The sequence below is a fragment of the Marmota flaviventris genome, chromosome 7 (genome assembly GCF_047511675.1).
Source record: "Marmota flaviventris isolate mMarFla1 chromosome 7, mMarFla1.hap1, whole genome shotgun sequence".
NCBI lineage: Eukaryota > Metazoa > Chordata > Mammalia > Rodentia > Sciuridae > Marmota > Marmota flaviventris.
Genome location: NC_092504.1, coordinates 72,371,963 through 72,439,911, shown reverse-complemented (window position 1 = coordinate 72,439,911; position 67,949 = coordinate 72,371,963). Strand labels below are relative to the sequence as shown.

At 37.2% G+C, this 67,949-nt stretch overlaps 1 protein-coding gene and 1 long non-coding RNA gene across 2 annotated transcripts; one reads left to right on the top strand and one right to left on the bottom strand.

Moving 5' to 3' along the window:
* Positions 1-23,502: 23,502 nt before the first annotated feature.
* LOC139706423 (uncharacterized) lies at positions 23,503-39,721 on the top strand. Its single transcript, XR_011707991.1, has 3 exons — positions 23,503-23,533; positions 36,876-36,992; positions 39,636-39,721. It is a non-coding gene; the product is annotated as an uncharacterized lncRNA (long non-coding RNA).
* LOC139706421 (broad substrate specificity ATP-binding cassette transporter ABCG2-like) lies at positions 23,798-65,212 on the bottom strand. The gene is made up of 16 exons (XM_071614435.1): positions 65,051-65,212; positions 53,502-53,723; positions 50,486-50,545; positions 49,840-49,954; positions 48,680-48,832; positions 45,838-45,974; positions 39,677-39,828; positions 35,076-35,180; positions 34,246-34,493; positions 33,341-33,423; positions 32,766-32,855; positions 31,249-31,373; positions 29,400-29,548; positions 26,622-26,711; positions 25,860-25,945; positions 23,798-24,009 (listed from the first exon to the last, which is right to left on the bottom strand). The coding sequence occupies exons 2-16, from the start codon at positions 53,702-53,704 to the stop codon at positions 23,838-23,840; spliced, it is 1,968 nt and encodes a 655-aa protein (XP_071470536.1). The 5' UTR covers positions 53,705-53,723; positions 65,051-65,212; the 3' UTR covers positions 23,798-23,837.
* Between the last annotated feature and the right edge of the window lie 2,737 nt (positions 65,213-67,949).

Here is a 67,949-nt window from a genome sequence, read left to right as displayed (position 1 = left end):
TATGTGAAGAATCTAAAGTGCTAGATTGGAATTGGTGCATTAATTAGAAGTAATAGGTTTTAATCTACACAATAGTTATAGAAGAGTATAGATGAAAGGGTTCTGAGGAACCATCTGCCATCCACCACTCCACTTACCCCTCCTGGACAGAACCATAACCTCATGCACTTGCATAAGGGATTCAGTTTTATTTTTTTAAACAAAGTTTATATATATATATATATATATATATATATATATATATATATATATATATATATATTTGTGTGTGTGTATGCATGTTCATAATACATGTATTCTCTAGGCATGTCCACTGAGATGGTTTAATTCTAATGACAAATGAATAGCAATGAGCATTCTAAACACTCAGATGATGGTTTATAAATACCATTCTCCACAATTCCACAGAATGAACATCAGCTGATTCTGGCCTAGGGTCAGTGCACAGTTTGGATTTTTTTTTTTTTTTGTAACAGTATTAAACCTAGGGACTCATGCATCATAAACAAGCACTCTATAATTGAGCTACAGCTTCAGCCTTTTTAAAATTTTACTTTGATACAGGGACTTGCTAAATTGTCCAGTCTGGACTTGAATTGTGATTCTTCTGTTTTGGTGTCCTGAATAACTAGGATTACAGGTATATGCCTCAACATTAAAAGTGTATGGAACTTCTAGCTATAACAAGAAAATACTCAAAGAATGAAAGAACAAGTCAAAACAGTGAAGGAGAAAGGGAACTCAAATTGAAAGGTCTCCCACTGACTAAATTCAGACCAACAGAAGTATCAAGATAAATAACAATAATAATACATTACCACTAAGTGTTATTGAAAGAGGAATCCTTGACTATTGTCAAAAGAGGAAATGGTAAACTGAAGCTTTTTCCTCTTAGTTTCATGCAAATTATGAGATAATGGAAATAAATCACCCTTTGGTAACTATCATATTTTCTGATCTAGACAGGAGTCATGAATGGGAGCTGAAGCTGGTGAGTTGGACTATAATAACGAACAAGATTCTGGATTAATGTCAGAGCACCACCCTTCACTATAGTAATGAAGTGCAAAGAGGAAAATGGTGACACTATGGTGAAATTTGGCAGACAGATGCATGACCAGGTGATCAATTTTAACATCACCTGGAGTGGGATGGAATTAGAAGGTACCAGCCTGGATGAGCCTGAAGAAACATGATGTGGTGAGGAGCACAGTGATGGGCAGCCCTCAGAACCACTCCTGCCTTCATTCTGAGGATACATGTCTCCTCAGCTGCTGCCAGACAACAAATGAGTGATTACACAGGAGAGGGTCCTTCTTTCTAGAAAGTAAGGCTGAAAGAGCTAGGGATAGAAAATGATCATGTGAACAGTCTGCTCTCAAATGATTCCCAAAATACACTAGTAAAAACGGATGGAAAAGGAGACACAGTAGGGCCAGGCACAGTGGCAAGTGCCTATTATCCCAGTGGCTTGGGAGGTGGAGGCTGGAGGATGTCAAGTTCAAAGCCAGTTTCAGCAATTTAGTGAGGCACTAAGCAATTCAGTGAGACTCTGTCTCTAATAAAATACAACATAAGGCTAGGGATGTGGCTCAAGGGTCAAGTGCCCCTGAGTTCATTCCCCAGTACCCCCGCCCCAAAGAAAGAGACACAGTGATGGGAGTAAATAGTGGAATGTAAACAGGTAAGGAGTCTAGTGAAAGGATTATGTTCATGCAGGTTTATGTTTGAAATCATTTAAAAAATAATCATTTATCTGAAAATTTCCCAAAGAGAAGAATGAATTTTCCTCACCATTATACGAATATTCATAAATCTTCAGGAATGGATAATTTTTTCCCATAGTTATTAAACATTGGTAAGGAAAAGTTCAAGTGCTATGTATGAAGACAAACTAAGCTTAAGGGAAAGTTTTTCATGAGGTATGAATATCTTTTCAATTCTCAAGGTCAAATTTGGTTTAACTTCTTCTTACAAAAGGAAAGCAAAAAAGTATCCAAAGGAAAATTGAGATTCTCACCACATTTCTTGGAATATACTTACTGTTTTGAACGGTGACTTGTGCTATCAAATACAAATAAAAAATAATATGAGTAACTCTTCCTCCATCCCATAGCCTACTAACCTGAAGTGAGCAGACAGGAGAAAGATCTGAAACACAACAACCAAAAATGTGTGTCCTTTCCCACAGATACTTACACCAGATACACGAGAAACAACAGTCCCTGAAATTGTAAAAATTGAAAGAACTTCATGATTTGACTGCACTTTTATTAGCCTAAGAGCACAAACCCATGACCCCTGTCCTTTGCTGAGAGGCACAACACTGAGCCATAAGCACAACAAGAAGTCTTGAGCAGAGGTGACACTTAGGATATCCCATCACTAGTCTACTTGGAGGAAAAGATAATCTAGTGGTGTTTGGGAGTGTGACTCAGTGGTAGCAAGATGGCTCACTGTGCACAAGGCCAAGGGCTTGATTCCCAACACCAAAGTTGGCAGGGGCAGTAAATGTACCCTCACATAAAGAATGTACTTTATATGTATTTAGCCTACACATATTCAAATCAAATTACCTTTTACCTCTTTCAACACAAAATCTGAAAGTACCAACATTTTCTTGATTATCTCACAAAACTCTTGTCAGCTTTTCATAAGTCAATTCTATCTAATCATTAACAAAGGATAAAAGCTTTAGATCCACTATTCCTCTTCTTATTCACCTGGTCAGGATTTCTTAACCAACACAAGAGAGACAAGAAGCAGGCATGACAGCAGGTATTGCCAGAGAAGAGTTCCAATCCTGCACAGAGCCTCTGAGCTCAGCCCATGAACCCTCAGATCCTCACCATTTTTCTCTCAGGCACACCCCAATACTGTCTACCCAACCCTGTCACTTCCTTGCCTTCTGAAAGATGTTAGGCACTACTGACAGTAAAGACCACAGATGCATACAAAATGTCAAGAAAACAGGTCAAACACCTGATTTTATATAGAGCTACAACCATACCAGGACTCTTATAACCATTTTCCCAGCCTTGGAGAGTCAGAAAAAGTTGCTTGCTTACACTAGGAGTAGTTATTTCCTCTAGTAAAAAAACAAAACAAAACAACAACAACAACAAAAAACAAGAAACAGTGTTGCCAGGGCAAATCCAAATTAATTTCCCCCTCATGATTATCTCACAAAACTCTTGTCAGCTTTTTATTAGTCAATTGTATCTAATCATTAGAGGGAAGCACAGTTCTCTAGCAATCAGACAAACATTAAAAACCCTAATGGCCAGCATCTGTGAGCTCATATAGATACAAGTAGCGAGAGGTTCCAAACTCACTGCCACTTTAATAATTAAATGACACATTAATTGCACAGTCATAAAAACAAACAAAACATGATGCAGTTCATAAATTCTCTTCAAAGTTTAAACTACCTGATAACTGATCCAATCATATCAGTCCTTGTTTAAACTAAAGGAAAGAAAGCATGCATCTATATGTCTCTACAAAACTTGTACTCAAATGCTCACAGCAGTCTATTGGTAGTAAGCAAAGCCTATAGGTCAATAAAGTGAACTTTTAAAAAATTCATGCACATGCCTGATATTTGATAGTATTTCTTTCTCAACCGTTCTTCATTGGAGCAGAGAGCCACTCTTCACTTGTACTCGATAGCAGATATTATGAAAATTCAACACAGCTCCTTGGGTAATTGTCTCCTGGTCACCAGCAATCATCTCAGGGAGGTCATTGGTGTGTCTTTGTAGCATTGGGATAAGAACCTGGTCACTACTGGAAGACATCTTCAGAGGTTTTGCCTTTCTGTGGAGGGAAAAGTAATAGTAAGTTGATATTCCATATAAATGAGATTGTAAACTCTAGATACCAATTCATTGAAAACAAGATGGTTTTAAACTGTGCTGCAGTGAGTAAATTCTTTTCCAATGAACAGCCTGCATCACTATGATAAGAATAACCTTAGAACCTAAAATGGGAGACAGATGAAACTTTAAATGCTTGTACTCAAATTAGATGTCAGATAAATTCCAATAAGCAAAATAGTTGAGGATGAAAATTACCTACAACTCATAAAGGAGAAAAAAGACAAGTGAGCCAGGTACATTGGTACATGCACCCCTGTAAGCCCAGTGAATCTGAAGGCTGAGGCAGGAGGATTGCAATCTCAGACGTCAACCTTGGCAACTTAGAAAGACCCTGTCTCAAAAGAAATATAAATGTACCTCAGTGGTACAGAACCCTTGGGTTCAATTCCCAGTACTTTAAAAAAAAAAAAAAAAAGTAAGGACAGCTCCTGACTTCAAAAAGCATATTATGATACAGCTTCAGTTCAGGGACAGCCTACATGAGCATCATAATATCCCCTGTACTTTTTTTTAATGTTGAAAGTATTCATAATGTTGCTACCAAAAAGGGCTTAGACCAGCAATCAGGGACAGGAGAAGGTTCTCTGAATTTAGATTCCAGACTTCACCTATCTGTTTATTATGTACTTTCAGTCAAGTAAGAAGGTAATCTCCAATATTGTTTACAATGCAACAGATTTCATCACTAGGAAAACATTTAAATTCTAGGAAGATATCAAATTAAGTATGAAAATGATTAAGTTAATTAAACCAATAGTTAAGCAGATCAAGACTTGAAAACAAAAACTGAAAAAAGAAATCAAAATTAAGAATTCAAGTCATAAGTGGTTGTGCATACCTACAGTCCTAGCTATATGATTAGGCTGAGGCAGGATCATCATGAATTCCAGGTAGCACTGGTAGTACAGTGAGACTCTGTCTCTTATATGAAAAATAAGGGACTGTGGGGGTGTAGCATAGTGGTAGTGTGCATGCTTGAGACCATGGGTTTGACCCCAGAACAGGGGAAAAAAACATAAAGCATTCAATAGCTGAGTTTAGCTACAGTTTAAACAATGACAATGGAAAAGAATTAGTATAGTTTACTGAATTGAAGAGAATTAGTGAACTTTAGTTTTCTGAATTGAAGAGAATTACATAAGAGGATAAGGAACACAGGGCATGATGGGAAGGGTGTCTGATCTACATGTAACTAGAGATGTGGGAGAGGAGGGAAAAATGAAGCAGCATCAGTCAGAAATACTGGCCATAGTTTGGAGGTTGAAGCAGGCGGACTGCATGTAAGGGCAAGACCACAATTTTAAAGTTTAATACGTTGGAGGCAACAGCAACTTCAGAATCCATATGAAAGATCTTTGTCATTCCCATCCCTTGACCTTCTCTCCTCTAATGATCTTGTCCTCCCAACTCTGCTTCACTATGCCTATTTCTGGTCCCCCTTGTCTAAACAATATCACATCAGTACCACTATACAAAGAACTAGTACCTCTGGTCCCCTTTGTTTTCCAGTATAGTTATATTGATTAAAATTCCTTTACTGCTTTTTGACATTACTTTTTCTGCCAGTTTTTAGAGACTAGTGGCTGGACCTAAGTTTCTGGAACTCCACCACATTGGACCTCTGGCCTAGGACTTCATAAACAACACTTAAAGCAAGCAAAATTACAACTATGATATTTACAACTACGACAAGCCATTTCAAGAAGTACACTTAGAACATGCACTGTTGCATGCATTATGGAAACACTGAGAGGGCTCTTCCATTGCCAATCCTCAGTCTCCTCTGCATCCTTGTGTGACACACACGAAAGACACAGCCCTCAAAAGTAAATGCCAGGTAAAGCTTCTCTGAAGAGACACAATGTTATCCCCTTTATTGTCACTAAACTGTGTGACAGACCATTCTGTTTTCATTATGGCCTCCTTGGTGTAACTTTATTAAGTGCACAGGGCCCTTGGGTTAGCCCATGTCCATTGTAATGTGCTCCCTCATGGCAGCTTTCTACTCTAGGTTGTATATGATTTTGTAAACATCATATTTATGCTCACGTCAAATGCTTCAAGTATGCTTAATGACAATAAAAGCAGAAACAGATTTTGCATGCTTGTGTAATTTAATACACCTTGTTTCAAAAAGAATGTGTTTCCTAAGAGAATTCCTCTATAATACCCAGGACCTGGAATAAAGATGTCCAATATACATTTGTTACTATGAATCTCTATACATTTCTGAAAAAATAATCAGCAATTACATTTCCATTATTAGGTAAGAAAATAAAACAAGGTACTATTATAGATACACACACAAGCTGATATATTTACAACTTATTTTTTTTGTTCATATATTTGAACACTTTTAGCATTATTTTTATATGTATTGTAAAGGGCTGGTTAATTTTTAAAGTTAATTATTAAAACTTAACCACTCACAGAAAAATTACAAAAGGAAATTCAATAATTCTTTAACAAACCACCCAAACTTGGAGTTAAACTTCATTTCCTGTGAATAAAAAAAAAAAGACCCAATATATTAGTCAATGCCTTTAAAATATGTATGTGAACAAAATTCTCCTACACATTTAGGAACTCCTATGCTCAGTAAATTTATGTCCATTCAATATCAATTCCATTTATCTTCACACACTTGGAGACAGGTAAGGATTTTACCTTAACCAACCTGCAAAAACCCACTATAATCAACTGCTCCACCACATCATTTTCTGAAAATCCATTCTGAATCGTCAGTTTGTATTTCATAGTCATTTTCAAATGAAACTGCCAGGTTCTGCACATATAATAAGGACTTAAGACTCTCCACTTGAGCCTACAAATATCCAGTTGGCAAGTAAAAGAAAGATTAAAATCTTGGAATTTCTGGATCCATGTTACATCTGTCTCCTTTACTCTCAGCCACCTTGGATTCTGGAAATGACAGACCTGACCAATAAACCCCTTGTGATGAGTGGAAACTACCCCCGCACACACCACACAAAACACACATACACATACAACTAGGAAATACCAGCTTTCTTATCTCCAACAGGTTCCCACCAGACCAATTGTGAGAATGATCATTCATGCCATAGTTTGACAAAAGCTGCCTGACTATGGATACTTCTATGTAGTTCCCCTTGTCTTAATAATCTAGAAGTTCATATCAATGCCCCCAAATACAGAGTCTGGAAACACTGGTCTACTTCCCAGTATACCTATATTGATTAAACTTCCTTTCCGCTTTTCACCATTACTCTTTCATTTGATTTTGAGACAAGGGACAGAACTGATTTGCTAACTGCCCCCCACCCCACCCCCATTTCATCAGGCCTCTGGACTAGGATTGAACTCTGGTTAACAAAAACTCCCATTATCTCATTTGAGCAGCTTGCTTGCTATTTTTTAACAAATCACAATATAAACCAACTTTCCTGCCAAACAAATTTGCACAAATTGTGTGTGCTCAGAGGCAGAATGTTAACAGGTCTTGACTCAAATATTGAGAGGAGTCAGCTGGATCTTTCAAACAGATCCAAAGAAACAGCTTCCTCTTAATATGATGCCAATCATTTTCTGCTGTGCTGTTGAATTCCTGAAGAGCTTTCCCCAAATACCCCTGGCTCCTTTCCAGGCTGCCTCCTTCCTGCAGTCTGGGACCACCATGAAAAATATGGCCCCTTAAAATTAAGAGCATAGAAATTCTGAGTGGGGAAATGAGACTGGCCCACCTCCCCTTAAAAGAGGGTCAAATGCTCCTCAGCAACAGGTACAAGTGAATAAACACAGAGACCCTTTCTTTTTTTCAAAGAACCAGCCTAACACTTCCTCAGAGCCATGTCCCCCTCTGGCTCCCCAGACAGCCTCCCTACGTATTCACTTGGGGTTTTACCCACAAGCCAAGTCCAGTGGGGGTTTTGCGGGGCTCCCCATCCCCCAGCGTTCTGGGGACATGGTCTGTGAGGATCCTGGGCCACGCCCACAGCCACCGCAGAGACCTTCACAGGACCCAGAGGTCCCCAGTGAATCTGCTGTCTTGGGGTCCAGCACTCACCACTGGAGGCGCCTGGGAAGGTGCGGGCGGCCCAGCTCAGTCCTGCGGGTGGCGAGGAAGTGGTGTGGACGCGGCTTCGCCATGCCAGGATCCCGCTTCATGGCTGGGGCGCCGGCGACTGCCTCCCAAGAGCTGGCTCCCCAAGGCCCAGACAGTAAAACCAAAGAGGAAGGGGTGGTGCCGCTACCAGGAAGCAGTAAGTAAGCATCAGGGGGCCAGAGAGCCCAGGTTCTGGGAGTGTGTCCCAAGATAAGAAGAGGAAGCCCTGCTGGTTGAAATAGCCCTCACAGGGAGGGAGGAAGGGGTTTTGTCATGCATGCTGCAGGGCTGACACTTGCTGTTGGCAACATGGAACACCTCCCTCTTCTTCACCAGTACTTCTCATTGACTAATGTACAGAACTTTTCCTTCAAGTTGGTGAGGAATACATCAAATTATTAGTTTAAACCTACTAATCCTTTGATTTACGTGTGGAACTTCAGTTTTACAGAGTTCCTGCTAATATTTGTCCTATTTTCTTTATTTTTTCCTTTGAGGCAATGAGGATCGAACTCAGGGCTTTCAGAATCCTAGGCAAGCTGTCTAGCTCTGAGCAACATTTTCAGCCCTCTTTAAATTTTATTTTGAGATAGGAACTTGCTAAGTTGCCTACACTGGCCTAGAATTGCAATCCTACCTCAGCCTCCTGGCTAGTTGTGATCATTGGTAAGGGCCATGGTGGCCAGCTCAGTGTGTCCTTATTTTATGTCCATCATAGACTTGTTAGAATACATTCCAGCACAGAGCAAGCAAGGAATTTATGTTTCCTGTGCAAAATGACAGCTACATTAAGGCCTGATACTTGAGCCAAAGACATCTTGGTTCTACTATCTACATCTGGTATAGTGACATGTTATAGCCATTTCATCTCCTTATTGGCCCATGGGTAATCATGGGAAAAAAGTAGATTTCTAATGGCTAAGTTTATATGTTATCCTTGTTTATCCTTTTGTTAATTAATTTTTAGAATTTATGGTTTTAAAATGCTTCTTGGTTATGTTATTTGTGGTTTGTTTTGTATTTTGGGGAGATATGCTTAATTTTTTTTTCTTTTTCTTTTATTCTTATTTTTGTTTGTTTGTTTTAAATTTAGAGCAACAGAAATTTATTGTCTTGAAGTTCTGGGACTAGAAGTCCAAAATTAAGGTGAAGGTAGGGTTATGTTCCCTCTAAAACAGTAGGGATCCTTCCTTGCCTCCATGTCACTCCTGGTGATTGCTAGCAACACTTGGTCTCTTTGGTATGGAGCTGTATCACTCAAATTCTCTGTCTTCATGTAGAACTCTTCCTGTCTCTATCTTCACTTGGTGCTCTCCTTGCCTCTCTGTCTTCAAGTGGACAAACTATTATAAGCACACCTGTCCAGCTAATTTTTAATTTTATGGATATACTGTTTTTCTCTTCATGGCTTAGCATAGTACCACGTTTTGTAAATATTCCAGAGATACCTAAAGAAGAAACTAAGTGATCTCTTTTGATAGTAGAGACTGAATATTCCTTATTAGAAATACCTGAGACTAGAAGTGTTTCAGATTTTGGACTTTTTTAGATGTTGGTCTGTTTGTATACATATCCTGTGATATCCAGGGGATGTGACCCAAGTTCATATAATCTTTACATGGATGTAATTTATACAATAACAATGTACAACATTTTAATAATTTCATGGATAAAACAAAATTATATTGTGTGGAAATTTCCACTTGTAGTATCATTCCTGCACCTCAAAGACTTTCAGATTTTGGAATAATTTCAGATTTATGGACGTGCATCTTGTATGAAGTTAGATGTGTATATTGTATGTCACATATTCATTTCAAACCCTTCATATATATAGGTCATTTTTGTCTACTTTCTCTGTCAAAGATTGAGATATGTAGGGTTAAGTTTCCAACTATGATGTAATTTTCCTATTGCTCTTCATATACAATCTGGTATTGTTTTATATATCTTAAAGCTCTGTTATTCCATGTATACAATTCATGATAATTAAATCATGTGTATGAACCATGTATCCATATTAAATAACTTTTTGTCAGATTCCATAGTCAACCTATTGAGTATAAGACCCCTTCACCTCTTTTAAGAAGCATTTTCTTCTCATATATTCTCAAAATTCCATTTGTTTTTAACTTTACTTTGAGGGGACTTATACAATTTCTAAGGTGGTTTTTTTTTTTTTTTTATTTTTAACCAATATTTGGAAATTCTGTCATCAGTAAGAGTTTAAATCATTTTAATTTATACTTTAGCCAAATTTCTATCACCTTAGTTCTTTCTTTTTTTATACTTTTACATAATTTTTATTAATTTCTTTTCTTAGATATTTTGCTTTGCTCTTTTATTCATGTGATACAAACTTACACCGAGATATAAATTTATTTGTATTGCCATTTCCCAAACAATATTAAGAATAAAATAGTATCTATTAACTATTTTGAAATAATGCACCATGTTTTAAAGGCAGCTTTTGGTAGTTTACATGCTGGTAGTTTGATGCTCTGTGTCTTATGTTTTGTTCTGGCTTAGTTTTTGGAAAATAGGAAAATTAGGGGTTGGTACAGGATTGCAATAGCAGAAGAAAGTATGTGCACATGGATACATATGTGTCCTTTAAGTGATGTATTGTAATATTCACTTTTCCTTTCTGGTCCTCACTTCAGGTTCTCTGTTCCATGTGGCAGCTGTGTCCTTCACAATTCATTTCATTTAGTGAGAGTGAGTGCCACCTTCCAAGTCTTTTGAATATGCTGATTTCTCCATTGGTAATGACAGAGGAGTGATGCAACTGACACATCCCAATTGCATTTTAAGGTGTTCAAATCCTTTCATATACATTTATTTAGCTGGGCTTCACAAAACCCCTAGATAATATTATGCTAATTTTCTGGAAAATAGAAATCAAACTCAGGAGAGTTAATAGCTGTCCAAAATCCCAAGACACCAAGCCTCAGAATCATGAATCCCAGAGTCAGACAGGATGGAGCAAAGATGAAACACTGACTCAAATTTTCTGACACTAAATCCAGGGGTCATTTACATTCCAGTTAAATAGAATTATGATGTAGCTGACTTCTGGAGTGTGTAGAATTGTCACTCAAATACAGCTGAGACAGCCCAGGATTTAGGAAAGGTGAGAAACTAAGTTCATGTTTGCTCATTAAAGTTGTTTCAATAATCATTGAAAGCTGAAAGGCTTTATTTCTCTGGCTGTCCAGCAGGGGGTGCTGTACAATTAAGGAGATCTGTTGCTTAGCTTTTACTGAACAAAACCAATATAAAGTTTCCAAGAATTTCAAAAGTGAAAGTCATTATTGGGTTTTGAACACAACAGGAAAATAAAGGAGATACATTTTTAAATTAGTAGCTAAGATACCTATATTTACTTATTATGCATAACTATACCATTATTTAGAATTCAAATATTTTAAGTAATTTTTCAAAATTCCTAAAGATAAACTACAAACCCACAGGTGAGAAAATTGCAGAATGCTCTATACTAATCTATCCAAAGTACCTTCTACTTTCATATTAGTTGAAAGCAATTAACTTGTTTAGATGTTTTAGGAAATTTTCTGAGCCATCAATTGGCTCAGAATCCAAAGAAGGCCTCTGCAGACTGTATCATATCTGTGTCCATCTCTGTATTGGAAATGCTCAGACAGCTTGCTCCCAGGGGACATTATGAGCTCCTTTTCTGGAAGGATAAGTAGGCTCTTGTTAATCTTCATGTTCAATACCTGTTCCATGAATATGAATGTTAGAATTCTACACCCTTAACTAGGGTCCAATACAGTACTAGGTATGGCAGGTCATGTAGCTCTAGAAGATGACTGTTCTTGTCCTACCAACATTGATTTATAGAATAACAGGTGAGGGCATCTTACTAGGGTATCTGAAAATTATTCCTAATCCTCCTGATATATTACACAAGTGGCATGTGAGATAGATAGATAGATAGATAGATAGATAGATAGATAGATAGATATTTCTATTAACAAATGTGAGTTTTGGATGTCATGGTTACCAAGAAAAGGATCTATGTGACCTGATATAATAATTTCAGCAGAGCTTAGAAGGTGATTCTCCCTTCCATGCCCTACCAGGGGCAACAATGTCAGGAGGGCCACCTTGAGACTCATTGAGAGCTTGTTTTACTATACTTATATATCATGTTTTCACCCTCCATGAATCAGTTGATGCACTATGGTTGATACTATATTTTGTCTATTTTGAATAGTGCTGCAATAAACATGGGAGTGTAGAGATCTTTTGAATATGCTGATTTCATTTCTTTATACATTTTAGTGAGGTTGCTAGTGCATATGGTATTTCCACTTTTAGTTTGTTAGGGAATCTCCAGATAAAGTATAGTTATATAAAGTTTGAATTGGAGAGGCAATATTTTTCTGGTTTAAAATCCCTATTTCTCAAATGTATATTTGTGATTTTAAATTTATATTGACACATAAGCATATTTGAAGGATTGCTCTTGGTATTGTGTGTGTGTGTGTGTGCTCTTTGGTAAACATACCTCCAATTTCTAGTATATTAAGAAAGAATTATTATCCAAAGTACATGTATGAAGACACGAATTGGTGTGAATATATTTGTATACAACCAGAGATGTGAAAAATTGTGCTCTATATGTGTAATAAGAATTGTAATGCATTCCACTGTCGCATATAAATTTTAAAAATCAATAAAACAAAATAAAGAATGCTTGTTCCTTTTTAGATTGTGACAGTAGCACCAGGGTACTGAAGCAGGGAAGGATAACACAAATGGAGCAAGAGAAAAACACCATGGACCAATTGGCGTGGGAACACCTGTAGAACAGAAAGACAGTCTGAGCTTAGCTGATTTAGAGGTGGCACAGTGAGCAGTATGTGAAATGTTGTCCATGTTTCTCAACTTCTGAGCAGAAAGCTGAAGCAGGGAGCAGTCTTGTGGGGCTCATGCTGGATCATGCTGTGGGAAACCTGGGAGATCATAGCAAATATTGTCTCAGTGTGCCAGCTAGCAATACTATGTGGCCTGAATGTGATTAAAACAGAGATGATTGCATACAGGGGAATTCAGGTCAGGGATTCAGAGGGGAGTGAAACTCTCTTTCCCTTTATGGCTGGTGCTTGCACAACCATCTGAAGAGTGTTGGGAACTGAACAGGTGGACATGACTACATTCAGGGAGATTTGGATATTTATGGGTGGTAAAATGTACAGGACCTGCCTTTCCTCTTTCAAACAAGGAAATTGGTTAGCCCACAGTACGTGTTGAAATTTTGGGAAGCCCCTGAGGTTCAGATAACCAGCAGAAATCAACCTGTGCCCACCCCTAGAGATGTGTTGATCTAATCTCTATGGAGTAGAAAACAGCCAACAAAGTTCCACAGATCCTAGATGTCAGTCATTGGAACTTCCTATTTAGGTCTAACTCTGCATCAACCCTGCCCTACAATTGTAATCAATCTAATATGTCCAGACAGAACTCCAATAGAGAGTACTTCCCATTGTATCCTACCTCATGCTGGTAAACAGTGAAGCTGACAGCCATTTCAATCAATTTCTGTTCCCAACACTCCTGCCAGCCACTTGGTAAGCAACACAAAAGAAGGACTGGTTTAGCTTCCCAACTCTCTTCAGCTGGTTACATAAACCAGCCAGATTCAGAGGGAAAATGAGCCACATTCCCCTCCATATCCCTAACCTGAGTCCCCTTGGGAACAATCTTCTCTAGGCCTGTTTCAATCCCACTCCAATGGACACACCCTAGGCCACACTGTAGGTCCTTGCCAGCACAGTATTGCAATATTTGCTATGACCTGGGTTCCTGTGGCAGCATGCTGCAACATGACATCTTCAAGATGGCTGCCTGTCTCAACTCTTCCAGTTGAGAAACACAGAGCACTTTTAAACACCAGCTCTGGGAGTTTGGCTAAGTTCAGACTGCTTTTGTGTTCCACAGGTTTTCCCATGCTGAATTTGTGTGCCTCACTTCTGTCTTTCTGTTTGTGTTTACCCTCCACTCTGTGGGGAACTCGTGCTGCTGCCACCACTGCTTTGGCTCTAATGCACGCTTTCTTGTCCTCTGTTACAAGAAACCAAATTTCTGGATTTTTATGATTCTCTGACTTTCCAGTATCAAATTTCAGTGAATTCCTTTTGTCACAGAGCTTTGTGAGGAGCAGAACTCCTGCTTCTTGAATCCCAAGCTATAGAGCAACTAAAAAAGTGCAACCATCTTCTAATCCACCATCTTTGATCTCTCTCTGGCATGAGTCCAGACTCATGCTTATATTAAAATTTCACTCCTTTTTATGGCTGAAAAATATGCCATTATATGTCTATACCACTGGGCTTTTCCAATCTTTTTTTATGTCTTCCCTCTGTTCTTCAAATTCCAATTTTAACATGACCATGAGTCTGCCATGACTGTCTAGAGGTGGCAAAGATATGCCCAGTTAATATTCCACACTTTCTATGCTCAGGTTGCTGACTTCAGTGTTTATATAATTAAGAAGAAAATATTTAATGTGAGATCATGTCCTTATCAAGGATGAAGAAATATTCATGGTTGCCACTTGGTCACTATAAAATATTAAAAATTGTCACTCAAAACAGGACCCACAAACGCAAAGAAGTCAATCCATTATTAAATGTTGATGTCTATACTACCTGCCCTCGCACAGTGAGATATAATGAAACAGCTATAGAAAACCAGCACTATTCTATAGACCAAGGTCTTTTTAGCACTTAGTTTGGACTGGAGTCTCTGAAAAGACATCCCTGTATAGTTTCATTCCTGTTGAAAATTGTTGTCATATACTTAGAACTTAAACTTATTTAATAAGAGAAAAGATGTTTCTAATATTTTAGATGAAACTTAGTATAGCACAGGAATTTTTTATCTTTTTTTCTAAGTTCCCATACATGCAAAAAACAAAACAGAACAAAAGAAAACTAGCCAGCATCAGATTTCTGTCCCATGTATGAAGGAGTTAGTAGTTAGTAAAGGAGAGGACTCCTGTGATAATTGATTGATAGGGCTTTTTGTGTATGTGGGCAGAGTTATCTCTAGTTAATTACTGTTTGATAAAAGTCAGAAATTGAAATTATTTATGAAAACCTGACCCTGGAAATACAAATCCAGTTTGATCTCACTTTGAGTGAATGAAAATATTAGATTTTTGAACATATGCAATTCTGGTAATTCTTTAAAAAATTTTGTTTTTCTTTTAAGAAATTTAAATTTTCAGATCCAGAGAAACCATTGTAAAAAATTGAGTTATCATGGTTTACCCAGATTGTACATGGATTCACAGAGCCACATAAATTAGCCACATAAAATAATAATAATTATTTTTCATATTAATCGAAGGGAAATAACAGGTAGAATGAAAACATATTATCCTTCCAGAAGACTTCAATTGCTGATATAAGTAGCAAGACTTTTTCAATGATATTGACATTTTTATTATTTGGCAGCTCTCCAAAACTGCCACAACTGCCTGAAATGTGAAATCATCTGTAAGAAATGTTACATTAACAGCTGGGTATTCTTCAGTATTGTATTCTGATGTTTTGCTTTGTTTTTATATCTTCTCTCAGTTCTGCATCATTTTGGTATATCAACTTTGCAGAGTTTAGGAAGTTAATAAAGTTTCAGAACCACAGTATTTTACTACATTTGTACTTCATTCTTTAGTATGTACACTATTGTTTATATGTGGTGATATAGACTCCATGTTTATAAATGAGCATCTTTTTTTCTCACACTTTACTTCCCATCATGGCAAAGAGCAGACAAAATTGATTTTAGAAAATTCATGTTATTTTCCATTGCAGACCTTAATCAAATATCATCTTTATGGTCTTTAATTTATCCATTTAAGTGTGTTTAATCAATGAAAAAAATTAGAGCAAGTACAAATTTATAATTACCCCAAATAATACTTCATCTCAATAATAGAATATTCTCACATGCTTTTTTTTAACTTTAATGTCAGCACCTTCACACTCACTCACTAGCATAAAACTTTGTTTATTTTCTCTGTACTGGGGATTGGACCCTTAGGCATTCTACCTCCAAGCCACAACCCCTACCTTATTTATTTATTTATTTATTTATTTATTTATTTGACAGGATCTTGCTAAATTTCTCATGCTTTCCTCAAACTTTTGATCCCCCTTCCTTAGCTTCCTGAGTAACTGGGATTATATGCATGTGCCAACAAGCCTATCTATAGCTAATTTTTAACCCTCTGAAATGTCCTCTCCCTTTTACATTTTAAAGAAACACTAGGGGAAGTTTAATTCTTTGTTACTCTGTAACATTGGTAGTATTAGGACTTGGGGACACTGGAATGTATCCTAAAGAGCCACAATCCAGGAACTGAGCATCCTTCAGTGGATCCTTCAGTTGACCCTGGCCTCCTAGTTTTTAGTTTATCAGTCATCTACATGAGGAACATAACTGTGGTGACTTGAACTGCTCAAATGAGGTCTCATTTGAATCTTGTGCCTTAATAGGCAGAACCTTCCAGGTTATTCAAATCATTTTATCAGATCAAATATCACAACATGAAAATAAAACCTTGTTTTTTATATTAAAATAATTTTATACTACTACACAAAAAGAGATTGCTTTTCTTGAAGTCCTCGCATAAAGATAGATGATAGATATATAATTGATAGATGAATAGATGAATGCTAGATAATAGATAAGATATAGAGGCTACTTTCAATACAAAATCATTTTTTAGCCAATGAGAAGCAAACTGTAGGGTTGCTTATATTTCTGTGCTGACTGCCTGGAGTGCATTCACCCCATCCTCCATTTAAAAATAACCCACAGGGGTGTGAAATGCCTGAGGAAGAAATGACTACCACTACACACAGAGGAAAAGACCTCCTAGTACAGAGACACTTATGTGACACTTGCATTATTGAATGGGGAGTAAGTAGGCAAGCTTCATCTTGCCACCATTTTGAAATCCTGTCTCAGCCCCTGTATGCTATTAAAACTCTGCTCAGATGACCCACCCTTTAACCATTTCAGCAGAGACATGTGTATGCCTCAATTAGCAATTTGGAAGCCAATATAGAATGTTAGATGCCTCTGTTGGGAAAGAGAAGTTGGACAACATTCCAACTGAAATTGTCAGTCCTGAAAATGGAGCCTTTGGCCAGGAACTTATATGTATTCTATGTTCTGTTCTCATATATGCTATAGAATATTAAGATTCTCCCTTAATTGATAAAGATTTATTAGTCCTTCAGAATAAGATAGCCCTAATGTTCAAATAGATACTCCACCATTATATCTCCATAAATATTTTATATTGTGTATACTATATATTATAATATATAATGTGTACTATACTTATATCATACAGTGTGAGACATGGTAGATGCTGAGGATACCATGGCAAATAAAGCAGATCCTAACCCCACTGTGATTATGATTCTATGAACTTGTGGAGAAATGTCACTAAATACACCACTCTATAGTTATAAGGCACAGTTACATGTCATTGGGGTAATTATTGTTCAGTGCCTAGGAAGGCTTGTTGTTCATGATGGTGAGATAAAAAGAGCTTCAAAGAATGTGATTATTTGGGTAAAGGGGACCGAAACTGGCCACTTCCCTTGTCTCCAATCTGTAGGTGGGAATCTTCATTATATAGTAAAGAAATGTACTCATAAAACATCTGAAGAAATTCATCTGCCACATAGTGGGAATGCAGTCTCTCATATATATCACACAAATGATAGCTAATCTAGGAGAAAGAGAAAGATTGTAGCAGAAAATGGAGTCCCATAAAATCCATCTAAAATTGGAAAGGACTCCTTCAGTTCTCCTGTGAACAGATGTGGGTAGAATTAATACAAACAAGTGTGGAGGAAAAGAAAATAGATAAGCAACCTAGTGCCACTATGGTACAATTTGGAAGCAAATACCTTACCTTCCAAGAAGGAAAAGAAAGAGGAGATAGTCATGAATAAAAAATTAACTCCTGCTCCCAAAAGAGGCAAAGACAAATTCCTGCTATTAAGAGGTATAATAGGGGCTGGGGATGTGGCTGAAGCAGTAGCACGCTTGCCTGGCATGCCTGGGGCACTGGGTTCAATCCTCAGCACCACATAAAGATAAAGATGTTATGTCCACAGAAAACTAAAAAAATAAATATTAAAAAATTCTCTCTCTCTTTTTTAAAAAAAAATAATAAAATTTAAAAAGAGGTATAATAAAAGCACCATGAACTTGCCTGATGAATTTTTGGCTGTTTTCTTAAAGGATGAGTAAATTTGGGGTCAAGGTTCAGGCATCTGAATTGTGTATCTGGACTGGAGGCCATATATAAAATTAGCAGTACATTGGTCTTCAAAAATATTGAAATTAACAGTATTGGTGAAATGGAAGCTGAATACGCATTGATATATTGTATTCCTGACAAAGTCTTGGGCAAGTTAACTGCTATTGATGGGTTTGATGGGAAAAACAGTAAGGGTTCAAGCTGTCAACACTTATGCTTCAGTTTAGACACCTGCTGCCTATCCACTACCTGGTGTTCATAGCTCCCATTTTTTAATATGTAATTGATATCCTTATCTTATGGGTAGATTTCCATAAAACATAGTAAGGGAGTTTCATTTTATTGTCAAGAGGTTAAACATGTGAGCTGTAAAGCCAATTTTAAGGAGGCATGCTAAACACTTTCCCTTTGATTTTCCTGAGCTTCTCTGTATAGTCACCACTAAACAGTGCCAGCTCACAAATTGTTATCGAGAAATAAGGGACACCAAACATGAATTCCAAATTGTTATTGAGAGATAAGGGACACCAAACATGAATTGACTAAAATAAACTGTGCTCAAACCAAAGTCCTTTTAACTACCCTATGTGGCCAATAAGAAATCTGGACAGGACTTGGTGCATCTCAATTGGTCTCTAGAAGGAAAACAAACACTCTGATTAAAACAAAATGTATTTTGCCAGTGTAATAAGTCAAAATGGCATCAATTTTGCAATTCCTAAAGGATTGTTATATGAATCATTTATAGGTTTTTTTCTTTTATGAACTGATTTTTTTAATGATTCTAGGGATTTAACCCAGGTCCTTGAGCATCCTGTGTAAATACTCTCAACTAAGCTTCATTCCCAGCTCAACTGCTGGTTCTTGTACGAACTAAATGATATATTAATATTATTGGGGCACAGATACACCCAAGATGTAATTAAGGTGACTATTATAATTTTATTACACAATATTAGCACTACAAAGACAAGGGCATTTCATTGAAATATTGGTATTAGCCACTTGTGCTGTATGCATTCAGAGGATGAAAAAAGGGAATGTATGCCACTTTTCACTATGAACCAACAAATGCTATAATGATTGGGACTCAGTAAGTTACCCAGAAATTTAAAGGATTATGGTTAAGAGTTGTTATCAAAAATAAGCTATGTACCCTTTGTAAGTTACACTTAAAAGCTCTCAAGTGGTTTAGAAAACTAAAAAGCTTTGAGAAATGCAATGTACATTAACCATTGGAGGCAGTAAGTGTTCCCAGAAAATCTAATGCCTATGAACTTCAACTCTAAAGAGATGTAGTGAATGAATTAATGCTATGAATATAAATTTACTACTAATCCTAGTCACTCTTGTAGTTAAATATAAGCATACTGCATAATAGAATGTGCAACTGCAAATAAAGTTGTTATTTTTGTCTATTATCTTAGTCCAGACTTTTTTAGAAAAAAATAATTTAGAAAGACATTTTAAATAACATATTCTAATGGCTCTTCTTTACCTGAAGAAAACACATTTGTTTTCCACTAGATCAAAGTATAAGACTATAAAGGTTTGAAAAGCAAATTTCCATGTCTCAATTTGAATCCCAACTAAAAATATTTTTAGTAAAGCCATGGTAAATGACCTATTTTATCTTGATAGTTTATTTGCATATGCCCTAGCAAATTTGTCCAAAGTTTTAAGTAAACTAAACAGTTTCTTGGTCAGTTACTCTGTTTTCTACCTCTAAGATTTCTAGTAAAATGCATCCTGTGCATTAACAAAAAAAAAAAATTTCTCTACTGGATATTGAACCCTCATTTATTCTAGGGAAGTGCTCTACCATTGAGTTCATCCTCAGCCTTTTTTAAAGACAGGTTTAAGATAGATTTCCCAGCTGTCCCTGGAAATTGTAATCCTCTTGCTTGTCTTCCCAATAACTGTTATTACAGTTGTGCACCCCATGCCTGGCTAATGATTTCGATTTTTGTTGGATGTTGTGTCATGTGTTTCTCATATCAACCCCAATAAATATTTTTGCCATTTTATCTTATGCACTGCTATCATATTTTTCTCTCCATTTGTATACTGTTCCATTACTGTCATTTCTCCCAAAATGGGCCCTTCTGATGATTTTGGATATGTAGAAAAGTGTTTTGTTTATGTGTTATAATGAAAGGGCTTTTACTAGTATAAGTAAGTGAATTTATACTATAATACAGGATCTTTTCTTTCCTTATACATTACTAATGTAGTATACATGTCTTAATTATTACAGTATATTTCTTCTGTATTATGTAAATAGAGTAAGTTGTTCTGATATTTGTGTAGTATTTGCTAGTATGAACCCACCATATTTTACTTTTGCATTCCTATAGTGAATGTTTGGTTCTATTGCCATCATTTCAAAATCTTTGCATGAACATAATTCCCTTGTTAACTTTTCATGTGTTCCTCTCTGGATGTATAATAAGGGTTCCAGTGATACGAGTGAAGTGAATAAATATTTTACCCAGGACTATCAGGCTGCCCACCAGAATGACTGCCCAGGATAATCTAATTATGTGTACTAGGACTCCAGTTTAAGCCATAACCTCACCAGCACTGGTACATCTACTTCCTGATAGAATGAGTTGAGATTGAGCCCTTTTTTCCCTGATTCCTGGTAACATTGAATATATACTCTAGAGTTGTTACATAATTGAGTTTCCCTTTCTGTATGTTTCCGATCAAACCTTTAAAATTTTATATTTTGACTTAATGGGAAACAAGTATGATTTGTTCATTGCCTGTTTTTTTTCAGTTAGGTTGATTACAGTTTTGCACCCCATGCCTGGCTAAAAGATGTATTTGAATGAATTAATGCTATGAATATAAATTTTATTATTAATCCTAGTCAGTCTTGTAGTTAAATATAAGCATACTGCAAGCTCTGTTGGTTTAATGTAGATGTTTGCAAAGTTATATAAAGAAATAGATATGTAGATGTTTGCAAAGTTATATAAAGAAATAGATAGTGTTATGTTTTGTATAAAAGGTGCCCCCCCCTCCCGCCAACCAAGCTCACATTTGAGACAATGTAAAAAGTTTCAGAGGAGAAACAATTGAGTTGTAAGAGTCTTAAGCCAATCGGTAATTTAATCCAATGATAGGGATAAACTGAGTGGTAACTGAAGTGGTAGGAGTGTGGCTGGAGGAGGTGGGAATTGGGGTGTGGCTTTGGGTATATATTTGTTTCTTGTGAGTAGAGTCTTTTTCTCTGCCTCCTGGTCACTGTGATGTGAGCTGCCTTCCTTCACTATCCTTTCCCATCATGATGTTCAGGCTTAGGTCATGCCCTGAGGAGTGGGGCCAGCCTTCTATGGACTAAGAGCTCTGAAAGTGTGAGCCCTCAAATAAACTTTTTCTCCTCCACAATTGTTCTGGTCAAATCCTTTAGTCACAGCAGAAAAAAAAAAATTACTGAAACAGATAGTAAATACTTAGGCTTTGTTGGTGACAATGGCCTTTGTCATAACTACTTTGCCATGAAAGGGCAAAAACATTTCTGCAAAGTTAATGCCTGTATTAGGACCTAAAGCCCAAGACATGGTCCCCACTCATGTTAGGGACGATCACTCAACTATTGCACACTATCATCTTGACACCCATTTGCTGACTCATCTGCTCTCCTACAATGTCATAAACATACCAAGAGCCCAGCATCAGCTCCTGCTGCTGACAGCTCTAGCACCAGCAGTGCTGTCAGTACCTCAGCCTTTGTGACAGCCCCAGCTGTTTTAGGACCAGTTGAGAGCTCCATTCCTGCCACCTTGAAGATTCACTTCTAACGCCTACTGAGCAAGCACTGGAATAGTGAAAAACATTTCATAAATGAGTAATCCCAGTTTTCAAATGTATATTTGCTATGGATGTTAATAAAATTCAAATCTAAATATATATAGGATGACTTCAAAGTCAGGAGAAGAAGAATATATTCTTCTTTAACATCTCTCTCCAAACTACTCACTTTTTCTCCCCTTTTTTTCCTCCCTCCCCAACTTACCAAGTAGCCTTCCATAGCCACAGGCTTTTTATACTCTTGTTTGACTGTCTGAAAAAGTAACTGGAGTATAAATAGAAACAGAAATTCATTTATTTCTGTGGTTCCTTTTAGTTTAAACCAAATTAATTGGTCCTATCCATTATAGATTAATTCTGATATCCAAGAACAAAAAAAAAAAATTTATAAAGATTATAGTCATATTCTTAAATATCTAAAACTAACATTTTTCTTTGTACTTCATAGAAAAATAAATTCATAATTTAAAAATGCACCTTAATTAAAATATAGAGATGATAAATTTTATGTTATATGTTTCTTATCACAATGAAACACTATACAAAAAGTCAATCATAATGCAAAAGGGTGATAAACAATAATTTATTTGTAGATGCTATTAAATTCTTATTAAAATGTATATGTTAGTAATTTTTACTGTTCTCTTTCTTCTGGCAGGTATATTTTGAGCACAAGGTATAGATATGCATTTCTCTGCATAATAAGGAAGTCTGTACTTAGTAAAACATAGTTATATAAAAAGCTGGAATTGTAGTCAAAACCCAAAAAATCCATTGGCCTTGATGTTCACATAGTAACAAGAATATGACATTATTGGTAGAATGAAGATGGTATGTGGAAATCAATGAGGTATATAGGGGAATCCTGTGTAGGCCCAGATATAACAGTCATTGAATCATAATTCCAAAGTTTTCTGAGCTGAAAGGACCTTGGAAATGACCAAATCCATCCCTGGTGTGTTTCAGGGTGTTGGCTCTGCATGTGTTGCTGTGGTGGGACAAGCAGGGTCAGGCATCTGTGTCTTAACAGAGCTCTCAGGAGAATCTGATGCATATACCACTGACTCAACCAGGGAAGTAAAGTGACTTCTGAGTAGAGTGTCTCAGAAATGGCACAGGAGTTACATCCCCAAACCTTTGGTCTCTATTCTAACTATGACCCAAAGCCCCCTGCTGAGACTCCTGAGGTTTTACATTTTCACTAGAGAAGTATCACTAACTTCCAACATCATCAATAACCTCATCAAGATGTGTTTTTATATCATCATAGATTTTTGTCCCCTAGAAATAACACAGGTTATTACAACACATTTTAGATTTCATATTTTAATACAGCATTAATATATATCTGTTATTTATTATAGAATGGCAGACCATGGATTCATCATCTATTAAAACTAGAGGTCTACTAACCTTCCATGCATTTTGAAGGTGAGAAAACTCATACTAGAGATATTATTAACTTTCTAAGTGTTTCAGTAATTTAATTCTCCTTTTCAGATCAATAAATTAGACTGGACTTCTTTACTGTTTGATGAGATGAGCTAATATAACAGGTCAGTTGTTTTGGCTTGGGTTCTTTCATGTGTAATTCAGTTTGTTGTGATTTTTGTGAATATTTTCTATTAAAAATATTTTTTTTTTCTGAACAACAGTATGCAGGCAACTGATCAAAGGCAAAAATATCTGCATTGGTGAAATAAATTGCGGTGTTCCTTTTTAATATTAGGGTAATTCATGGTAAATTAAAGGGGATTTTAAGAATCTTTTTTTTAAGAAGTAACAATTTTAGGTAGGTAATTGCGAGAAGGATAGTAGTTATACAAGCCAAAGCCAGATGATTTTTCCACAAGCTCCACGGAGATGGATCAATGCCTTGGACTGTCAAGTATTCTTCACCAGTACATCTAAAATTCAACACAAAATTTCTGATTACATTTGTAGCATCTGTCAAGGTTTACTCAATATATTCACTATTTCTTTCTTAGAAGCCAATAAGTAACCAAATCGTATGAAATCATCACTTCATATATAATACCTATCATGGAGTGCTTAAAATTTTTCTAAATACTGTGCTAAGCACCTTGCACCTAGTAAGTTAGGGAATTCCTAAAATAACCCAAGGGGGTATAGGTATTACACACATTTCAAAGAGGAGGATTCATTAATAAGAATGAATGAAGTTGTCCAAGTTTACAGTCACACAATGAACCAAGTTCTAGTCTCCTCAGATTCATTCCATTTCAAATTTATAATGCTACTCTCCTCAAAGGAAGTATTGATGAAGGAACTTTTCACCACTCCTAGTGGGTAAAAGCTCAGCTTTAACTGATGACACCTATAGACCTTACTGAGAGCATCAAAAGTTCCTTCTGGTTTGGCTCACCCACAGAATAGTTATCCAAAAAACACAGGCAAGAATTCTACAACTACAGATAGAGGAAACAAATACTTCTAGGCAGTCAGGATCTGTCAGCTCTTGTACCATGATGGTAATAATCATCACAGACACTCCACTACAGAAAGATACCCAGGAATCAGACTTAGGTAGCAGCTGGAACACAGCAAGATGGAGCATTCCTGCCACAAGGTAGAAAAGTGGCTCTTAATAAAAAACACCTTGTGCAGTCACAATTATTGCGTGCTGCCATTCTTGTGCATCTCTTGGAATTCAGCCATTTCAAAAATATCCTTAACCTCTCTGTGCTATTAGAGGAGCTTCTTATTTTCTCTTATGTGAAGGAGCCTTCTGTGAGCATGAAGCCTGTGGTAGTTTCTCCTTATGTGGTCTAATGTTTCCCGTCCATTTCATCCTGACTAAATAGCCTGGCACTAACTTTTTGTCACAAAGACTATGCCCAGCTCAAAACAAAAAGAGTGGGTAAGGAAAACTCCTCTTAGAAGAGGCTTTATCAATCATTAACAATAGGGTTTGTGTTTTTACAAAGACTTAATTCCATACATTTGAGAAATCTAGGAGAGATTGAGCATGCCAGATTCTCTTTCCCCTTGGTAATTTATCTGTTAAAGTCAAAGATAACAGCAATCATAGAAAACAAAAGTAGTATTAAAAATTAAAAATGAGATCTTCTAAATTGATTGAAATTTGCACTTCAGTTTTAATGACATTATTCAAAAATAGATTTTTTTGTAAACTAACTGAAATATGTATTTCTTTCTCTAGAGTATATAGCCTTTGATAAGGAGTATACTGAGTCACTGTATAGACATATACACACACAAACACACACACAACTATGCAGGCTTTGATTTCCCATAAGTGTGAACAAAGAGAAGGGCCGGGATCTCAGCAAAGCAACATTAACCACTTTTATGCTACTGCTATTCTTTGAGCTATTACTAATCTCCAAGGGATGAGCTCACTGGTAGCACAGAATCCAAGTGATCAGAGACTATGATCCTTCACTAAACTGTCAAAGCAATTAATTTCAAAATCAATAGTTCTGAAAAAAATAAGAACTGAATCCCACAACTAAAACATCAGAACAATTTCTCAAAAGGCTCAAAACAAATATTTCTCCACATTAAACTTAAACACAATTTTATGTTCAATACAGGAATTGTATGGGTGTTCATATATATTACTGTACAAGGACTCATATTTTAAGTGATAAAACTTAGAATCAGGAAGTTTTGTTAGCCTTGAAAGGAATCAAATCAGCTTTAAGCCTGGGGGCCTTTCTTAATCACATCATAGGAGTAATCAAACCCTTTGTGACATTGAGCACAAACTTACATCACATAGGTGGAACAGCCACTGCTTTTTGTTGTATTGAGTCCTGGACAAAAGTTTTGTCCCCCAAATTCATTATACTGCAAAGCCTATAACAAGGGGGAACAGAAGTGAAACAGACCTGGATTCCAAAAGTTTCCCAGAAATTATCCCAATGATGTCAAGTCTAATCTTAATTTTGTATTTACAACATGCCAAAGTCTCATATTCATAGTCTATTTCCCAGAAAATACCTTATTTTCCCTGGAAATCAAGAGGCCTAAGCTTGGGATGTTGCTTCCCATTGGCCAAGAAGTCATTCCTTCATCTCTTCCCAATTTTATAGTCCCATAAACACTACAACTAAAATAATACAGTGGTGATCAAAGGTAATGTTGATTTATGATAATTATGTTTTCCTCAAAACTAGTTGTAATTATGTGAGTTAGAAATTTGGTTATACATGGATGGACAGTCACTTTGGAGTTGATTGGCTTGCTAAAGCCAATACAGTTAAGAGTGTATTATGGTCTTATTTTTGCTTCTTCTATTTTCCCTAATTTCTCTACAACCTTCATCTTCTTCAAACAATGAGGTGATTGGGGAAAATCCCATGTGTCTCCTGGAGTTTGTACTAACTGAGGCTAATAGGAGATTTTCAGTCGTAAAAGGTAACTGCTGGATAGGACACCTTCACTGGTCATGGTCAAAGCAATATGGATAGGCATTGTTTATGTTGCATCTAGCTTGAGAATACATTTCCTATGACAGATGAGGACAACTTACCATATAACCACAGTGAGGGATACTTAAGTACTGAATCCATGACAGCCAAGGGGCAAAGTTTCCAAAATCCAGTGAAAAACTTATCAAAATCTAAAAAAAAAAGCAAAAACCATGAAACCATGAATCGGAACAAGTCCAGTGATTTTACGAGAAATTCTAGATAAGTCTCTCCAAGAACTCTAGAATTTTCTATATGTCACGAGCGGCTTCTCAGCCTTGTCTGGTTACCAGGAGTTCCCTTCCGGATATCTGCACTGGACCCCGGACCGCGACGTACGCGAACACCAAGCACGAACTCGATTGCCTTTTGAAATGCTGGTTTATTCGCACACCACACAAAGCAATACACGAGGTGGCTGGCACACAACTGCACGATCTTACTCTCAGGCGATGAGAGTTAGTTGTGGGCAAATACATTGAGTTTCCCTCGCGCTTATATACTCTATATGTTTACAACAAACTTGTTTATGTCTAACTTATCTAACATAAGCACACTACCTAGTTACATCATCAACTTATCTAACATGGGCATACTATCTAGTCATCCTATAACCAAAACATGTTTACAACTAAAAAATCACTTAGTCACTGCAAAGTCCAAAACAAGTCCAAAACAAGTCCTTTTGCTGATTCATGTTGTTTATTCATCCTTGATGTTTACTCCTGTCACTATACACTTCTGCTAGGACCAACTCTTTCTTAAAATTTCTTCAACTTATTCTAGACAGTAAGCTTCATCCTTCATCCCTTGCATATCTATACCTCCACACAGCTAAGATAGTTTATGTATTAAACGAAGGACAATATACCTATAGTCTGTATTATACATTCATTTATTTGAGAGATTCAGGACAATATTATCTATATTATATTTTCCACTTATTTGGAAGATTTGTAATTATCAAGACTAAGTCCTCTAATTTCTCTGTAACTGCACATAAAAGAATACCAAGAAGTACAGTTATCCTTTGGTAGCCCAACGGTATTGGTTCCAGGATATCTAGTCCACAGATACCAAAAATCTGCAGATGCTCAAGTCCCTTATTTTTAAAATGGCATAATATTTTCATGTAACCCACATACATTCTTTATGCATAAATAAAAATATAGTGTGTTTTAAAAATCATTTTAATATTTCCTGATGCCTAATACAACATAAATACTATGCAAATAGTTCATATGAATAGAGCAAAATGACAAAGAAATAAGCACATATACTCATTGTAGACATAATTTTTGCTTTGCATAGTATTGATCTGCAGTTGGTTGGATCTTTGAATGTGGATCCCATGGACATGAAGAGCTGATTTTACTGACTATTCAAATTATACTAAATCATATGTACCCAGTAAGGAACCTGACAGTCTAAGAACAATCCTAAGCATCACATGCCCCTTTCTACTTTCATACAACATGTAATTTGTCATTCACAAGGGTCGACACTATATATCCATTACATTAGGAATCATCTGGAGCTCAGAAAGGAGGCCTTAGAAAACCCAAACCCTAGACCTGATAAACAACACAATGTGGTGAAATACAGCAGGAAACATAGTCAATCCCTCCATTTAAAGCTACCAGAAAGCAGTGTGGCAATGAAGATGCCAGGAAGGACTGCTGGAGACACACAAGAGACAGCTGTGAGGTGCACATAATGTTTGTCCTAACTGGCGTGAGGTACCCTGGGGTATTCGGAGCAATGACAATGCTGTGGTTTTGTCTGCATGTGTTAAAACTGGACCTAACCAACTGCTTAGTATATAAGTCACCATCTCCAAGTAAAATGTGATCCTGGGACTGATTTTTAAATTTCTACATAGAAAACCTTACATAATAATTAATCATATCTTTTATTTGTTGTATGACAGTGTAGAAACTATAAACAAGACATTGCTTTTTCAGTGATTTACATTGATTTTTGCCAAATTTATACATGAAAGAATTAAACTTTGGCAAGAGCTTATGCTAATTATGTATCTTTGAAAGACAACTCCTCCTACTGTAGAAGAAAGGACATGTGTATTAATAGGATAACCACTCCTATTTGATGTCATTGTGTGGCAAAGGTTGGTAACTAGTTTCTGCTGATTCATCATTGTGAGTGCAAAATTTAAGGCATAAAAGATTAAAACTAAGTAATCATTAAAAGCAAAAGTAAGCAGAAAAATATTGATATAAAAAGCATCAGGAACCCATTAATAGGGTGACCTTGTACTATGAGTTTGGGATTTCCAGTGTTTTTAAAATACTCCTTTGCAAAATGCAAAAGTCATTCAAGTTAGACTCCCCATGTGGCACAACTCTGTTAACGTCTCATGGAACTTAACTTTGACCTTGGAGAGTAATGAACCCAACTGAACTACCTCTGCTCTTAACTAGCTGGCAGTTCTCAATACCAGCATGAAAGGCAGACAAATAGCTTATTTTTATGAAGGAAGTGCCTAATCATTTGTCTTCTGGTGTTTGAATTTCCAATATATCAAGGTTTTATAATGTCACCAAGATGTTCATTTAAAAGCTGTTAGTAAGGACATGTTAATTAAGTTTAACATAGTTCACATTAAGCACCAGGAAAAAAAAAAAAAAAAAAAAAACAAGATAAGTGCCAGGAGGAAAGTGGTACATTCTCTAATATAAACAGGATCTTAGTCCATGGCATCCTGAAAGCATCTTAGGTCTATGCACAAAATCCTCAAAGCAGGTTTTACAGGACAGGTGAAAGAGCGGGAAGGAACAAGGGGAAAAATTCCCTCTCAAACAATCACAGTTCACACTCACCATCATCAATAGAAAATATAGTCCCAGAATTGCTGCTGTGAAAAAAATACTGTGAACTCCAATAGCAAGGATCAGGGAACCAGTTGAATAAGCCACCATCAAAATGGTAAGCATCGTTATGAAGAAAGCCTTCACCCCTGGTTTCAATCCTTTGAAAGAAAAGAAAGGGTCAGTCTACCTGCCTAGGTTCCCATGTATTTGACACTTGTGTGTGTGTGTGTGTGTGTGTGTATACATGCATGCACAAATGACAGTATAATACTCTGAAAAAAAAATAGTATCAAGATGAAAAGTTGTCATCCAAGACCGAAATACCCAGGGACATTAATTGCATCGTTCACCACTGTATAACGTTACCACACAGATTTATTACACTTTCTACCAAAGCATATTCCCATATAACACTGACGTTGCCCTATGTGTAATTTTGATCAATTCAGAATTGGTGAGGTGGACACAGGCAACATATCTAGCCAAATTATACTGCCTTCTCCTATTAAAGAAAACTCATCAACAGCACACCCATGTACCCAGACATCTCTACATTATTCACTGTCTGCTATAATGCATTTGTCAGCAAAAAAAAAAAAATCTGGGATCACAATTCTCTATTTTTTTTCTAACAATGGTTTTAATATATGGGAAGGAAAGAGAAAGAATCCATATGCTGAATACCGCTAGACAAATCCTATTACTCTGATTCAGATTAGAGCCAAATGAAGTTTCTTCGACCACCTTATGAACTCTAATGAGTTAATGCTCACCATCAGTCTTACAATGTTGCAATTGCTGCAGGAACACTAATCAGGACTGTGGGGGAGGGGTTAGATTACATAATTAATTATTTATGAAACAACTTTTATTTCTAAACTGGAAGGTTTACACTTTCTCAGTGGTTCTTACTCTGCAGTGTATTGTCAAAAATAGATATTTCTGTGATGTGTGTATGTGTGCATGTGAGTGCATGAGAGAGAGAAAGAAATACATTTACATTCTCACAGCATGAGCCTGGGAAGAAGCCTGAGCATAATGCACGAATGAATGTGTCTATGGCCATTAAACAAGTATTCTTGTTAAATCCCTGAATCCAAAAGTCATCATCTTTCTTTAAATAGGGAAAAGGAGAGGAAGAATAAATGTGTATGTGTGTGTGTGTGTGTGCGCGCGCGCGCAAGTGTGTGCATATGTGTATGTGTGTGTATGTTGTTTTTTTAGCTCTCTCTTTGTATCTGTAATACCTATTTATAGTTTTTCAATTTATACTTTATCTTTATGTAGAGGTATAGGTACAGAGACACAGAGAAAAATTGAAAAGCAATAAATATACCATTATCTCCAGCATAGTCTCAAATATGAAGGGATTCTTTACATGTTTTTGTATGAATCACAGCATTTTACTGACATAAAATGTATTTATAGCTTTGAAAGTTCAGTTGAGTCCAGTACAGTGCCATACACCTGTTATCCCAGGAATTGGGTTGACCGAGAAAGGAGGATTCCAAGCTTAAGGCAAGTCTGAGCAAATTAGCAAAACCCTATCTCAAAATAGAAGTGTGAAAAAGGGCTGGAGATGTAACTCAATGGTAGACGACTTGTATAGCATGTGAGTGGCTCCAGGTTCAATCCTCAGTACTGCACACACACACAAGTAACAAATAAAAATAAAAGAATTTGTGTAGAACAGTATTGACAACTGAACTACCATTTTAGAAAGTGAGGAATGAATACTTGCTCTCCTGGCTTATGACTTGATCTTTCGTTTTGGAAACCTTAAATATGTTTACAAAGAGAAAATGGTTTTCTTTCATTTGTAAGACTACGGACACATCCTCTTTATCTTGTTACTTACCTAACATGAAGTATACTGTACAAGTAAATAGAATGATTGTTAACAAACTCCTGGGTAGAAAATCAGATAACAGTTTTCCAAAGAAGTAAGAAGACACTCTGTAGTATCCACTGATGTACTCTTGTCTGCAGAACAAAAACACATACCATACATCCCAGATTAGTCCAGGAAGGCACAGCCCAGAGGAGACTCTGCTGTGCAGACTCCTGCTGCCACCAGGTCTGACACTGCAGATGTCCAAGGGTTGTAGGCTGACCCCCACCCCCACGTCATTCTCCACTTCAGGTGCAGCCTCCCTGGGGCATCAGCCCCCCCAAGGCTCTTGCCTGGATCCTCTCATAACAGCACTCCTCCTGTGCTGCCCACTCTGGCCCACATCACCCCTCCAGGGACAGAGTCTGCATCTCCTCACTTTCCTCAGAGGCTATATTTCTCCTCTGAGCTGGGCTCTGCTCGAAGAGCAAAACATTGGGCTAATCTCAGTGATAACAGAGGCTTTTCTTCTCCCCACTTATGATTGTGACAAAGATGTCTTTATTATTCTCCAAGGCCCTACATGCAGGTGCAGTTTCCTAAACTCCTTTTAATTTATTTATTTTTAATTTTAATTTATTTTATTTTTACCTTTATTTTATTTATTCATTTTTATGTGGTGCTGAGGATGGAACCCAGGGCCTCGCATGTGCTAGGAGAGCGCTCTAGCACTGAGTTACAATCCCAGCCCTCTCCTTTTACTTTTGCTACTCTCATGAAAAAAAAAGAAAGAAGAAAAAAGACTTCTTCCTTCAATGATCATGTCTTTCAACAATACACCCTTTCAGATATTAAATCCTCATCTTTCCTCTTCTTCACATGGATTTCCTGTATTTTCAAACTCTTCCACCAGTATCTTCATTCCTTCCCTCTCTGATGATTGCTATCCTTGGTGCATATGTAAGCACGGGCAAATCTCCTTTATATTTGAAAATCTCAAGAGAAAAACTGAACCTTTTCTTCTTTTCCTTTGATTCATTCCATTCTTAAATCCACTGAAGGCTGCACAACTTCAATTCTTTGTCAGCTTTATCTACTACTGCTAATTTGCTGATTAACCCACCACTACAATTCTACCTAGCTCCTCAAAATGTTCTTGCTAGAGTCATCTTGATTTGTTATTTTCTAGAAACAAAAAGATAATTTCAGCCCCTCTATTGCTTGCTTTCTCTGCAGCACTGGAATTTGCTGACTACACCTCACCCCAAAACTCACTCTTCCTTTGGCAAGAGGCCCCATACACTTGACTTTATACCCTGTTCATTTTTTTTTTCAGTTAATACTGGTTATCTCTGCACATACTTTGAAAGCTCGTATTGTACATGATAGGTATATATGATTTGTATTGGTCCTTTAAACAAATCAACATATGAAACAAAAGAAAAATACTGATATTCTCCCAATCAGATCCTTGGTCCAATTATGGATATTACCAGTTTAGTCAACAGACATCAAACTCCTTCCTAAAATAGAGATCTACTCACATAAAGAGCTTCTTCTCAAGTGCAAAGGTCTCCTTTGCTGACAGGTTGGGTAAACACTGAAAGCCAATTAGCAGACAGAGTGTCCAGGTCCTGCCAGGACAGAACAGAAACAAAAGAATCTTAGTTTTTTTTTTTTTTTTCCATAAAAAAAGAAAGAAAGGAAGAAGAAAAAAAATTACTATCCTGGTTAAAAGAGAGGGGAAGAATGACCCCATGAGGTCTCTCCCTGTGTAGGGTATAGAAATTCTGTGTGGGAAGACAAAAAAAAAAAAAAAAAACATTCTGGGGTTGGATATTGGCTATAGTTGCACAATGAGCAGGTGCTTGATGCACTGAACAGTAACTGTACATTCAAAAAGGGTTAAAAGGGTAAAATTTATGATGTATACAGTTCAACAATAAATAGATACAAATATATATGAAAAATAAAATTAATTTTTCCACTCATTTTTCAATGCATGAACACATCCTACCCACAATGAATATAATGTTTACTCAATACTTATACTCAAAAAATATGAAATGGATTTTTCCAAGCTTGAAAAAAATAACAGCATTGATTCAAATTTACTTACCTAATCTGGATTTCGGTGCAATCATTTTTTAGGTGAAGGAGAATAGCACTCATAACCAGTCCACCTATGATTGTGGTAATGATCTTTTTAAAAAAGGAAAATGAAGAAGATAAAGAAATAGTTTCAATTAGAAGTGAAAAATGTACACCATTTATGATAAAATATACAGCTTCATAATCAGATTTCACCACTGAGATAAACAATTTACATGGCTTGGCCAAAGTCTCTGAGAGAATCAGAATACAGTGCACACTATTACACTACTTTCTAAATTAAGTTGAACACTAACCTGTTTTTTTTTTTTTTTAATTGAGAGAATAACAGAGCAGATGTTGGAATGGCCAAGACTCCTCTCAGTGTCTACCAAGTATTCCCAGTTCAGGGCCCAGTTCAGGAGCGGGACCTATGAATGTCCTACAACATAGTAGCAAAGCAATGCAGGCACCTGGCAAAGTTGATCTGGGAACAAATTAAAGTCCACGCAGCTAAGCGGGATGACTTCAACTGAGCTCTCAACTCTTCTGCCAGGAAACATGCACATTTTCTACCTGACCATTTCCCATAATCAGGATTGCAACCAGGATCTCACACAGGCAAGGCAAATATGCTCATACTGAGCCACATCCCCAGCACTTTTTGTTTTGCACAGGGTCTTGCTACATTGCCCAGGTTTGTCTCTAACTTGTGATCCTCCTACCTCAGCCTCCTGAGTAGCTGGGAATACAGGCATGTACCAACATATTAGGCAACTATTTTATACTTTAAGAAGTTTCAAGTGAAAATTCTTACATTAGAAATAAGAAAAAGAAAAGAAAATACTCATAATTCTTAAGTAGACTATATCAGAACCCAATTGCTCCCACATAAGAATCTCACAGCAAAATGAAAAGAATCTTTCAGATTACCCTCTCTATAGAGGTCCTGTAATTAGGCAGCAAGTTTTTGAATGAACGCCAGGAAATCCATCTGAGTTGGTGACAGAAGGAGGTGACGTAGGTGGTTTCCATGAAGGCTGGTCTCCTCTTCTTAAGACCACCTGAGAGTTCTTCTAATTCAGCTTTTGTGTCTTTGTACAGGGAGGAGTTAGCATAAAACTCAGCTAATGTTTTTGTAACTGTTTTTTCTCTCTTAGGAAATTCTTCATTGTGGATGACTTTAGAAGAAAAATAGATAAAGAAGGGAAATATTATTAGCAGACAAGAACTGACTTAACCCAATTTTCTGTGACTCATTTATGAGATAACAATTTTATTCTAAAGCTATCACGAGTGTTGTCATTGATGTAAACATTAGTAAACATAGCTAATTGGCCAGATTCTGCCATAATCATATGGATAGAAAAAACTCACTCAACCTTTCCCGAACAATTTGGATCTCAGTTCTTGAAACAGACTTCTTACCACAAAGAGTTATATTTCTTAGTATAAAACCTTGTCCTTATTTTCTACTAGGAGAAAATACATAAAGTACCAAATTTTTATTATAAAAGTACAATAAATAATAAGCAATTTTATTTTTAGTGAATTTTCCTCTTACAATAACAGCATCATAATTGCTCATTCATAAATTGAATATAAAACACAGCACTCATTGACAATAAAGTCTATCTATTGGCTGGCATCAGAACATGGCATAAACGTGAATTCACAAAGCTAAGTTTTAATGAGCCACCACATTGCTAAGCTTTGGTCAAACCAATTAGGCAAATATCTGTGAATCTAAAAGATTCACATACCTTCATGGTCTTCTTCCTCTCTGTTTAATACCACAGCAGAGGAAATTCCATAAATGACGTCCAGGAAGAAGTCAGCAGGGTCATTATGGGGCTCACAGGAATAACCTGTAAAAGGAGACACCCCAAGAACTCAGCGTGATGGTCTTGGAATGTAAACAGGTCTCATTTCCAGAGGGTGATGGAGGTGAGGCTAGGGAAGACAGAATCTTAAAATTTCTCCCTCCTCTTCTTGCTCTCTTCTCACCTCACAAATTTGTACTTTCTTTCATCCTATTCATTCATGCAGACTTTCAACAACATTCTATCTGCCAGCAATACATGTGTGGGTATCATAAATCATGAAACTCGAACAGCTATCAATGTGCTCTGGTGCTTCCCAGTACTAAGCTTAGTACTTCCAAGTAAACTTAGTACTTCCCAGTACTAAACTTTAGTACTTCCCAGTACTAAAACTAGGTCCAAGAAAAAAAGTATTAAAGGCCTGGATACAGTATGTTTTTGAGTTCACGTAGGGACTGCTGAAACTTCCCTGTGTATGCAGCAATGACTGCTTCTCTGCCTACTGAATTTGGAGGTGCAAATGATCACCTCACATGCTGCCATATTCCAAATATGGAGCAGCATTCTTGAGAATATGAGCAGCAGGTTATACCTGAACTGCCACCTCAGCTTCTTTTGGCACAATCATCTGAAGAGAGCCTGAAGTCTGACTCTCAAATTCATCTCCACTGGACTCTCCAGACTCTAACATGCTTGGTTAGATTTATTTTATTTTATTTTTCAAATAGTTTGTTAGTTATTGATGGACTTTTATTTTATTTATTTACTTATGATGCTGAGAATTGAACTCCGTGCCTAACACACTCTACCACTGAGCCACAACCTAAGCCCAGGTTATATTTAAATGACAGAGATTAAAATAAACAAATAAAAAATTAGCTAGTGAATATTCACTACTGCATTTGGAGTCATGGAGAAACACGTATGATCATCTCCAAATGTCTTTAAGTAGATTTTTGGATCCATTTTTAAAAAGCACATAATTCAATATGAAATAGAACCAGGCAGCTCAGAAACATTGGTTCATTAAAGATGAATTTAGAACCACACATTCTATTGACTATTATTCACACCCATTCAATTCATAAATCTTAAATATAATGTTCCTAGAAAGTGGTGTAGCATCTTCATAAGCCCTCATCAAGGCAGAGCAAGATCACTGCCAAGTCAACATAGAAAAACCACAATTGGTTCTATGATCAAGAAGAAAGTAATACTGGTACTTTCCAAAAATATTGAAATGACAGAATAACTAGATGACAGTACAACCAGTTAAATAATGAACTTTCAGGAAAAGACCATTGTTAGGGTTGGGATTTGAAGTATTTCCTTCCCCAGATTCATATGTTTAGAACTTGGTCCCCAATGTAGCAATGTTGGGATGTGGGACTTTTAGAAAATGATTGGATCATGAGGACTATAATCTCCTTAGTGAATTAATACATGTGATTAATTAAAAATATGAATAAATTACTAGGAGATGGGACCTAGATAGAGGAAGTTGGTGAGTGGGGCCATCTCCTTAAAGGTTTTATGTTTCCCTTGCCCCCCCCCTCATTCTACTTCCTGGATGTCTTGAGCTAAGCAGCTTTCCTGTGCCATGTCCTTCTGCCATGAGGTTCTGCCTTATCACAGTCCCAAAGTAAGGGAGCCAACTGAAGGTGAACTGAAACCTCTGGAATCATTAGTCAAAATAAATCTTTCCTTATCAAAGTTGATTTTCTCATGTATTTATCACAGTGATGAAAAGTCGACTATCAGAAAATATGTACCAAGAAGAGGAGTCATTGCTGTGACTGTGCCTACCCATGTGGTTAAGAAGCCTTTGGAAGTGACTTGCAGGAGAAATCTGGAAAGGTTTTGTGATGATAGCTACAGAAGCCTTAAGATATTTTAAACAGAGCTTATTGAACAATTCTGGTGGGAGGTCAGAAGACCAGAATGCACATAGGAATGCAGACAGTAAAGATTACATTCATGAGTTTCAGATGGAAGTGAGGACTCTTTGGGGAACTGGACTGGAGGCCATTAGTAATACATCCTGGCAAAGAACATGTGTACACTTTTCCATGTCCTTAGGCTTTGTATGAAGTTGAATTTAAATGTGATGGACTAATTAATCTGGTGGAGGAAATTTCAGTGCAGCACAGCATTTTGATCTGTTTGACCATCTTTATAATAAAAATCAGGACTAAATATCAAAGCAGAAAGATTTTGAAAATTTTGTAGTTTGGCCAGAATTTGGCATGACTAAAAGCAAAACAAGTATTTCTCATAGAGACAATAGGAGAGATGCCTTGAGGGCATTCAGGAATTGACCAACCTGCATAACAGGCTCAATAGTGTACAAATGAAAACATGTTGAAAGACTTTAAGAAGAGTCCTTCGCACAGGGGTGCCTAAGAAGTTCTTTCCCTAGGATTCCTTTCACCCTGTGTTATGGTTTGGATGTGAGGTGTCCCCCAAAGGCTCACATGTGAGATAATGCAACAAGATTCAGAGGAGAAATGTTGGGTTGTGAGAGTGTTAACTCAATCAGTGATTAATCCCCTGATAGGGATTAACTGAGAGTAAGTGAAGTGGTAGGGAGCTGCTGGAAGAGGTGGGAATTGGAGGCGTGGCTTTTCTATCTGGCATGTGAAGACCTGTATCCGCTTACTGACCATCATGTGAACTGGTTCCCTCTGCCACACTCTTCTGATGTTCTGCCTCATCTTGAGCCCGGGGGAAAGGAGCCTGCTGTCTATCCATTGAGACCTGTGAAACTGTGAGCCCAAAATAAACTTTTCCTCCTCTACAATTGTGCTGATTAGGTCTTTTAGTTGCAGTGATGAAAAAGCTAACTAAAACACCCTGCTTAGCGGCACATGCATTCAGAACTGCTGCAACCATGGTTCAAGAGGTCCAGAATAGAGCTGTGGCTGGTTGTACAGTTTGCTGTCATCCACATGATGCTGGTTTTGCAGGAATGCAGGATGCTAGAGTTAGAGGAGTCTCTCAGACTTCAACAGAGAGTTCAAATGAAGGCCTGAGAACCAGATAGTGTGTTTCAGAGTTGGAATCCCTGAAGGTGAACCCTGAGAAGGCAAAGTGTGAAACTTTGAGAGTGAAGCAAATGATGCAGTGGAATTCCAGGAATTAAGAGATCCCTAGAATGTAGAATGTCTCCCAAGGAAAGCTGCAGACTAGCAGCAGAACCAGAAGAAGGAGCCATAGGGGTTACAACAAGTAAGGACAGAGGCAGAGGGGCTTCCCCAGCCCTAAGAGCCCAGATCTTGCTACCATTGTCTCAGAAACTAAATGTAGACCTACAGAATTTAATGTTTTCACTGCTTTGGTCCAATCCCTTCATTCTATGTGCCTGTTTCTCCCTTTTAGAATGGGAAGGTTTACTCTGTCATTATATGTTGGAAGCATAGAACTTTTTTTTTTTTATGTAAGAGTTTACAGCTAAGGTTTTGTCTTGAATCTCAGAGGAGACATTGAAATTAGACTTTTGAGACCTGGTAGAACTGTTAAGGCTATGGGGATTCTTGGGACTGAATGCATTTTGCATTATGAGATAGGCATGAGTTTCTTGGGACCAGGGTAGAAATTTATGGTTGGCATATGAAGTGTCCCACAAAGATTCCTGTGTACAAGGCTTGGTCCTCAGTGGAAAAATGTCCAGAGGCGGGGCTTTTAAGAAACAATTGGATATAAAAGTTCTAACTTCATGTGGATTAATCCATTTGATGTATTAATAATTCCAATTATTCCTACTGGGAGGTGGGACCTAGTTGGAGGAAATAGGTCACTGGGAGCATGCCATGGGAGGATCTGAAATTGCATTCCCTTCCCCTCCCCTCCCCACCTCTCCCCTCCTCTCTGGTCATCATTGTCCCTGCTCCTCCTCCTTCTCTTCCTCCTCCTTCTCCTCCTCCTCCTCCTCCTCCTCCTCCTCCTCCTCCTCCTCCTCCTCTCCTCTCCTCTCCTCTCCTCTTCTCTCTCCCTCTCCCTCTCCCCTCCCTCTCCCTCTCCCTCTCTCTCTCTCCCTTTCTGCTTCCTAGCAGCCATGAACTGAGCAACTTTCCTCTACCATATTCTTCCTCATGAGATTCTTCGTTGTCTAAGCTCAGGTCCAAAGCAATGGAGCCAGCTGACCATGGACAGAAGTCTCTGAAACTGTGAGCCAAAATAAATTATCTTTTTATAAGTTGTTTTTCTCAGGTGTCTTGTCACAACAATGGAAATCTGACTACCAATCAATGATAACTAAGAATCATAACATACAGGTCCAGTAAAAATACTCAGATGCACACACACACACACACACACACACATGCATACTCAGATAGGAGAGGAAAAAGAAAGAGACCTAAAAATCAAGCAAGCACTGCCAAAATGAAGAAAAATTCTGGCACCAAAGTAACCAAAGATGTTTTAGGGTGGTGGAATCCCAGGTACCTATATATTATCAAACAGCACTCCTGTGGACTCCTCTGCTCTCTCCCAACATAGGATGAATGAAGGATCAAGTACATGCAAAAAGTCTACTACACCTGCTGATGAGAAGTACTCCAAAGCCTTCTGTGCAGGACCATGGTACATTAATTTTCCTGAAGCCAAGATGGTGAGGCTGTCAAACAGCTTGAAGATGAAATAGTGAGGTCTATGAATAGAGAAGATAACCGTTCTTCCCTGCTGAGAAATCCTAAGTTAAAAGGGAAAACAATGAATCATTAAATATATGAATCCTGAACTTCTTGGTAAAATATTTTATTCTTGCTATTAGACCATTTGTTCCCAGTTCCACTTGATTTTCTCTTATGAAGTTCTCATCTCATTTTATATTATCTACATGATTACTGGGGAAATGAAATTCAATATTTTTATTAAAAACACTAGGACATGGGCTGGGGATGTGGCTGAAGCAGTAGCTCACCTGGCATGTGCTGGGTGCTGGGTTCAAACCTCAGCACCACATAAAAATAAAGATGTTGTGGCCACCGAAAACTAAAAAATAAATATTAAAAATTCTCTCTTTCTCTCTCTCTCTCTCTCAAAAAAAAAAAAAAAACAAAAAACAAAAAACTGGACTTCTTAAAGGATTGTGAATCAACAGTCTGGAATCTACTATAAAGATTCCTGGATAGTCTTCCCAGATTTTGAATTAAGATCTAGGGGTAGGTACAGGGATTAATTTTCATTTTTTTTATTTTTTTGTACCTGGGATTGAATCCAGGGGTGCTTAACCAGTTAGCCCTCTTTTATTTTGTATTTAGAGACAGGCTCTTATTAGGTTGTTTTTGGCCTTGCTAAGTTGCTGAGGCTGGTTTTGAATTGTTATCCTCCTGCTTAAGCCACCTGAGCTGCTGGGATTACAGGCATGGGCCACTGCAACTGGCAGGAGTCCATATTTTTAAGAAGCAGCCCAGGTAATCTGTAAGTACACTTGAGTTTGAGAACGAGTTATAGAGTAAATATTATTAAAGGTGTCATATGATAAATTCTCCTTGATCATTTATATCTTTTAGGTTTAATTTTCATTCTTCTAACCTGATAAAACAATTAACATTACTATGTGTTTGCTAAATGCTTTAGAAACAGCCATGTTTTCATGTTCACAATATTGTTATAAGGCAGTTCCGATATAATTATTTTCTTCTTTTTACATTTCAGGCTTAACGTTCAAGCAGATGATCAAAGGGTCATTGAATACTAGGGAAAAAACTTTGAATTTGATTTCTGGTTTATTCTACAGTATAAGAAGTGCTAAACTTCCTTTACAAAGGAGTTATAGCTTATGGGTAGAAGACACAATGACAAAATCACTGTTGAAAAACTATATTTGAAATACTTTAGGGACCGGGCATGGAGGTACATGCTTTTAATCATAGGTATTCAGGAGGGTAAGGAAGGAGGATTGCAAATTTGAGGCAAACCTGGGAAATTGAGTGAGACCCTGTCTTTTTAAAAAAAGAAAACAAAAATTAAAAGAACTGGAGATATAGTTCAGTGGTAGAGCACCCCAAGGTTCAAACTTTAGTACTAAAAAAAAAAAATTATGAGAAGACAGCTTGAATATGCATACTTGAGAAGCACCTAGTATATGCTAACTGTGTGTGGAAAGATGCTTTGCCTCAAAGATAATCAGGCCAGTAGGCCAATAATTTCAGTACAATGGGAAATAGAATTAGATGAGGGTTCCATTTAAGCAAAATAGGAGACTTACAACCCATTATGAAGATAATACTAGTAGAACATCAAAAGTCTCAGCAGGAGTGATCTAAGAATAGAAGACAGCTCATTCTTGAAGAACAAAATAAACAAAGCATGAAATTTTTTAAAAATGCTTTTTTTGGAAACTAAAAGAAGCTCTTTTTACAAAGCAGGACTTATGTGTGTGTATGTTTTTGATAATGAGATATTAGATGTTGGATGAAGAAAATAACTAAAGAGATTCCCCCAAAAAAGGGATGATTAAGTCTTCACTCAAAAAACACAACTGTAGCCAGCAGGTAATAGGGAGCTGGACTAGAAGCAGGAAGCATAATTGCATGACAGCCCTGCTTCCCAAAATGTTGTCTGAGGACCAGTGGCAACGTTATCAGAATCCCCTGTTTGATTCTCCTGTGGAGAATCTTAGGCTCTATCTCAGACTAAAGAAATAGAATATGCATTATAACTAGACCATTGATGATAAGAATACACATAAGTCATTTAGAATGACCAATTAGAGCTCCCTGCAGTAGGCAGCATGCTTGTGTGCTACGTAGTGCAAAGCATAAAGAAAGCAGTTATATATTTTGTATCAATCCATCATTTGCTAATAAACATCATTAACATATTTCTAAATAATAAAAATATCTTGGGTATATTCTGAAATGGTACCAGAAGGCTAGACCCATAACTTGGCATCTACACTTGTATGTGCACTTTACATTTCAAAATTAAGATGTTTAATTATCCATCTTTTCATCTTCCTGTTTCTTCTCTGCTAGCACAGAACCTTTCTTATGGTGGCATGGGCACCAGAGGAAGTGACATAGTGATAGAGAGGGTGAGCCATGAAGGTGATGTGTCTGCCAGCTTAATATATGAGGCAGAGGGGTTCCAGAGGTGGTAGACCAAAGCAACTGGGAGACTGATTGCATTAAACAATTAAATTACTTAACTGAGAAAATAAGCAAATATATTGAGATAATGGGCCATATCTCTCACTGTCTAAAGTGACTTGCAAAGATTGAAAGGACAAAATTTAAAATAACACTGAAGGGGGCTAGGGCTGTAGCTCTGTGGCAGAGCACTTGCCCAGCATGAGTGAGGCACTGGGTTTGATCCTTAGCACCACATAAAAATAAACAAATAAAATAAAGTATAGCTGTCCATCTACAACTAAAAAACTATTTTAAAATACACTGAATTGTTAGATTGGAATTAGGAATATTATTATGAATTCATGGGATTTTAATGATAACATTAAATGCTAAAAGAAATATCAACATTTGCAGATGCATGTTTATTTGTGACAATCAGAAATTCACATGTAGGTGTTGGTAATGTTGCTCAGTGGTAGATTGGGTACATACAATGTGCAAATCACACAGAGACTCATAAATGCATATGTAAGTATATTTATAATTATTATCTGAACAAATAAAGTATAGAATCAGATTTCTACTTTATATGTGTGTACACACACACACTTACACATGTATATTTCCTAGATTTGTCTTCTAAAGGCAATGCCACTAGAAGCTAAGCCACTCCAATAGTAGTAAGTGCACTAAACCACCATATCTTGGTTTCTAACCAAGGGCACCTTCTACAAATGGCTGATATAGTACAACGTGAGCATGGAACATCATAATGACCACAAAGGAAAGAAATGCTGGACAAATGATTAGGGAGAAGTCAAAGGAACACAAAAGCCACATTGAATGAGGCCCAATCAGGATCAACTTGATCACTGAAACAGGGAGTAATAGAGATCCGACTCACTGAATCATATGGGAAATGAATAGGGAAGAAGAAACACCTCTTTCTTAGATATGCTGTCAACAATTACATGTTAGGCAGCTACCACAAGAGCAGGAGATTTGGGTACATCTAAAATTGGTGGGGGACATTTGATGAGGAATAGAATTTGGCATTAAATAGTCTATTTTATTTCCCAATAATATACTAATCTATTCCAGTGTGGGGAAAACAGTAATTTATCAGAAGAGAAGTCCAGCAGACACCAATGTGATCAGATGATGGAGGTGTACACCAGCTGTGGTGGGTGAAGCTCAGGTGTGTTATACTGGGAACTCAGCATGGTTTCATGCCTGAGTCAGCCTAAGCAACTGTAATAGACCATCTGAAGGTCACTCATGAAATGTCCTAACTCAACCACATGAGAGCCAGAGAAAGACTGAGCATCTTTTCCAGATTAGAGGATAAAAAAATGAAACATCCAGGAAATACGTGTTTCTTCAGAATCCTGAGAGAGAAAGAAAGCAGGGTGAGCTTGTGACATCTGACTGGAGTTGAAGGACTCAATAATTGTGAAGCTGTCATTGTTAAGTTCCTCACTGGGAGGTTGATATGGTATAGTGTCTTTATATCTTGGAGTTTAAACTAAGGAGTATTCAGTAGTGATAAAGGATGATGTAAAGTAAAAAATCTATGTAATGGTGATCAGAGACATGGAGGGCAATAAAATGCAGTAAAATGTAACAGTTGGAGAGACTAGGAGAGAAGAGTGGATTTTATTTGTAATATTCTTGGAGCCATCTTATAATTTTGAAATTATTTTTTATACTTTCAAATGAATTTAAAAGTTAACTTTTGAAATGTTTCCTATAAACTTTCCTTTCACAGTCTTGCATTTTTTTCTTTTTGTTATTGGGAATTGAACTCAAGGGCACTTAACCACTAAGCCACATCCCTAGTCCTTTTTTATATTATATTTAGAGACAGGTCTCACTGAGTTGCTTAGAGCCTCACTAAGTTGCTGAGATTGGCTTTGAACACATGACCCTCCTGCCTCAGCATCCAAGCTGCTGGGATTACAGACATATGCCACCATGCCCAGCTCCACAGTTCTCTCTTCTTTTTTTAAAGAGAGAGAGAGAGAGAGAGAGAGAGAGAGAGAGAGAGAGAGAGAGAATTTTAATATTTATTTTTTTTAATTTTCGGCGTACACAACATCTTTGTTTGTATGTGGTGCTGAGGATGGAACCCCGGCCGCACGCATGCCAGGCGAGTGCGCTACCGCTTGAGCCACATCCCCAGCCCCAGTTCTCACTTCTTAATAAAAGCTATTGTCATTTTTTTTGCTTCATTCTTCCTCTTAATCAGGCCCCAAATCTCAGGCATCATCTCTCAATTCTCAAAGCCCAGGTCCACTTCCCAAACTGATTGTTTTTTCTAGCCTCAAACAGATTCAGAACCTGTGCTCCCCACCACTGCAGCATGAGCACCTTAGTCCAGACCCCATCCTGCCTCAACAGTTCCTTCTTAGAGTCCTTCACTCATCCTATCCTAACCTCACAGCCTTCCCTATAGCCATTGCCCTGCTCCTATGCTCAAAATGCTTCCATGAGTCTTTTGTGTTAAGTACAAGGTAATCAAACTAGATTTAAATGGGTCTGTTTTCCAAAATCAGATTCTCAGTAACCAATCATAAGAGCTCTGTATTACCTGAGTTGCATTACAAGGAAGTCCCCTCTGTTTAACCCCTTAAGGAAAGTAACTTTCTAATAACCTCTATGCTATATGTTCTCTTCTTTCTTCTGCCCTTTTCTTCCTATAAAGCCAACCCCCTTTGCTCAGTTCATTGAACATTCATTGTTCCCAATTCTAGAATGGCAAATGAAAGCTTATTGTATCTTTAATAAGACAAAAAAAATGACCCCATGTCCCTAGCAAAAAGAATAGAAAGCCATATATTTAACACTGGCCTAGGAGAGCTAGGCCAGCCCAACTTCATCTCACATCATTTATAACTGTGAATGGCTGAATTCTGGCTTCCCCAAAACTCACATGTTAAAGACCTAACCCCCAGTATCTCAGAATGTGGCTACTTTTGGAGATAAGTGTCTTCAAATTGGTCATTATGATTGCATGAGAACCTTGAAGGTCCTCACTCACTGGTGTCCAGTTAAGAGGAGATTAGAAACTGGCACAGAGGGAGAAGATGGTCATCTACAAGCCAATAAGAGAGGCCTTGGAAAAACAACCTTGTGGAACATCTTGATATCAACTTTCAGCCTCCAGAACTAGAAGGAAATTAATTTCTGTTGTTTGCCTCCAGTCTGTGGTATTTTGTTTTTACACCAAAATCACCCAGTTTCCTTTCCCCTTATCTACTAGGTTCTGTCTCTGTGGTCTCTCTGATGTTCCACACACACCAGGAATGCTCTTGCTCAGGGCCACTGGCTGCTCCTTCCACCCAGAACTCTTCTGCAGATACATGAGGTCTCACTCCAGCTCACCTGTCACATGCTTGTGGTCTTCCCTGACCCTCCTACTATTTAAAACAGCTTCCCAACCCCATTACCACTTTCCTTCCCTACACTCTTATTTCATCAATCTCGATAACATTTCTTTGTTTGTTTATAATTTCCCTCTAACAAAGAAGTAAGAAAGTCTGCTGATGTATTCTGATTTCCCTGAACCAAGAATATATGGTAAACACAAGTAATCATATATTGAATAAATGAAAGAACTTTACCTTTTCAGGAGCAAAAGAACAGCATTTGTAGTGATCAAATCTAAACCAGTTGTTGGTTTATCCAAGAACAAGATGGGAGGATCTGTGATCAGCTCCATTGCTATCCTGGTCCTTTTTCTTTCTCCCCTAGATAAAACCTAAAGCACAGATTATTATATTATCAGCAAGAATGGCACAGTCAGTATGATTGTTGAACAGTCCTGACAGAAATACTTTATCTCATTGTCCTAATTATTGTGAGCAACAAATAAATGAACACGGGGGAGAAGAAAGAAATTTCTCTTAAAAGTGAATAAACTGAGGGTCAGAGCAGAGCTGCTAAGTAAGTGCTGAGACTGGATGTGAAGCCCATGCTTTGAACAGTCCTGTATGTTTTTAAGTATATTTAGGTTTAAGATAGTCTATTAGAACATGAAGAGTCATTGCCCTGACATAGTGAAATTATAGCCTAAAATGGGAGAGAAAGATAGGAGAGGAAAAGGGGAAAACTTTATGGTGATTTATTAGACTTCTAACAACTTCCCACACTGTTTTCACCAAAAGTCCCCAAGTGGACTTACCAAAAATAGGTACATTTAGAGCCAGGAAATGTTCACTATCTACCAAAAATAGGTACATTTAGAGCCAGGAAATGTTCACTATCTACACCTTTTCAGTTTCTACAAGGTTTTCCATACTGACATTGTCAATGCCCTAACTGAATGCAGAATTTCTACTTTACCTTTTCAGACTTAAAAGAAGACAGGTTATTCAACAGGGCAACGGGCTTACTCATTTGAATGAGTCAATGTCATTCTGTGTGTGAGTAGAGAAGGAAGGTTTTAGGTAGGCAGAAAGTTAGAAGCAATTATGAAATTCAGAGTTCCCAGAGTCTCTTAACAAGATTCAAACAAGGGTGCTATTGACAATTGAACTATAAAAGACATTTGGACACAATTTGGAAAATGTGTACAAATTAACATGAACTCCATATAGATGATGATGTAAATACATTACTCATTGTGTTAGTTGATAATGGTATTAAAACAAGGAAGGCAATGTTCTGGTTTGTTGGAGATGCATAACAAGAGGTAAAATATTACATATATATATATATATATATATATATATATATATATATATATATATATAATTTCTATAAAATACTTCAGTAAGAAATAGCTATAGTAACTAAGGAAGAAGATATTAACAACTGAGAAGTCTAAGGGAATAGAATTAGGAATTTACTCTTCTATTAATGATTCAACAATCACATTATAGTAAGGAGAATATCTTTTCTGTTTTTAATTAACTTTTTAAAATTTATATATACAGCAGAATGCATTACAATCCTTCTTAAACATATAGAGCACAATTTTTCATATCTCTGGTTGTATACAAAGTATATTCACACCAATTTGTGTCTTTATACATGTACTTTGGATAATAATGTCTATCACATTCCACCATCATTTCTAACCCCATTCCCCCTTCCTTCCCCTCCCACCCCTCTGCCCTATCTGGAGTTTGTGTCTATTCCTCCCATGCTTCCCCTCCCTACCCCATTATGAATCAGCCTCCTTATATCAGACAAAACATTTGGCTTTTGTTTTGAGGGGATTGTATAATTTCACTTAGCATTATCTTCTCTAACTCTATTCATTTACCTGCAAATGCCAAAAGTAAAAAAAAAAAAAAAATAAACCATGGAATTCAATTAGATTATTTGAATATAGGCAGTCAGTGACTACCTCTGCATATTTTTCCAGCAAACATAAGCAAGAAATTTAAGGCTGCGAGTGCTTAATGTTAAAGAATAGAGTAGAATCCCACAGAAGAAACTCAAAAGTCAAGTCAATAAACAGATGAAAAGCAAAGACAACTCAATCACTAAGTACACAAAAAATAAATGGTAAATAGTGGAATCCTAGGGTTATTCTTCCATAACAAATATATTTCACATGCAAGAATATCCACAATAATACAGGAAGCATAAGCCAGTAGAACCCCAACTTTCATTGCTTCTAAGTCGGGGAGTTCTTAAGGAGGTGAACCATTTACAGTCTAAGTAGCTCATTATCACACACAGCTTCAAATGTCTGATCAGCAATCCCTGCCTACAGACTGTTCAACTGTTCAATAGTGTTAAGTTGATGCATTCCACTCAATTTTTCTCTCTGATGCCTAAGTAGGCATTAACTGTTTGTCACACTTCACTCATTGTCACACTTGTTCACAACTGTACCTCTCAAACCTAAAGAAGCCTGGAATATAGATCTGAAAATAGGACTGGCAAAGGAAAGGAAAGAAAGGAGAGAGTGAGATGGGGATAAGAAAACTGACAAAGAAAGGCTCCAAAAATTCTTGGTGACTATATGAATTAAAAGTAAATTATAATTTGACAAAATACAATTTTGAAAGAAAAATTAAACATACAAAGCAATAATCCGTGGATTCTTGTCATTTATTGATTCCAGAAATTCACCTCAAAAAACTCATGGAACAAAGGCCCCAGGAGGAAGAGAAAGAAAACAGCAGTTAATAGCAGGAAGAGAAACAGGAAGAAGAAGGGTTAGTTCAAAGACATCAAATGAGCCATGACTTAACAATGAGGGTGGAAAGGGTCCTGTGAGGAACACTCCCCACACCAAACCACACTCCATTCCTAGGATACAGCCATTATTAAGAGTATTTTTCCACTTAATTTCCACCTTCATAGTATGTAAGTAGTCATTGTTCTCATCATTACAGAAAGCAGCCACTTTTGACCCCACACATTTTGGGGAACACACATTTAGGTCACAGCATCTACACAGGAGGTCATCTTTCATGGTTATGATACTATCAGGTTTTTTCACACTACCTTGGAATCTGCTACTTTATCCAGGTCTAAATCTTCAATGACTTTTTTGATCCTTTCATTTTTTTCATGATTTGTCATAGCCATTGGAAGCCGAAGAGCCGCTGAGAAGTGTAAGTTTTCTCTCACTGTCAGGGTGCCCATCACGATATCATCCTAATGCAAATTTTTTTTCATTTTTGAAATCAGAAATCAACATTTTCCCTTTACCAAAAAAATGTTTTATTTTTACTTTCCATTAGGAAATTGCCAAATATATTCAAAAATAGACAGAATAATATGATAAACTCCACATCTTCAAAATTCAATTTCATTAATTATAAACTCATGATCAGTGTTGTCTCATCTATAATTTGAAGAAAATTCCAGACATCATAGTACATAGTTCTATATGTATATAAAACATAACCACAATATGATTATCATATGTAAAATTTGTTAGTGATAATATTTAATATCATTAGATTTCCATTCAGTTTTCCCTATTTCATACTTATTTCTTTACTCTGTAATGATTTTAGATGCTTAATAATAAATCTGTTCCAGACTGGACTGAATTCTCTCTGGGGCTTTTTTTCACTAATTTTCTAAGTTGAGTGTAATTTTCCCTGTACATGTGTCTTTTTCTGTCTCATTTTAATCTCCTCAGTCATATTTCAGTATATGCAACTTAATCCATGATCTATAAAAATAACATAACCAAGGTAAAGTTCAAGCTAATAGTAAACTTTCAACTATACCAATTGCAGTGACCCACATAAAGATAGCTGCAGAGTCCAAGGAAGTCATTTTCATCCTCAATCTGCACGCCAGGTTTGAGCCCAGGTAATCATGCCCACTAGAACCAGATACAGCCAGGTTGCTTTGTACAAGGATTTGTAAACACATCTTCTAGGGAAAGGAAAAATGCTAGAAGGGTAAAAAGGACAACTGTGGACACTTGTAAATTATACACAAGCCAGAATTGATAACATTGTCCAGGGTCATTTTCCAAGTCCTCCTTGCTTTTCCATTTAACTCTTGAGATGGAAGATTATGAAAGCTGGTGGAATGAATATTGGTTATGTGAGCATGTCACATAAACAACTAGAAGCATAATAACCTGTAAGTAAAGAGTATGCTCATACAGATGAAACAAAAAAGGCAAATCTACGAATTCTTACCTGAACCACATAACCCAAATTACATTTGAAATTATCAGATTGAGGTGCTCCATTGATCAAAACATCTCCAGATAATCCAGATGCATCTCTCCTTGCAGCTAAGATATTTAGCAACCTATAAAAGGACATATACGTTACAGATTTCTCTCCTCCATTATAGGCCATATCTCTCATATTCTGCTAAACTTAGAAAATTTACTACTCCAGAAATCTGAGGTTTAACTAAAATTATTTATATGTGCATGTGTATGTTTAAATTCTCATCATCTTTTTGTTGTTACTGTTGTTGTTGTTACAAGAAAACCCAAAGGTATATAAGCAAAGCCATGTTGGCTGATCCAGCACAGTCTTCCCAAATGAGCTTCTAGCTGTCTGAATTTGGTGGATCCAGCTCAGGCAATGTGCTTCTTTACCAAAAAAAAAAAAAAAAAAAAAAAAAAAGAATTATTGTCTTCAATTATTCCTTCAGCTCCATCTTCCCACTTTTATCATTATTCCCTTTCTCCCCTCTCCATTCACTTCTAATATGGCCAACAACACCATATCAATTGTTTAGTTATGCCCTAGTAAATTTTAAAAATTCATCTTTAAAAATCACACAACAACTACACAGAAGTGGTTGAGACATATTTTCTGTTATACTCACAAAGATTTCCCTCGACTTTGGTGTGCCAGAATAGCATTGAGACCAGGTTTCATGATTCCACTGTAAACACAAAAGCATGATGATTTATTGTTCTACTTTAAATGCAGTACTATTTACTTAGACTCTGCAATGATACACTCAAGGAAGACTGAAGAAATTGCAGACAGAAAACAAGCACCAAATCAAAGAAAAAAGACTTATTGGTTAACAGAAGTCTAGTCTATGAAGGATGTTATTATTAGTCAATATCTATAAGAAAGATGGATCAGGTCCCTCTAAATTCCTTTCAATTATTCTTTAAACCATGATCCTTTTTGTACATCTATTCTGTTTACAATAACCTCAAAAATAAAATAAAGTACTGGGAATTAAATTAACCAAGGAGGGGAAAGACCTCTATAATGATAACTACACAATGTTGAATAAAGAAACTGAAGAACTTAGAAAATAGAAAGACATCCCATATTCTTGGATAGGTAGAATTAATATTGTCCAAATGGCTATACTACCAAATGCAATAGACATATTCAATGTGTGTAGGTACCTGCATACATACACTCCCTAGGTCTGTCCATTTAGAAGGCACAGGAGCAATGACACCCGAATAGCAATGAGTGTTCAAATCGCCCAGATCATGTTTTCTCAATACCATTCTCCAAAAATAAACACTGGAGGATTCCAGGACTGGGAAGGCAAGTATACAATAAATTTGGAACTTCTTGCTATGCCAAAGAATTAAGAGTGGCGGGATGAGTTAAAAAATAAAAAATTAACCTGTCTTGAAAAATTTCCTACTGACTAAATCAGCAGCAATAGGAGTATGAAGATAAATAATACTAATGAAGCATTACAATTGAGTGTTATTGTATAGAATACAAATCCATACTAGACACTGTGGTACACTCTTGTAATCCAAAGACTCCTTATGCAGATGCAGGAGGATTGTAAGTCCGAAGCCAGCCTGGAAAATTTAGCAAGATACTGTCTCAAATCAAAATATAAAAGGACTGGGGAAGTAGCTTAGTGGTATAGTAACTCTTAGTTCAGTCCCCAGTAAAGGACATTAAAAAAAAATACAATCCATGAGTCTATACAGTAACCAAAATGAAAAATGATGAATGAAGATTTTTCCTATTATTGGAATGCAAATTATGAGACAATGAAAATAGGAACTCACCCTTTATCAACAATCATAGTGGTTGCTGATCCACACAGGAGTCACCATAGTGGAATGAAACTCAAGTTTAATGAAGAACAAGATTCTGGAGTAATATCAGAGTATCACCACTCATATTAATCAAGTACAAAGAGGAAAATGGTGATCTGATGGTGAAGTTTGACGGACAGCAACATAACCAGGTGATCAGTTTTAACATCACCTGGAGTGGGATGGGACTAGAAAGTACCAGGATGGACAAGACTGCAGAGACACGATGTGGTGGTTAGTCACTTATGTGGGGAACACAGTGAAGAGTGATCCTCAGGACCTCTCCTGCCTTCACTCTGAGGATACATCATTTCTTAGTTGCTTCCAGAAAACAATTGAGTGATTATACAGGACAGCAATCACCTTTCTAGAAAGTAGTACTAAAAGAACTAGGGATAAAGGTGAATCATGTGATTCACAAAAACCAGTAGTAACAATGGACACAAATGAGACACAATGATGGGAGCAACAGTGCAGTGTGGACAGTTAGGGAATCTGGTGAAAGGGTTATGCACATGCAGCTTTACATCTCAAATTATTTCAAAATAGATAACCAGACCAATTTCTCAAACAGGGTGAAGAATTTTCCTCACAATTATAGGACATCCACACATCTGCTGGAATGGAGAATTTTTTTCCATAATATTTTTTTAGTGGTCAATGGACCTTTATTCTTTACTGATTTATATTTAGTGCTGAGAATTGATCCCAGTGCCTCATGCATGCAAGGCAAGCACTCTACCATTGAGCTACATACTCAGCCCTTTTTCAATAATTTTAGAATTGGTAAGAGAAAGCTCAAATGCTAGATATGGATAAAAACTAAGCAAAATAAAATTCTAAGAAAGTAGGGAAAATTAATGAATTCTCATGATCAATTTTTGTCTTACTGTCTTCTTAAACAATGAACAGAAGAGCAAAAATCCAAAGAAAAACCAAGATTCTCATGACCTTTTCTTGAAATATTGTCATAATTTTCAATAATGATAGTGCTATTCAACACAAACCAAAAAAAAGATAATGAGAGTGACCCTTCACACACCAGAGACTATTTGAGTCCAGCAGATAGGAGAAAGTTTGGAAACACTGCAGCCAGAAAAATATGACCTTCTCTTGAATAAAAAACCAGAAATGTGAATAAGCATGAAAACCAACGTTTGCTATGTTTGTAACAGTAAAAACAAAATAAAAACTTCAAGACTTACTACTTTTTATAAGTCTAACAAAGCACAAAACAATGGCCTCCTCCTTTGTAGAGATGCACACCACTAAGCCATAAACTCAGTGTGAACTCTTGAATAGAGGAGACCCTTAGTATACTGAGTCAGTAGTCTCCCAGGTGAAAAAGATAAGCAAGAGGAATTGGGAGTGTGGCTCATGGGGAGAATGATGACCCAGGGAGCACAAAGCCCTGGGTAAAGTCTGTAATCCACACTCCTCCATGCTCCAACAAATAAAAAAAAGGGGGGGGGGGGAGGGATAAAGTGAAGGACAAGGTAAATATACATTCCCACAGTATGTTTGAACAGCTATTCAATATGCATGTGGTCAATCACATTACTTTCTACAAAAAATCTTGTCAGCATTTCACAAGTCAATTTTAATGAGTTAGTTTTCATGAGTCAATTTTAATTCATTAAATGGAGTCATTTTAGTCCTAGTTTAGTCAAAAGGAATGAAAGCATGTGTCTATACACCAGCACAAAGACTGAAGCACAAATGCTCACAGTAACTTATTGGTATTAGGCAAAGCCTTTGAAGCCTGAGATAGGTCATTAAAGTGGTCTTTTAAAAAGTTCATATACATACTTGATATTTGATAGTAATTTTTTCTCAACTGTTTTCCCACAAAATAGAAAGCCACTCTTCACTTTTTCCTGATAGCAGATGTTATGGAAACTTAACACAGCCCCTTCAGGAAATGTCTTCAGGTCACTTGAGGTCATCTCAGGGAGGTCACTGTTGTTTCTTTGTAAAAATGGGATATAATCCTGGTCATTACTGGAAGACATCTTGACATATTCTGCCTTTCTGTAGAGGGGGAAACAATGTAAGTTGATAGTCCATATAAATGTGATTGTAAACCCTTGCTAATATATTTAAATCAATTCTGTTTTAAAGTGTGCTGCACTAGATTACTTTCTAATAGTCAGCCCACATCACTATGATGAGAACAATCTTTGAATCCATAATGGGAGGAAAAACACCTTTGAATCCTCAATTCAATGAAACACTCAAAATTAGATGCCAAATAATTTCCTGATAATTAAAGAGTACCCAAAACTCATAATGGAGGGAAAAGACAGGTGAGCGTTTTACGTGCCTGGCGTAGTACTTGAAAACATAGTATGACACAACTTACATTGAGAGATAGCCTACACCATCATCATGTGCCACATTTTTTTTGAGTTTATAACATTTTTATTATGAATACAAGCTTAGTCAAGCAGTCAAGCACAGGAGAAAGCTCTCTGAATTTATAATTCTAGACTTTATATTTCTGGTTGTTATGCACTTTCAATCAGCTGAGAAAGTAACATCATAATTTTTCACAATGACAAATCATTTCCTTAATGGTCATTTAAATTCTAGTAAAGTTTTAAATTAACTATGAAAATTATAAAGTAAATCAAGCCAATAGTTAAGAAGCTCCATACTTTAAAGCAAAAACTGAATATTACATTCATAAAGTAGATTTAAAGCATTTCACTAAATAAGTTGCAAAAGACCCCTTAAAATATTTAATTAGATAAGACATTAATGTTAACTGGTCTTGTGCAAGAGGTTTGAAATATTACCTGCAACAAACCTAGCTTTGTTTTTGAAAAGCCAATGTCATCCATGAAGAAATTTCTCTCTGCCTCTAGTTCTTTCAAAAATAACAAAATGCTAAAAAAGAAATGAGTAGAAAAGTGAGGTAGTACACTCAGTCCTCAAGACTATGGGGTCAGCAAACATCAGGAAACAGAAGACTGAGAAAAGCAAAGTTATAAAGCTAACTATCAGTGATGCACAGGCATACATATTAATATTGTACTTTCCTCTAACACAGTGCTAAGGCTTTACCGAATTATAAAGGATAAAGGCATGTGGAAACTAGTCACTGGAATAAAACATGATAACCCTTTCCTTACTAGCATATTAAAATTATATCACAGAACAGAGACCTAATATGATAATGAGACAGGTAGCCCATGAAGACTACTTCTTCTATGATGAAAAGAGCCCAGGTGGGCTCTAAGACTGCACCTCTATATGAAATGACATCACTGAGTTTCTGCCTACCCTATATATGCAATAAAAATACACACACACACACACACACACACACAAAACAACAACAAACTGTATATTTCTCTCTCTTAATGAATGGACTGTTAATCCCATTCCCACCTGCTGCCTTCCCTATATTAGAGCTTAAGAATCAAAGCCTTCTTCCTGTAAAACAGTGTTCCTGCCTGATTTTACTTTGGGGGAACACTGGAACCTGCAGTACTGGTAACAAAAATTCTGTGTACTTCAGTTTGAAAATACTAAATGTGCAAAATTAGAAAGTGTGTGAAAAATCTAAAAGAAAATGATCCTACTGTTTTAGAACTGCTGCCTATTAGCTAAATGCAATCCTTTTCTTCAAGCAAAACAAAAGAGATGTATCCAAAGAATTAAATCTGATCTCTAAAGATAATTCACATTATTATTAATCAAAACATGACATCTTCATTCCTGAAGTGAGTTTCATATTTTTGTATTCCAAATTTCCAATAGCAATGGTAGATAAAGAAAAAAAGAAGACAAAACAAGAACAATTTCAATACCTATAACCTTTCCAGGAATTCCCACCCTTAGGCCTTTCCTAGAAAAGTCCCAAAGATTCCTAAGCATGTATGCCAGTATTTAGATTATGATTCCATTTAGCATTAAAATGGTCTTCGAGTTCAGTCATAGAGTAGTAACTTTTGCCCTATCTTTCTCTTTGCTCTAGCCTGTCTCCTCTGTTTAAAGTAAATAAAAGAATAATATTAACAGAAATATCTCCTTTAGCTTTTCATTGCAAAACTATAATTTCTAAAAATCATATTTGCATTTGAAAATTGAATTGCATTTGAAAATTGAATTTTCACTTAATATCATAATATCTAGTTATTTCAGCCCTTTGGATCTCCTCACACCCTATTTTCAAAGATTCATATAGAATAAAAGACTAATTCACAATTAACCACAACTACTATAGCCACAAGCAAGAAATCAAGAGCAATCACCTTAAGAATTAGATTTGTAGAACTTCTCTAGGGATGGTAGATTATTGTAGCGTTTTTCTTCCTAGGTATGGAAGCTCATCCCATGGAAAATCAATGTTTAAGGGATGGTTTTATTCAGGGTTCAAAAAAATGGAGAAGGAGAATATTTACTCATAAATCAGTTTCTCGACTCTAGAGGTTGCAAATATAGGATAAAAATAATGAGGAAGGGGGACAGGTTACTAAAAATGAGGAATATCTATATCTTTTCTGGGAATAGGAAAGATCTTCAACAAACTCAAATCCCACCTCTTTTCACTCTTTTTATGAAGCCCCCAGGGAAAGTCATTGTTAGAGATCAAGGCCATCTATGGAGCCAAAATTCCTCTAGATGTCTTTGGTCACTTGTTCTTTGTGATCATGCTGGAAAGATTTCAGAGGAGTTGCTCAGAGTAGCTCAGGCATGAGTTTATTAGAAGAGACAGGAAAAAAGGAGACAATGGATCCTCTCAAAGAAGAGAGGGAAGGTGCAGCCCTCCTGACCTCTAGTTTTATTGGGGATCCCAGGGAAGTTTCCAGAGTCACACCAGGTCCACCTCTTGACTTCTCACGGATAGAAGGATTGCATTAGACTATCAAGTCACCACTGCAAATGGTATTTTGCCATGAGGAGACATTTTAATATTATAACAATACGTTAAAAATTCAAAGCAACTCTGAGTCACTTTGGCCCATGCTGACCAGTTTTAATTAGAACTTGTTCTTACAAATGTTATTGATAGTGTGCTTTGCTTTTAATTTTTCTGTCTCTCTCTCTTTCTATTTTTTAAGAAGTGTCATTTAAGATCACATTTTCTTTTTTTAAAAATTTATTTGTTTTTTTTTATATAAATATAGCAAAGAATGTACTTTGGCATATTACACACGTAGGGACTATAACTTATTCTAATTAGGATCCTATTCTTGAGGTTGAACATGATGTAGAGTTACCCTGGTCATGCATTCAAATAAAAGGCTAAGAAAGTATGTCTCATTAATTCTACTGTCTATTACCCTCCCTACTCCCTTCCCTTCATTCTCCATTGTCTGATCAATGGATTTCTATTCTTCCCTTCCTCATTCTCCCTTGTTGTGGATTAGCATCCACATATCAGAGAGAACATTTGGTCTTTGGTTTGGGGAGACTGGCTTATTTAACTTAGTATGATATTCTCCAGTTCCATCCATTTACCTGCAAATGCCAAAATTTCATTCTTCTTTATGGCTGTGTAATATTCAATTATTCTGTCTTATTGAGTCCTGGAATCTGCCCTGTATAGAAGTCACAAAATCCCTCCTTCAGAGAACCTGTGTTCTTTTTATTAGCAGGAAGGAGTCTTTGGCCCTGCATTTCTCAAGCAGATAAAATGTTGTTTACTGATGAATCTTAGGCCAGACAGAGCTGCAGGTAAATTGATTTTAAAAAGAAAGCACATGGGGGGTCAGCACAGTTTATAGAATTGCCCCCTGAACCCCATGTTTCCACCACTCACATCTGTTATCCGTCATCATCACCCTTTCTCTTTTCCTTTCCCAAGGTTGGCCTCACCAACCTGGCACTGTGACAAGATGACCAACAGCAGAGAGGGGTCATTGGTGATTAGAAATTTGTAGAATCAGGAGATCCAAGGGGAAAACAAGAGGAATAGGCTAAGATCAAGCTGAATACTTGAGTTAGAATTTACCAGAAGCTTTACATCACTAGATCTAAAACCCAGTCCTTCTGAAACAGAGAGCTCCTGAATTTCACATGAGAATAAAAACTCACACAGGCTGAAGATAGATGTCAAGAAAATTAAAACTGACATATTCTCTGGTTAAACACAGCCTAGTTATACTTATATTGCTTACCTATCTTTTCTATAACTGTTAACCTCTTTTTGGCACCAGCAGAAAAGCAATATAGCTACTTTTCCACAGTTTGATCAAAGTGCATAAAATACATTTTTTCTTTTTACATCACTTGCCTTTTATAAAAAAGTAAGCAGCCTTATCTGGTCTGCAAGGATTATGTGTGTCTCATTATGTATGCAGGACTAAAATTGCTAGTATCAATAACATCACTGTTCTTATGACTAAAATAAATATGGATTTAAATTTTAACTGAGTTCATTTAGCACTGTGTATTCAGTCAGCAGATACTGAAATTAAAACTAAAATAAAGGTAGTATCCCAAATGTTATGGATATTAAGGAGTATTTTGAGTATGCAAGAAAAGCATGGGAGCCAAAAACTATTGCTAAAACCTTTATTTCTGGAATGAGGATGCAGAATACAGACTTGCCCCTACATGACAGAGAGGGGGTAGACATCTTAACTCATTTGAGAATATTTTAAGCATCTCAATATATCTTCCCTTCACATACAGTCAATTATTAGTCAGGATGAAGTTTAATCAAGCTACTAAGCTAATAAAATGTTCTGGACTTCTTACCAGTGACAAATAAATAGCTCATGTGTACACTGATTGTTCTGTTAACACTTACAAGTCATCATTTGAGATAAGCTGGGAACTTTTAAAAATTCCAAAGTGCTAGCAAATTGGTCTCCTTACCCTTAAAAGGCTGAATCCAAATTGCCAACTACAATCAGGTCCCATGTAGTGTATAAAATTTAAGGTAATACCAGCTTTTGTAATGATGTACTTAGTAGTCACAAATCTATTACACACAAATGTCACAGGGCAAGTCTGAAAGAAGAGGTTTTGGTGGCAAAAGCCGATGCAATGTGAACAGCAAATCGAATAAAGGTAAAAATGGATTACAACCCATATAACAAAATAAACACCCATGAGTCAATACTAACATAAATTTGAATAAAAGAAGGAAAGGGGAAATTCTTCCTTACAGGAAAATATAAAAGTGTAGAAGAAATGAACCATTTTTTAAAAACCCATCCTGAGATTGACATAATATCATTTACAACATGTTCCAAAACTACATGCCAAAATTCATCAATGGAAGTTTAAGAACAAACAGGATATTGACATAACACAAGTGTTTCTCCCAAGATATGTCTTCATTACAAGGGGAAGATGATCACTCCTGGCAAACATCACCTCCACCAAGGCTGACACCATTAGCAATGAGAGGCACCAACATCACACACCCCTGATATGATGCCTGGGAAGGCCCTGTACTGCTGTGGTGTTTTTCTCAGAAGGCAGGACCTCAAGGTGATCATGAGAAAACATCAAACAAATAAAATGTGGTGAAATCTACCCATAAACTAATTGGTATCTTCAACAGTATCAAGATCTTAGGGGGAAAGAGGCTGAAAAATTATTATAGGGAGTAGAAAAATAGATCTATAGCAGTGAACTGCACTGTGAGAATCTGGATTGGATCCTGAAGAGAAAAAGGGTAGTAGAGGGACAATAAATCTTGGAATAAAGTATGTAACTAATGTATTACAAATAATTTAATTAATAATATGAATCTAATTAATAATACTGTAGTAGTCTGCAATTGATATTTATTAGTTTTGATGATTGTACTCTAATTATGCAAGATGTTATGAAGATTTTCCACTTTTTTAAACTTTTCATTAAGTCAAAAATTATTTCAAAATCAATTACACTCGGCCACATAGTGAGGCTCTGAGTAACTTAGTGAGACTCTGTTTTTAAAAAAGGAAATAAAATGGTTGACCCAGCTATCCCTCTCCTTGGTCTATACCCCCAAAGTCTTTAAAAACAGCATGCTATAGGGACACAGTTACATCAATGTTTATAGCAGCACAATTCACAATAGCTAAATATGGAACCAACTTAGATGCCATTCAACAGATGAATGGATAAAAATATGTGGCTTATATACACAATGGAATATTACTCAGCAATAAAAGAGAATAAAATCATAGCATTTGCAAGTAAATGGATAGAGTTAGAGAAGTAATACTAAGTGAAGTTAGCCAATTCCAAAAAACCAAATGCTGAATATTTTCTTTAGTATAGGAGGCTGATTTATAGTGGGATAGGGAGAAGAAGCATGGGAGGAATAGAGGAACTCTAGATAGGGTAGAGGGGTTGGAGGGGAAGGGAGGGGGCATGGAGTTATTAATGATGGTGGAATGTGATAATCATTATTATCCCAAGTACAGGTATGCAGACATGAATTGGTGTGAATATACTGTGTATACAACCAGAGATGTGAAAAATTGTGCTCTATATGTGTAATAAGAATTGTAATGCATTCTGCTGTCATACATAAATTTTTTTAAAAGTAAATAAAATGGGCTGAGGTGTGGCTCAGTGATTAGCTTTCCTGAGTTCAATCTCTGGTACCACCTCCTTAATAAAATAAAATTAAATATAAAACAAGCAACATTTTTTCAATATTTGTATTAGAAGTGTAGTGTTGGACTTAATCTACCATCATTGTTCCTGAAGTTTTCCTTATCAAAATCTATACAGCCCAGTCAAAGCTTATTCTATGAAACATTGTTTTGTGAAGAATGAGATAGCAAAAATCTCCCTTCCTGGTTAATATGGCATATTTGTAATTAACTGATATTCAAATGACATGAACAACGAGATTCCTCTAGAAATCAGGCTTGTGGAGATGTCTCTGGCACACTGAGAAAGGACACAGAGCAGGAAGCTTATAGTTTCCTCCTCCTTGTTGGCCTTCAACATGAGCTGCTCTATGAACAACTAGGAGAGATATAAACTCACTACCAGGTTAGGGCAAGGGAAGAAGAGAAGGAAGGAAGAAAACAAAAGAGGGTGCTAGGAACAAAGTGAGACATGGAGGAATAAAAGATGGAGAGATGGACAGAGAGACATGGTGCACATTAACAAAGTTCAGTAGTATTTTGTTACCAATGAACTCTCACCTTCCTCATCTATTAATACTGCACCATAACACCTACCTGGAAAAGCTTTGCCTAAGCTCTATGTGTGTGTGTGTGGGGGGGGGGGGGGTGTACACACACACACATGCACACATGCAAGGTAGGGACAGAACCAGGGCATCGTATATACTGAGCATGTGCTCTACCACTGAGCTCTGCCTTTATCTTCTAACTTGTCCCAGCTTTGAGTGACCCTAGGGATTCTCACATTCCTCCTATACATATGTGATGACTAAAATTCCTACCTGGAAGCTAAGAGTCAACATGGGAATGATTATAAAAGACAAATGCACACAGTAGCATTCGGTTGCTCATTAATGGCCACTTCCTTCTATTATGCAATAGACTTAAAGAATTTTTTTGAAAAATTTTCCACATTTTTATTGGTACATTATAGTAATACGTAATGGTGGGGTTTTGTTATGTATCCATACATGAAAACAATATAACAATATTATTTGGCCAATATAAGATCTAAAGATCTTAAGCCACCTCAAACTCATGGAAAGGGTGAGGTAAAGTATAATGTTTTCTTCTTCCTTCTCAGTATTCTGCTGTCCCTTCTCCACACCCTAAAGTACAACCAAGGTGGGAATGATTGAGGTAGTGCTGTTGGAAAAGGGAAGCAGAAGGAATTGACCTCTAGCTGAAGATATGATAAGTGTGGGTACCTCTCAGATTGTCTTCCTATATTTCCTCATTTTTTTTCTACTGGGAATTGAAACCAAGGACTCACAAATACTAGGCTCTCCCGCCATTTGTTTTTATTTTGAGACAGAGTCTTACTAAATTGCTCAGGCTGTCCTTGAACTTGAAACCTGGCTGCTTCTATCTTGAGTAGCTAGGATTACCAATATGCACCACCAGGCCTGGGTAGTCCTTTCTCTTTCTTTGTAAGTCACTCACTTCCAATGGACCCAGAGGGAGATTCAAAGCCTTATTAACTTTCTAGACACTTCTGGCATTAACTTTTGAAGATATCTTGTGTGTCACATGGGAACATAGAGGAGAGTGAGTAACTATAATGGGAACATTCTCGGTGCTATCCTATAATGCATAAAACAATGAATGATCTAAGTGAGCTTCTTAAGACGGTTTATTGTAGTGGCAATTTTTCTTGTCCTAAGTGTTGTTACCAGAATCCTAAGTCTGACAACTGACTGACTTTGCATCCCAATCAATCAGGTCTGGGTGCTTGCCTCAAAAACCAAATAGAAAAAGTAATGGTGAAAAGCAAGTATTAGGCAGGAATTCAAGGACGCCAAGATGATGGGGGCAGGGTATAAGAAAAATGCCATTGGAGGACAATACAGGGAGATGAGGCATCTTGTCCCTATTTATAAGTCCAATTATCATGCCATCTCCAATTAAGGAGGTCTTGTGGCCATAAAAACTTCTGTCACAGGATTGGTCTTCTAAAACAACCAATGGGGTAAGGTAGACAGTACTCTAAGTAGGTTTTCTAAAGTAATATTGAACACTATAATAATCAGGGCTTATAAAATAACCAATAGAAGCAAATGGGGTGAGAAAAATAATGCCCCACAACTCAGTATGTAAGACACTAATTTTTACTCAGTCGGGACTTGAGCTTCCCTCTTTGATGTGCCCACTCCACTCTACCTTACAGAGTGCCATTTCCACTTCACCTCAACAAATCTGTGCTTTGCCTGCTACTTCTGTGTGTGTTGCTCAGTTCTTTGCTCAGGACATGAAGAACTTGGACCCCAACTGGACTAACTGATTAAAGTTATACCTCAATCAGTACCAGGAAACAAAGGAGACCACATTTCAGCATTGTCTTTGGGTGTACTAACTGTGAGCTTTCAGATAACAAGTAGACAAAGGGGGACCAGGAGTCCTGGGAAAGTGTGGTCTGGGGGATCATTATGTCAGAATTTATCAGGGGGGAGGTCTTTTGTCAGATTAGAAAATTGGGGATGCTTATTTATACTTTTAGAAATTTAGAACCTGAATATTTGTCTTATATTTTTCTGTATTATTTGTGTTTTTTAGTACTGCTTTCAATGTGCATTGTAATAATCTGGTTAATTTTTAAAGTTAGTTATTAAAACTCAATATTCACAATTATTCACAGAAAAATTACAAACAGGAGCTCAATAACTCTTCAGCAAACCATCCAAACTTGTGGACAAACTTTGTGTCTTGGGAATAAGTAAAAGACAGAATACATTTGTCAATACTTTTCAAATAATGTTAACAAATTTCTCTTCCATCCATAGTAACGCCCATGCTCAGTAAGGTTTTTTCCATCCAATATCAACCCTATGTTTGGACACAGGTAAGGTTTTACCTGAACCAAGACACAACTAACACACAACAAGACCCAGAGTCAGTCGCACCACCACATCATTTTCTGAAAAGGCATCCCACAAACCTTTAATTGTCAGTTTGTACTTCATGCTCACTTTCAACTGAAACTGGCAGGGGTTACAAATGTAACAAGGACCCTGACTTCACTGGACCCTACAAATACTCCATGGGTAACTAAACGTGGGATTTTTTTTTTAAATGGATTCTCTGCCTCCTTTTTTTCATCTTTCTCCTTTGTTCTGAGTCAACTTGGATTCTAGGACCAACATGTCTGATGGATAAACATCTTGTGGAGAATAAGAACTGCCACCCAGGCAACAGCAACTTTACTGTCTCCAACAAGACTCCACCGATCAGTCCTGACCTAATGATCATCCAGGCCACCTTTGGATCAAGACAGATGGACTATGCTTTTTTCTGATCCACTTGTCTGTAGATCCTAGAAGTTCTTGTCAGTACCCTGAAGACAATGCTGGAGACACTGGTCTCCTTTGTCTTTCTCATGTAGCTGCACTGATTAAAGTTCCTTTCCTGCTTTTAACCATTAATTTTTCCATTTGATTTTGGGGGCAAGTGATCACACCTCATTTGTTGGGACTCCCAGAGTTGAAGCTCTGCTCTAGGACTCTAGCAATACGAACTCAGTCATCTCATTCTAGCTGTGTGCTATTTTCTCACAAAAAGGGCACAGAATACCCATCTTCCTTTCCTGCCACACAAATTTGCTCACTTGACTTAATAGTGGTTCAGGTAACCAAGAGCTTAGGTCTCAGGATGGGTGTGCTCAGAAACAGAGCATCAACAGTCTTTAAATAAACTTTCAAAGGAGTAAGCTGGACCTTCCAAACAGACCCAAAGAAGTAGTTTCCTGTCAGCAATGATGTCAAGCATCTGTGTTGTGCAATTCCTGAAGGGCTTTCCCCAAATATCACTGGCTCCCTTCCAGGCCTGCCCCCTTCCAGTGTGTCCCAGAGACAGTTGGGAATCCCCATGAAAAACACACCCCCTTAAGACTAAAAGAGTAGGAACTATGAGAGGGGAAATGAGACAGTCAGACCCAACCCCAACCCTCCACCCCAGCTAGAGGAAAGGCACTCCCAGGACCTTAACTTACAGCCCGTTTGCCATTAAAAGTATGGTGTGTGTTCCTTCCTGCTGCTCACCCTCTCAAGCAATCTTATGGACCTCAAAACCCAGATACATCATTAAAGCCTGGATGCCTTCTCCTAATATCTCTGAGGATAAACTAGATAAAGAATGAAACTGTTAGGGAATCTCTGCAAAGGGTAAAGGCAAACTCCCAGGGACTTTAACTTGTTACTGTACATGATTTATACTTTCCCCATCTTGTGTTCTCTTAACAACTGCCAGGACTCCTCCTATCACAAGGCAAGGATTTCTTACAAGATAGCACCAATACAAGGAGCAAACATGCTCCTGGGCTCCAAACTGACAGTCTACTAGTCCAGGCAGAAGTGTTTGCATACAAAAACAGCACTCATGCTTTGAAAATGTACACCCAACCGATGAAAATTCCTGCACTCTAGCCCATGCCTGCAACAGGTACATGTGAAAAAGAACCAGTCCCTTTCTTTTTTCAAGCAACCATCCAGCCTAACAGGGTTAGAGCTGGGCCTCCCTTCTAGCTACAGAAGAAGTCCAATACAGCTTCCCGGTGTATCACTAGATTCACTTTCGTTTTGCCAACAAAAGACAGAAATTCCTGTCTCACAGTCCCTTAGTGGTGGCCTGCAGGGCTGCCCTTCCTGAGTTCTGGGGACACGTGCTGTCTGTGGATCCAGGAACACAGCCTGCAGCTGCAGCAGAGACCCTTCCAGATCACGGACCAGATGACTCCACCAGGGCCCTGACCTGGGGACCAGACACACTCACCGGGAGCGGCCACCTGGGAAGATGAGAAGCTTCCCGGTTCAGGGCTTAGAGGCCATGAGGAGGCAGCATGGACGGATGCGGCTTTGCTACTTGGGGCACGGTCCGGGGCCAGGGCGCGGGTGGCCTCTCCCTGGTTGGCCAAGGGATCGAAAGAGGAAGGCACAGCACCCCCTGCCAGTCAGCAATAAACATCCAGGGACCTGACAGCCAGATTCAAGAAGAGTGTTCAACCCAAAACTTGTTTTTCTTTTTTTTCTTTTTCTTTTCTTTCCTCCTTCCCTTTCCCCTCCCCTCCTCCTCCCCCCTCCCCTCCTCCTCCCCCCTCCCCTCCTCCTCCCCCCCTCCTCCTGCCCCCCCTTCCTCCTCCTCCTCCTTTTCCTCCATTTTACAAACAGAAAATGGGTATATGATTAAAATAGAGACGGACACAGAGTGTGTCTACGTTGTAATGGAGGATAAGACCCACGGATGCCAGGATAGGGCCACCTTGGTTCATATAATTTGCTTTATACAACAGATAGTGAACAACTAAGAAATAACTCATTTGAGCTTGGTGTGGTGGTGCAGGCCAGTAATCCCAGCTACTGAGGAGGCTTTCAAATTTGCCTTTCAAATATGAGGTGAGCCAGGACAAGTTAGGAGATCCTACCTGAAAATATGAAATAAAATGAAATGGGCTGTAACTCAGTAATAAAACGGTTTCCTAGTATGTGCCAGGACCTGGGTTCAATCCCTAGCAGTGCTAAACAAAAATAATTCATTTGGTTATAAGGTTAACAGATAGCTACATCCTGTGAATACATTGAGAAAAACAAATACTGATGTTGGTAATTAACTTGGAGAGTCAGATAATACAGCAGCAGATATAACAATAGTCTCTGCTTCATAGGCTGAAATGTTAAATGTTGAGAGTTCAACATACTAAAATACTCATACAAGTATTTTATTTAAGTATATGTTTTATGCAAGTAAAGTGTGCCTATAAAATAAAGTACAGAAAATCTCAGTAGACAGCTTAATGTATATTTACAATGTGTATATCTGTATATCTGCTACCCCAGTTTTCAAAAGGGCCTTAATAATACCTCAGAAGCTTCTCTTACACTCCATCCTAGCATTATCCTTTATGGAGGTTACCACTGTGCTGACATCTATACATTAGTTTTTGTCTGTTTTACATTGTTTAATATTTATTTATTTAAATATTAGTGCTTTAGATGGTGCTGTGGATTGAACCCAGGGCCTTACTCATACACTAACTCCATTACTGAGATACATCGACATCCTGTGAGGATTCAAATAACTTTCTTCATTCTCTTGTTGATTCTGCAGTCTTTCCTCCGTCCCTCACCTAGGCCCTCACCAAAGTCACTGAGGATCTCTTCATTGCCAAATTTTCTGGGCTTTTTTCAGCTTCTCTGGCATTTGATCCCATGCCATATGACAATCAAGAAATTTCCCTTTTTGAATTCTCTCTCATTCTTCCTGTGTTTCTCCTTGCCATATTCGCTTTCCTCATTTTCTTTCTTAAATTTGTTTAGACAATGTATTCTCTGTGACTAGGTCCTTAGCTTTCTCTTAGGTGATCTTTCTGATAGCAAAGCTTCAACTAGTACTGGTATGTGATGACTCCCAAGTTTTCACCTCTTTCATGAGCTGGACACCTTGTGCCAGATTCTACCTGACATCCTGATGGGATGTCTCACAGGCATCCTATCCCTAATGGTCCTAAACCTGTCTCATCATCCCACCCATCCAAACATGCCTCAGTCACAATCTCTACCTGAATGAATCTTACTATCACCCACCTGAACACCTTATCTCAAGCCTGAGTGGTGTCTGAGAAGTCTTCCCTTATCCTTCTTATAGCATCCTTCTACTTCCTTACGACTTCTCACTTCTGAGAGGTCTTCTTTTCTATGTTATTCTTATTAGTAGTTAAGCCCTCATCTTCTCTTTCCTGAGTTACTTTTTTCATTAATTTGATTGTTTAGTAACAATTAATTGTGAATGTATTCAGGCCTGGCCCTTAAGTGTGGTAGGTGATATGAAAGAAATGGATGGGGATAATGCCTTCTTCCTTTGAATTCCCTTTCTTCACATTTCGCAGCAATTGTAATACATACACTTGATTCTGTAACAACGTTTCCTGGCCAAACAAGGAAAAGAAATATATTATATTTATCAGTAAATTCAGACAATAAAATGGTAATAAACTTGGGTACCACTTCAAAGGGAGACTTTGGGGAGACTGAAGCTGGGTCTTTAAGATCTTTAAGTTGAGTTGTCACTGATGTTTATGCTCAATCTAGGTCATGATCATTTTACCATGTCATACTGAAAATGTCACCACTGTCTGGACAGGTTGGCATATATAACCAGGAATCTGACTTTGCTGGCAGTAGTAGATCAGATTAGTTCAGTAATAAATATGTAAAACCTTTTGAAGAAAAAAAGAAAGAATATGACTGGGGAAGAGGGTTCTCCTATAGGGAAAAGGCTTTGAAAACTGAAACAAGAATGGGAACCATTCAGAGGAGGATAGAACTGCAGGAATGAATGTTCTAAGGCAGAAAAACCTTCAGAACATTCCAGAAGTTGAGTGAAGCCAGTTATCGGACAGTGCCAGCAGATGAAATTGGAAAGGTGATGGGGGCCAGATCCTGTAAGTCCTGTGAAGTTTGATAAGGGGCTTATGATGTGAAGCTGGGGTTTAAGTAATGGTGTGATACAATTTATTAAAATGTTAAGACTTTGAAAACCATGGGAACCACAGTTTGGATGGGAGCCATTCCCCTTTGTAGTTCAGCATCCTCATGTGTGTCTCCAGCACTACTGCTTCTGACAGCTGATTAATGCAGGTTGTTCTTCCAGCTGACATGCTGTAGTCACCTCACCT

What these genes read in the sequence shown, in the direction of transcription:
- LOC139706421 (XM_071614435.1), bottom strand. Translation starts at nt 53,704, where the DNA reads ATGTCTTCCAGTAATGACCAGGATTATATCCCATTTTTACAAAGAAAC. An exon ending in ATAAAGTAGCAGATTCCAAG is followed by an intron (nt 45,975 to 48,679) that starts GTAGTGTGAAAA and finishes TCTGTGCTTTAG; the next exon opens with GTTTTATCTAGGGGAGAAAG. An exon ending in TATATTTTCTATTGATGATG is followed by an intron (nt 26,712 to 29,399) that starts GTGAGTGTGAAC and finishes TTTTTTTTTTAG; the next exon opens with ATTTTGATAAGTTTTTCACT.